We start from the raw sequence: 72,089 nt of genomic DNA, 5'->3' as shown, positions 1-72,089 counted from the left end.
GCCAACCTCCAAGTCTCCCCTACTTTGGAAGATCAGATTTGTGAGGCACAACTTCTTGATGCAATGGTGAAGAAGGTGAAGATTGGGATTGCCAAGAGCCAACCCAAGTACAAGTGTTATCGCCTCGATGACAAAGATACTCTATTCTTCGAGGATCGCATTGTTGTTCCTCAAGGTGACCTTCGTAAAATCATTATGAACGAGGATCACAATTCACTCCTATCTATTCATCTTGGAAGTACAAAGATGTACCATGACCTCAAGCAGTCGTATTGGTGGACTCGAATGAAGTGAGACATTGCTCAGTTCGTGAATGAATGTGATGTCTGCAGAAGACTGAAAGCAGAACACCAACGGCCAGCTGGTCTCCTCCAACCTCTTGCCATTCCAGAATGGAAGTTTGATCATATTGAGATGGACTTCGTGACTAGATTTCCCAAGTCCAAGTGTGGAAATGATGCTATCTTCGTCGTCATCGACAAGCTTACTAAAGTGGCTCATTTTCTTCCTATCAAAGAATCAATCACAACAGCTCAGTTGGCAGAGCTATATACCTCCAGGATTGTCTCTTTGCACGGCATTCCGCAGTTGATATCTTCATATCGTGGAAGCATCTTTACCTCTAAGTTCTGGGATTCCTTTCAGAAGGCCATGTGCACCAACATTCGCTTCAGCACAGCCTTTCATCCTCAAACCAGTGGACAAGTCAAGCGAGTAAATCAAATTCTTGAAGATATGCTCAGGGCTTGTGTCATTTCTTTCGGTATGAAGTGGGAAGATTGTCTTCCATATGTCGAGTTCTCCTACAACAACAGCTTCCAAGAGAGTTGGGGCAAGGCCCCATTCGAGGTTCTCTATGGCAGAAAGTGTCGTACTCCTCTTAATTGGTCAGAGACTGGTGAACACCAACTTCTTGGCAATGACTTAATCACAGAAGCTGAAGAAATGTGCAAAGTCATTCGTGAAAATCTCAAAGCCGTGCAATCGCTCCAGAAGAGTTACTATGATAGCAAACATCGTGACTTGGCTTTCGAGATCGGAGACCATGTCTACCTCCGCGTCTCTCCAATGAAAGGTACTCGTCGCTTCGGTATCAAAGGGAAGCTTGCCCCTAGATACGTGGGTCCTTTCAAGATCATTGGCAAAAGAGGCGACTTCGCCTATCAACTTGAGCTTCCATCCAACTTTGCAAACGTGCATGACGTGTTTCACGTGTCTCAGCTTCGCAAGTGTTTCAAGACTCCTGACCGCACCATCAACTTCGAAGATATTAATCTCCAAGAAGACATGTCTTATCATGAGCATCCCGTTGCTATTCTTGAAGAAACTGAGCGCAAGACTCGCAACAAGTCTATCAAATTCCTGAAAGTGAGTGGTCACATCATTCCGACCGAGAGGCCACCTGAGAACGCGAGGACCACCTCCGTTCCGAATATCCGGAGTTTTTCCAGTCCTAGATCTCGGGACGAGATCCTTTCGTAGTGGTGGAGTGTTGTAACGCCCCCGATGTAACTTGCCATATTTGTATTCCAACTCTTGCCATTTTCGGTTCTAAGTTATGATATTCCCTCGTGGTTAGGTTTTGGCTTCGTTTTGCTTTTTGTCCATGTCATGCATCTCATATCATGTCATCATGTGCATCGCATTTGCATATGTGTTCGTCTCATGCATCCGAGCATTTTCCCCGTTGTCCGTTTTGCATTCCGGCACTCCTACGTCCTCCGGCGCCCCCTTTTGCCTCTTTTCGTGAGCGGGTGTTAAACGTTCTCAGATTGGACCGAGACTTGCCAAGCGGCCTTGGTACACCACCAGTAGACCGCCTGTCAAGTTATGTGCCATTTGGAGTTCGTTTGATACTCCAATGGTTAACCGGGGAACCGTAAAGGCCTCGTGTGTGTGTTGCAGCCCAACACCCCTCCAAAGTGGCCCAAAACCCATCCAAACCCCCTCCATCCTCTCGGCCGTTCGATCACGATCGCGTGGCCGAAAACCGCACCTAATTTGGACTCTCCTAGCTCCCAGAATCTATAAATAGGTGCTTCTCCCCGAAAATCCGGCGATCCTCGGTTTCCGTGCCGCCCAGATCTGGATCGGGTCAAACCCTAGGTTGACCCCTAAATATCTAAGTCCTTTTATTTTTGCATTTTCAAGCACTTTTCATCATGCCATATCTCTGCCATCCTAGCACCGTTTTGCGCGTGCCATATATCAGAATGTTCGTTAGGATGTCCTCTTCATTTTGTTCCATTGCACCATGCTTGTTTGAGTCCATCTTGATGCCCAAATGTCTGTTGCAAGAGTGCTATAAAATGTTAGTTTCAGTTTCTTATCAGATTATGAGCATTTGTCATTTTTGCCATGATTATTGTGTGCTGCATATGGACTTGAGCTCTATATGTGTTTTGGGCTATGCCATGCCATCTTTATAGGGGTGTATCCCATGTATTTTTGTGATCAATGTGGTGACTAGCACAAGCATGCAAATTAGCTCTCGTGATGTTGCTGATTTCAGGGACTTAGATTTTCACTAAGTCATTTCCCTGCTGTTATTTTAATAACATGTATTCATGTTGCTACAAAGTAATACATGCTTATTTTGAGCATGTTTAGTAAGGATGATTTGGGCATATGGTTATGATCTATACATCCATGTCTTTGTTTGCATTTATGGAGTACCCTAGAATGACTCAATCTTGCTCTACTTTTGCTATAAAATGTTCCTGGCAGATCATCTACATGTTATTCAATTTTGCCAAGGTTGTTGTAGTTGATCCATGCATTCTATGAGATGGATCTTGCCATGGTTAGCTTCTTGAACATGTCTTCTTGCTGGGTGTATGCTTAGTTTGTCATGCAATGCCTTGTGGTGAGTGCATCGAGCTTGCAAACGTGCCTACTTAACTCTGTTTTTTCCATGTCCAGTTTTCTGCTAAGTCTGAATCTATTAATGAAACTTGCTATGTTTACATGGGTGCCATCATGTTTTCTGTAACCTTTTGGCTTATGGTCAGTAAGGGACTTGTTTTATATGCTTTGAGTAGATTCATGCAATGCCTTTGTTTGCTATGTCCTGTTCCTATAGCATGTTGTTATCTTGCTCTAAACATTGCTTGCTGATGTTAAATCCTGACATGTTAGTATTTTCACTAAGTCTGTGATGCTGTTATCTTTTGCACTTTTGCCATGCTTGTTTGAACCTGCTATTGTGTGATTTAGCCGTAGCTCAGTGTTCATCTTTTGTCAAGCATCTTGAGTAGATCACTGCCATGTGCTTTATTTCTATGTTAGAGTGCAGTAGCTTAGTTTTTTGTTGCATTCTAGATGGCATCGTGCTCTTAATCACAGAATCGTGCCATTATTGTTTTGCTTGCCATTTGCAGACTGTGCATCCGATTCCGGTGATCTTTATATCGATTTCGACCGAAATCAACTCATCTTTACAGCGGCGCTCTTGGTTTGCCAATTTGAGGCCTAGTTCAATCTTTTCCTTCCGGAGCACGCATATGCATTGCATATTACATCCCGCATATCATGCCATGTTTTGCATCATGTTGCTTGTGCATTGCACCGTGGTTGATTGTGGTTTCCTTTGATTGTGTTCTTGCCTTGGGTAGAGCCGGGAGACAAGTTCGTGGTCGAGGAACCCATTGAGTACACTTACGAGGATCAAGCTTACGTCAACTCGGAGAACTTTGCAGGCAAGATGACCATACCCTCGAAATCACTTCTATCTTTGCTTGCTAGTTGCTATGCTGTAACACCCCGGATATAACTTTCCCTATTTGTACTCCAACTCTTGCCGTTTCCGGCGTTAAGTTATATTTATTTTCTCGGGTTCGGGTTTTTGTCTCTGTGTGTTGTTGTCATTGTCATGCATCTCATATCATGTCATCATGTGCATTGCATTTGCATACGTGTTCGTCTCATGCATTCGAGCATTTTCCCCGTTGTCCGTTTTGCATTCCGGCGCTTCGTTCTCCTCCGGTGGTCATTTCTAGCTTTCTTTCGTGTGTGGGGATTAAACATTTCCGGATTGGACCGAGACTTGCCAAGCGGCGTTGGTTTACTACCGGTAGACCGCCTGTCAAGTTTCGTATCATTTGGACTTCGTTTGATACTCCAACGGTTAACCGAGGGACCGAAAAGGCCTCGTGTGTGTTGCAGCCCAACACCCCTCCAATTTGGCCCAAAACCCACCTAACTCTGCTCCATCATCTAGAGCGTTCGATCACGATCGTGTTGCCAAAAACCGCACCTCATTTGGACTCTCCTAGCTCCCCCTATGCCTATATATACACCCCCCATTCCAAATTCGCGGATCCTCTCCCCCCTAACCCTAAAAAAATCTCCCCGCCGCCGCCGGACATGTCCGCCGCCTAACCGGAAACGTCCGCCCGCCGCAGCCGCCCAATCGCGCCGCCACGTGGGGGCGTGCCCACTTCGCCGCGCCGCCGCCCGCGCGGGCCCGCCAGGCCCAAGGCCGGCCCCCGCGAGCCTGCGAGCCGAGCCGCCCCGCGCCGCCTCCCTCCTCGGCTCCGGCGCCGCCTCCGCCTCGGCGCCGCTGCACCTTCGCCGCTCCGGCCGCCGAGCCGCCATCGCCACCCCGCCGCAGTTCCTCGCCGGCCCCGCCGCCTCCGGCCGCCGCACCGGCCTCGACCGCGTCGCCCGCCGCCGCCCGGGCCGGATCCGGCATAGATCCGGCCGGCTCCTTGCTCCCCCGGCCACTCCGGCGAGCTCCAGCCCCGCCGGTGAACAGTGCGCGCCGCTGCCTCGATCTGCGTGCCGGGTCAAACCCTAGATCCGGTGGTAAAATTTCGTCTAAGTCCCTGATATTTTTAGTTCATATGCCCATGTTCGCGGCTCCGTAACTTTGCATCCGTAGCTTCGATTCATGCATATAGCATATCAAAATGTTCATCTCAGAGAGTACATCATTTCATTCCATTGCATCATTTTCATTTGAGTTCATCTTGATGCCCGAAATGCTGTTAGAAGAGGGCTACTTGAGTTAATTGTCAGATCTGCTACTCCGTTTAGCACTTTTGTCATTTTTGCCATGATTATTGTGTGCATGATATGCCCATGAGTTCTACATGTGTTTTGTTAAGGTTTTGTCATCTTTCCAGAGGTGCAACCCATGTATTTTTAGGATGTGTGTGGTGACTTGTGCAAGCTTGCAAAGTGGTGCACTTGCTAATTCTGTTTTCAGGGACTTAGTGATTTCACTAAGTCCTGGGGCTGTTTATCTCATGATGCCATATGCTCTTGTTGTTTCCTAGTGATCCGTGCCCTTTTGAGGATGATCAGTAAGGGAGTTTTGTTAATATTGTAGTGCTCTATCCATCCATGTCTTTGTTTGCAATTATGGAGCACCCTAGCTTGAGTCAATCGAGCTCTACTTTTGCTACTTTGTGAATCTGGGCAGATTGTCAACTTGTTTGCAATTTTGCCGGTGATGTTGTAGTTGATCCGTGCATGCTATGCTTTTGTTCTTGCCATGTCTAGCTTGAATTTTGTGCCTTCTCTATGGGTGTATTCTTGTATTGCCATGACTTGCACCGTAGTGACTGCATCGAGCTCGTAAACATGCCTACTTGAGTTATATTTCAGAATGTGCCAGTTTTCACTAAGTATGAAAACTGATTATGTTTTTGCTATGTTCACGTGCTTGCAATTGTATTTTCTGATCCTTTTTTGCTCAAGGTCACTAAGGGACTTTTGTTAAGCTCTTTGAGTAGCTCCATGCCATGCTTTACTTTGCCTTGTTCAGATCCTGTAGCATGTAGTTTTGTTGCTCCGAAGAGGGCTACCTGATCTGAAATTCCAGACAAGTGTTAATTTCACAAAGTCTGAGATCTGTTTGTCATTTGCATTTTTGCCATGCTTGTTTGAACCCGTTAATGGATGAATTGGCCGTAGCTCAGTGTTAGAATTTTGTTAAGCATCTTGTGTGCATCCCTTCCATGTATTGTGTTGTCATGTTTGGTTGCTGTATCATGTTCATTTCATTGCATTTAGATGCCTACTTGCTGTAAATCGCAGACCGGTGTCATTTTTTAATCGCTTGCCATTTCCAAACCGTAACTCCGATTCCGGCGTTCCTTATATCGTTTTCAAGCGATTTCATATCATCTTTCCAGTGGCACACTTGGTTTTCCAAGTTGAGGCCAGGTTCATGCATTTCCTGCCATATCTTGCATTTTGCATCCCGCATCGCATCCCGCATAGCATATCATCATTTCATCATATTGCTTGGTCTTGCACGTGGTTGATTGTATCCTTGTTGCTTGTTTGTCTTGTTTGGGTAGAGCCGGGAGACGAGTTCGCTAACGAGGATCCCGTTGAGTTTGCTTTCGAGGATCCAGTCAACTCTGACAACTGTGCAGGCAAGATGATCTTACCCTCGAAATCACTACTATCTTTGCTATGCTAGTTTGCTCGCTCTTTGCTATGCCATTGCTACGATGCCTACCACTTGCTTGCAAGCCTCCCAAATTGCCATGTCAAACCTCTAACCCACCTTGTCCTAGCAAACCGTTGATTGGCTATGTTACCGCTTCGTTCAGCCCCTCTTATAGTGTTGCTAGTTGCAGGTGAAGATTGGAGCCCGTTCCTTGTTGGAACATCTTTTATTTACTTGTTGGGATATCATTATGTGGCCATGTTATCTTAATGCATCTATGTACTTGGTAAAGGATGGAAGGCTCGGCCTCTCGCCTAGTGTTTTGTTCCACTCTTGCCGCCATAGTTTCGGTCATACAGGTGTTATGTTCCCGGATTTTGCGTTCCTTACGCGGTTGGGTTATAATGGGAACCCCTTGATATTTCACCTTGATTAAAGCTTTTCCAGCAATGCCCAACATTGTTTTTACCATTCGCCACCTAGCCTTTTCTTTCCCTTGGGTTCTGCAGACTCAAGGGTCATCTTATTTTACCCCCCCCCCCCGGGCCAGTGCTCCTCTGAGTGTTGGTCCAACCCAGCGATGTCCGGGGATACCAGGGGCAACTTTGGGCTGGCCGCCCCGACGTCTGGCTCATCTGAGTGTGCCCTGAGAAAGAGATATGTGCAGCTCCTATCGGGATTTGTCGGCACATTCGGGCGGTGTTGCTGGTCTTGTTTTAACCTGTCGAAGCGTCTTGAATTACCGAGATACCGAGTCTGATCGGAACATCTTGGGAGGAGGTCTATTCCTTCGTTGACTGTGAGAGCTTGTCATGGGCTAAGTTGGGACTCCCCTGCAGGGATTTGAATTTTTCGAAAGCCGTGCCCGCGGTTATGGGCAGATGGGAATTTGTTAATGTCCGGTTGTAGATAACTTGAACCTTAATTAAAATGAATCAACTGAGTGTGTTACCGTGACGGCCTCTTCTCGGCGGAGTCCGGGAAGTGGACACGGTGTTGGAGTAATGTTTGCGCAGGTTGCTCTCTAGTTTCTCACTCGTGCTTGGCCTTCTCTTCTCGCTCTCTTTTGCAAATAAGTTAGCCACCATCTTTGCTAGTCGCTTGCTGCAGCTCCACATATTTACCTTGCCTTACCTATATGCTTAAATAGTCTTGATCGCGAGGGTGTGAGATTGTTGAGTCCCTGTGGCTCACAGATTACTATTACACCATATGCAGGGCCCGATGTTTCCGCTCCAGGAGATGCGTATGAGCTCAAGTGGGAGTTCGACGAAGACTCTCAACGTTACTATGTTTCTTTTCCCGATGATCAGTAGTGGTGCCCAGTTGGGGATGATCGGGACCGTTGTCGCATGTTGGGTTCTCCTTTATTTTTGTGCCGTAGTCGGGCCATGAGTGTTTGGATGATGTAATGTTATTTATGTACTTGATTGACGTGGCGAGTGTAAGCCAACTATGTTATCTCCCCTTTGCTTATTCATATTACATGGGATGTTGTGAAGATTGCCTAACTTGCGACATATGCCTTCAATGTGATTATGCCTCTAAGTCGTGCCTCGACACGTGGGAGATATAGTCGCATCGAGGGTGTTACAAGTTGGTATCAGAGCCTTCCCCGACCTTAGGAGCCCCATTGCTTGATCGTTTTTAGCGGTCGAGTTGTGTCTAGAAAAATGTTTTGAGTCTTTAGGAATTATATATCGGAGAGTTTAGGAATTCTTTTTACTTCCCAGTCTCCTCATCGCTCTGGTAAGGCATCGTGACGTAGAGTTTTGACTCTTCTCTCCTCAAATTTTCACTAAAAAAATTTTAGGATCACGCGGGTATCTTGGAATCGTTCCGATGGTTTTATGATGAGAACATTGACTTGGTGCCTCCTGTCAGGGGTTTAGTGGAAGTGTCCCGGGGAGTTGAGCTCTGAGGTGTTGTCATCATAATTTTATCGTTGCAGTTCTAGAATACCTGAGTTAGTACGCCGACATCGAAAATCTCTTTTATGCAGTTCATTGGTGAGATAACCTCGACGCCACCCAGTACTGGGGCGGGAGTTCGGGAGTATCGCCATAACTTGTATAACGGATGCTTTTCGAAGGTTGAGGTAGATGGTTTCCGAAGGTTTCTTGGTTATGTGTTGAAGGATGGATACACCTGGATGTAGGATTTGCTAGTTTGGGTGAGATATTATGCTTCCCCTGTATCCCCAACACCTGATTGCATAACCGGAAAGGATCGGGAGTTTCATAGGTGGGAATTCTTGTAGCTCTAGTTCTTCTTCCACGAATATTGGTTTGAGATTGGGATTTCTTACCGATTATTCGTTCTTGATCCGTACCTTGTAGATTTATTTCTCTACCTTAATTCTACGTGGCTTCTCAATTTATGGATATGTGACCATTTCAAGAGAAATGCATTCGGTCATTTTGTTCGGATGTGAAGACTATATGTTGCAATTTTCATTCCGTTGGATTCAGCTTCAATATTTGTCTGTCAATGTCTAATGGTGGTCAACCTCTTCAGGATGGCTCCTCCAACGCGCACGACTCCGAATCCTGATCCGCCACCACCTCCACCTCCTCCGGAGGCATGGCAAGCTGTGATGGCCGCAACCAATGCAAACACACAGTTGATCATGCAAATTCTTCAAGAGCGCAACCAAGGGAATCAAGGCAGCAATCAGAATCACTTTGCTACACTCAACCAGTTCCTTGCTAACGGGCCAAAGACTTTCAGCAATTGTGTTGAGGAAACCGATGCTGACGATTGGCTAGTGGATCTGTGCAAATATTTCGAGTGCAGTAACGTCAGGCCTGAGGACTTTGTCAAGTTCGCTTCCTTCCAACTCAAAGATCAAGCTGCAGAATGGTTCCAGCAGTACAAGCACTCCAGAGGTGGACGTGCTATCACTTGGGATGATTTCCGTCGAGATTTCCGAGCTCATCATATTCCTCAAAGCGTGGTTGAAAGCAAGCATGAGGAATTCCGCAATCTGAAGCAAGGCTCTTTGTCTGTCTATGACTACAACAAGTTGTTTCAGAAGCTCGCCCGCTTTGCCAAGCAAGACGTCCCTGATGAGAAGAGCATGATATACCAGTTCAGGGGTGGTCTCAGAGAAGAAGTTCAGCGAGCTCTTGTTCTCTTTGAACCCTAGAGATAAGATGAGTTCTACAACATGGCACTGAAGCAAGAGGCTGCTCAGTTGAGGTGTGATGCTTCCAAGAAGCGAGTTAGAGATGTTACTCCTTCTTCCTCTACACAAGTGGCCAAGCAGCAGAAGTATTGGCTTCCTCCTCCTCCGTTCCATCAGCCGTATCAGCAGAAGAGCAAAGGTGGCAGTGGTTCTTCCCACCCACCCAACCATGGCTTTCAGAACAAGACTTCGTCTCAAGCTCCAAGATCGAGTGCTCCGTACCACCATCCGCTTTCAGAGGTCACGTGCAACAAGTGCCAACAGAAGGGTCACTATGCCAACAAGTGTTTCAACCAGAGGCGTCTTCCTCCTCCTCCTCCTGTCAGATCGGCAAGTACAGCTGTGGTCAAGCATAACCCCAAGTCCGCCAAGGTCAGCTTGATGAATGCAGCTCAGGCAGAGGACTCGTCAGATGTGATTATGGGTAACCTTCCTGTTAATGATATTCCAGCTAAAGTTCTTTTTGACACGGGTGCATCGCATTGTTTCATCTCGAGGCCATTTGTTTCTAAGCATGAGTTGCCTTTGCAAGATTTTCCTAGACAGTTATCTGTTGTTTCTCCGGGTAAATTCATGAATGCAAGCGCTATTGGCCCAGATGTTTCTATCACATTGGGCGATTACAAGTTTCTCTCTTCTCCGGTGGTTCTTGGTAACTCGGATATTGATCTTATTCTCGGAATGGATTGGCTTTCTAAGCACAAGACACATCTTGATTGTGCTGCCAGGCAGATTCAATTGACTCATTCGTCTGAGGATGTAATTGTCTTTGCCGCTCGTGATGATACCATTCGTCTGTTTTCTCTCAATGAGAAGGGTGAATTGGATGCCATCTCGCAAATTCCAGTCGTTTGCGAATACCAAGACGTCTTTCCAGAAGAGCTCCCAGGAATGCCTCCGCACCGGCCAGTTGAATTCGTTATTGATCTTGAGCCTGGCACGAAACCTGTGTGCAAACGTCCTTACAAACTCGGACCTAAAGAGTTGAAGGAGCTGAAGAAGCAACTCGATATTCAAGAGAAAATGGGTCTCATCCGGCCTAGTTCTTCTCCGTGGGGTTGTGGTGTTCTTTTTGTGAAGAAGAAGGATGGAACGGACCGACTTTGTGTTGATTACCGTCCAGTGAACAAGAAGACCATTAAGAACAAATACCCACTTCCCAACATCAATGAGCTGTTCGAACAACTAAAAGGTGCTCAAGTACTCTCCAAGCTTGATCTCCGTATGGGTTATCATCAGATTCGGATCCGTGAGCAAGATATTCCCAAGACGGCTTTCAGGACAAGCTTTGGTTCATATGAATACACTGTCATGTCTTTTGGTCTCGTCAACGCTCCTCCGACGTTCTCTCGCATGATGAATTTCATCTTCAACGCCTACACCAATGACTTCGTTTTGGTCTATCTCAACGACATTCTGGTTTTCTCCAAGAACAAGGAAGACCATGCCAAGCACTTGCGTTTGGTTCTTGATAAGCTCAGAGAACATCAGTTCTACGCTAAGTTCTCCAAGTGTGAATTTTGGCTCGATGAGGTTCTTTATCTTGGTCATATCATCTCTGCCAAGGGCATTGCCGTGAATCCTGAGAAGGTGTCCGCAATTGTGAATTGGGAACCTCCTCAGAACGTGAAGCAACTCCGTAGCTTCCTCGGTCTCGCAAGCTATTGCCGAAGATTCGTCGAAAACTTTTCTAAGATCGCGAAGCCTCTCTCAAATCTTCTTCAGAAGCACGTCAAGTACGTTTGGTCTTCGGAGTGTGACATTGCTTTCAACACTTTGAAAGAGAAATTGATCACTGCTCCAGTTCTCACTCCGCCTGATGAATCCAAGCCGTACGAGGTCTTTTGTGATGCCTCTCTCCAAGGTCTTGGCGCGGTATTGATGCAAGAGAAGAAAGTTGTTGCTTATACCTCTCGCCAGTTGAAGCCTAATGAGAAGAACTACCCCACTCATGATCTCGAGTTGGCGGCAGTTGTGCATGCTCTTTTGACTTGGAGACATCTTCTATTGGGAAGAAAAGTGGACATTTTCACTGATCACAAGAGTCTCAAGTACATCTTCACTCAGCCTAATCTCAACCTCAGGCAAACTCGATGGGTCGAAATGATTCAAGAGTATAATCCGAGTATCGAGTATACTCCAGGCAAGGCCAATGTGATTGCGGATGCTTTGAGCAGAAAGGCCTACTGCAACAGTCTGATTCTCAAGCCTTATCAACCCGAGCTTTGTGAAGCTTTCCGCAAACTTAATCTGCAAGTTGTTCCTCAAGGTTTCCTCGCCAACCTTCAAGTCTCTCCTACCTTAGAAGACCAGATTCGCCAAGCCCAGCTTCTTGATGCTATGGTGAAAAAGGTGAAGATTGGGATTGCCAAGAGTCAATCCAAGTACAAGTGCTACCGCCTTGACGACAAGGATACTCTCTTCTTCGAGGATCGTATTGTTGTACCCAAAGGTGACATCCGTAAAGTGATCATGAACGAGGCTCACAATTCTCTCCTCTCCATCCACCCTGGGAGCACGAAGATGTATCAGGACCTCAAGCAAGCTTATTGGTGGACTCGAATGAAGCGTGAGATCGCTCAATTCGTGAATAAATGTGATGTCTGCAGAAGAGTGAAGGCAGAACACCAAAGGCCAGCTGGTCTCCTCCAACCTCTTGCCATTCCAGAATGGAAGTTTGACCACATTGAAATGGACTTCGTGACTGGGTTTCCAAAGTCCAAGCGTGGCAATGATGCTATATTCGTTGTCATCGACAAACTCACCAAAGTGGCTCATTTTCTACCTATCAAAGAGTCGATCACTGCAGCTCAATTGGCGGAACTCTATACCTCTCGTATTGTCTCTCTGCACGGTATTCCTCAAGTGATATCTTCAGACCGTGGCAGCATCTTTACCTCGAAGTTTTGGGATTCGTTGCAGAAGGCCATGGGCACGAACATCCGCTTCAGCACAGCTTTCCATCCTCAAACTAGCGGTCAAGTCGAGCGTGTCAACCAGATTCTTGAAGATATGCTCAGGGCTTGTGTGATCTCCTTCGGCATGAAGTGGGAGGATTGTCTTCCTTATGCTGAATTCTCCTACAATAACAGTTTTCAAGCAAGTTCGGGCAAGGCCCCATTTGAAATTCTGTATGGCAGGAAGTGCCGTACCCCTCTCAACTGGTCTGAAACCGGTGAATGTCAGTTTTTGGGTAATGATTTAATCACAGAGGCAGAAGAAATGTGCAAAGTCATTCGTGATAACCTCAAAGCAGCCCAATCCCGTCAGAAGAGCTACTATGATAGTAAGCACCGTGATTTGTCTTTTGAGATCGGAGATCATGTTTACCTCCGCGTCTCTCCTATGAAAGGTACTCGTCACTTCGGTATCAAAGGGAAGCTTGCCCCTAGATACGTGGGACCTTTCAAGATTGTCAGCAAGAGAGGTGACCTCGCCTATCAACTCGAGCTTCCTTCAAACTTTGCAAATGTTCATGACGTGTTCCATGTCTCTCAGCTTCGAAAGTGCTTCAAGACTCCTGACCGCACCGTCAACTTCGAGGACACTGAGCTCCAAGAAGATCTCTCTTATCGTGAGCACCCAGCTGCTATTCTTGAAGAGACCGAACGCAAGACTCGCAACAAGTCAATCAAATTTCTCAAAGTCAAGTGGTCACACCATTCCGACCGTGAATCTACCTGGGAACGCGAGGATCACCTCCGTTCTGAGTACCCGCGTTCTTCCAGTCCTAGATCTAGGGACGAGATCCTTTCGTAGTGGTGGAGTGTTGTAACACCCCGGATATAACTTTCCCTATTTGTACTCCAACTCTTGCCGTTTCTGGCGTTAAGTTATATTTATTTTCTCAGGTTCGGATTTTTGTCTACGTGTGTTGTTGTCATTGTCATGCATCTCATATCATGTCATCATGTGCATTGCATTTGCATACGTGTTCATCTCATGCATTCGAGCATTTTCCCCGTTGTCCGTTTTGCATTATGGTGCTTCGTTCTCCTCCAGTGGTCATTTCTAGCTTTCTTTCGTGTGTGGGGATTAAACATTTCCGGATTGGACCGAGACTTGCCAAGCGGCCTTGGTTTACTACCGGTAGACCGCCTGTCAAGTTTCGTATCATTTGGACTTCGTTTGATACTCCAACGGTTAACCGAGGGACCGAAAAGGCCTCGTGTGTGTTGCAGCCCAACACCCCTCCAATTTGGCCCAAAACCCACCTAACTCTACTCCATCATCTAGAGAGTTCGATCACGATCACGTGGCCGAAAACCGCACCTCATTTGGACTCTCCTAGCTCCCCCTATGCCTATATATACACCCCCCATTCCAAATTCGCGGATCCTCTCCCCCCTAACCCTAAAAAAAATCTCGCCGCCGCCGCCGGACATGTCCGCCGCCTAACCGGACACGTCCGCCCGCCGTAGCCGCCCAATCGCGCGCCGCCACGTGGGGGCGTGCCCACTTCGCCGCGCCGCCGCCCGCGCGGGCCCGCCAGGCCCAAGGCCGGCCCCCGCGAGCCCGCGAGCCGAGCCGCCCCGCGCCGCCTCCGCCTCGGCGCCGCCGCACCTTCGCCGCTCCGGCCGCCGAGCCGCCATCGCCGCCCCGCCGCAGTTCCTCGCCGGCCCCGCCGCCTCCGGCCGCCGCACAGGCCTCGACCGCGCTGCCCGCCGTGCGCCGCCGCCCGCCGCCGCCCGGGCCGGATCCGGCGTAGATCCGGCCGGCCCCTTGCTCCCTCGGCCACTCCGGCAAGCTCCAGCCCCGCCGGTGAACAGTGCGCGCCGCCGCCTCGATCTGCGTGCCGGGTCAAACCCTAGATCCGGTGGTAAAATTTCGTCTAAGTCCCTGATATTTTTAGTTCATATGCCCATGTTTGCGGCTCCGTAACTTTGCATCCGTAGCTTCGATTCATGCATATAGCATGTCAAAATGTTCATCCGTAGCTTCTGATCCTTTTTTGCTCAAGGTCACTAAGGGACTTTTGTTAAGCTCTTTGAGTAGCTCCATGCCATGCTTTACTTTGCCTTGTTCAGATCTTGTAGCATGTAGTTTTGTTGCTCCGAAGAGGGCTACTTGATCTGAAATTCCAGACAAGTGTTAATTTCACAAAGTCTGAGATCTATTTGTCATTTGCATTTTTGCAATGCTTGTTTGAACCCGTTAATGGATGAATTGGCCGTAGCTCAGTGCTAGACTTTTGTTAAGCATCTTGTGTGCATCCCTTCCATGTATTGTGTTGTCATGTTTGGTTGCTGTATCATGTTCATTTCATTGCATTTAGATGCCTACTTGCTGTAAATCGCAGACCGGTGTCATTTTTGAATCGCTAGCCATTTCCAAACCGTAACTCCGATTCCGGCGTTCCTTATATCGTTTTCAAGCGATTTCATATCATCTTTCCAGTGGCACACTTGGTTTTCCAAGTTGAGGCCAGGTTCATGCATTTCCTGCCATATCTTGCATTTTGCATCCCGCATCGCATCCCGCATAGCATATCATCATTTCATCATATTGCTTGGTCTTGCACGTGGTTGATTGTATCCTTGTTGCTTGTTTGTCTTGTTTGGGTAGAGCCGGGAGATGAGTTCGCTAACGAGGAGCCCGTTGAGTTTGCTTTTAAGGATCCAGTCAACTCTGACAACTGTGCAGGCAAGATGATCTTACCCTCGAAATCACTACTATCTTTGCTATGCTAGTTTGCTCGCTCTTTGCTATGCCATTGCTACGATGCCTACCACTTGCTTGCAAGCCTCCCAAATTGCCATGTCAAACCTCTAACCCACCTTGTCCTAGCAAACCGTTGATTGGCTATGTTACCGCTTCGTTCAGCCCCTCTTATAGCGTTGCTAGTTGCAGGTGAAGATTGGAGCCCGTTCCTTGTTGGAACATCTTTTATTTACTTGTTGAGATATCATTATATGGCCATGTTATCTTAATGCATCTATATACTTGGTAAAGGGTGGAAGGCTCGGCCTCTCGCCTAGTGTTTTGTTCCACTCTTGCCGCCCTAGTTTCCGTCATATCGGTGTTATGTTCCCGGATTTTGCGTTCCTTACGCGGTTGGGTTATAATGGGAACCCCTTGATATTTCACCTTGATTAAAGCTTTTCCAGCAATGCCCAACATTGTTTTTACCATTCGCCACCTAGCCTTTTCTTTCCCTTGGGTTCTGCTGACTCAAGGGTCATCTTATTTTACCCCCCCCCCCCGGGCCAGTGCTCCTCTGAGTGTTGGTCCAACCGAGCGATGTCCGGGGCTACCAGGGGCAACTCTGGGCTGGCCTACCCGACGTCTGGCTCATCTGAGTGTGCCCTAAGAAAGAGATATGTGCATCTCCTATCGGGATTTGTCGGCACATTCGGGCGGTGTTGCTGGTCTTGTTTTAACCTGTCGAAGCGTCTTGAATTACCGAGATACCGAGTCTGATCGGAACGTCTTGGGAGGAGGTCTATTCCTTTGTTGACCGTGAGAGCTTGTCATGGGCTAAGTTGGGACTCCCCTGCAGGGATTTGAATTTTTCAAAAACCATGCCCGCGGTTATGGGCAGATGGGAATTTGTTAATGTCCGGTTGTAGATAACTTGAACCTTAACTTAATTAAAATGAATCAACTGAGTGTGTTACCGTGACGGCCTCTTCTCGGCGGAGTCCGGGAAGTGGACACGGTGTTGGAGTAATGTTTGTGCAGGTTGCTCTCTAGTTTCTCGCTCGTGCTTGGCCTTCTCTTCTCGCTCTCTTTTGCGAATAAGTTAGCCACCATCTTTGCTAGTCGCTTGCTGCAGCTCCACATATTTACCTTGCCTTACCTATAAGCTTAAATAGTCTTGATCGCGAGGGTGCGAGATTGCTGAGTCCCTGTGGCTCACAGATTACTACTACACCAGATGCAGGGCCCGATGTTTCCGCTCCAGGAGACGCGTATGAGCTCAAGTGGGAGTTCGACGAAGACTCTCAATGTTACTATGTTTCTTTTCCCGATGATCAGTAGTGGTGCCCAGTTGGGGGTGATCGGGACCGTTGTCGCATGTTGGGTTCTCCTTTATTTTGGCGCCGTAGTCGGGCCATGAGTGTTTGGATGATGTAATGTTATTTATGTACTTGATTGACGTGGCGAGTGTAAGCCAACTATGTTATCTCCCCTTTGTTTATTCATATTACATGGGATGTTGTGAAGATTGCCTAACTTGCGACATATGCCTTCAATGCGATTATGCCTCTAAGTCGTGCCACGACACGTGGGAGATATAGTCGCATCGAGGGTGTTACATATGCCTATGCCGCGGTACCTACCACTTGCTATATCATACCTCCCACATTACCATGTCAAGCCTCTAACCCACCTTGTCCTAGCAAACTATTGTTTGGCTATGTTACCGCTTTGCTCGGCCCCTCTTATAGCGTTGCTAGTTGTAGGTGAAGATGGAGTTTGTTCCTTGTTTGGAATATGATTATTGTTGGGATATCATTATTATATCTTGTTTACTTTAATGCACCTATATACTTGGTAAAGGGTGGAAGGCTCGGCCTTATGCCTGGTGTTGTGTTCCACTCTTGCCGCCCTAGTTTCCGTCATAGCGGTGTTATGTTCCTTGATTTTGTGTTCCTTACGCGGTTGGGTTATAATGGGAACCCCTTGACAGTTAGCCTTGAATAAAACTCCTCCAGCAAGGCCCAACCTTGGTTTTACCATTTGCCACCTAAGCCTTTTTCCCTTGGGTTCCGCTGACTCAAGGGTCCTTTATTTTAAACCCTCGGGCCAGTGCTCCTCTGAGTGTTGGTCCAACTTGTCAGCCGTCGGTGGCCACCAGGGGCAACTCTGGGTTGGCCTACCGGAAGTTTGGACAATCCGGTGTGCCCTGAGAACGAGATATGTGCAGCTCCTATCGGGATTTGTCGGCACATCCGGGTGGCTTTGCTGGATTGGTTTTACCATTGTCGAGATGTCTTGTGACCGGGATTCCGAGTCTGATCGGGTCGTCCTGGGGGAAGGAATATCCTTCGTTGACCGTGAGAGCTTGTGATGGGCTAAGTTGGGACACCCCTGCAGGGTTTTGAACTTTCAAAAGTCGTGCCCGCGGTTATGGGCAGATGGGAATTTGTTAATATCCTGTTGTAGAAAACCGGACACTTGACTTAATTAAAATGAATCAACCGCGTGTGTAGCCGTGATGGTCTCTTTTCGGCGGAGTTCGGGAAGAGAACACGGTCTTGTGTTATGCTTGAACGTAAGTAGTTCTAGGATCACTTCTTGATCATAGTTTATCGACCGTGCTTTGCTCCTTTTCTCGCTCTCATTTGCGTATGTTAGCCACCATATATGCTAGTGCTTGCTGCAGCTCCACCTCACTACCTTTTCCTACCCATGAGCTTAAATAGTCTTGATCGCAAGGGTGTGAGATTGCTTAGTCCATGTGACTCACAGATTACTTTCAAAACCAGATGCAGGTGCCAATGATGCCATTACAGGGGATGCGACTGAACTCAAGTGGGAGTTCGACGAGGATTCAGGACGTTACTATGTTTCCTTTCCAGATGATCAGTAGTGGAGCCCAGTTGGGGCGATCGGGGATCTTATGCATTTTGGGTTGTATTTATTTTGGTTCCTAGTCAGACCTTGATTGTATTCTGGATGATGTAATGCTATATTTATGTATTGTGTGAAGTGGCGATTGTAAGCCAATTCCTTATCTCTTTCTTATTCAGTACATGGGATGTGTAAAGGTTACCCCTCTTGCGACATGCCTACAATGCGGTTATGCCTCTAAGTCGTGCTCCGACACGTGGGAGATATAGCCGCATCGTGGGTGTTACAATATACTTCCGCATACCACCAACACCTCCGCATAGCACCGCTCTATATCACATACACCACCATCGCTTACCATTTCCAACTCTGACAATTTTGGTCCAATTTTGCTTTGAGAATTTGAATTGCGGTTTCGTGTCCTACTTGTGTTTCGGCTATTTAGGTTCGGTTCGACATCAACATCACCGCCGCTCATCTTCACCACGGACGCGTCATCAACAACGACCACCTGGACTACATCTTGGTATTCATGCCACCATTTTGACACCATACCGTACGCAAGAACGGTAACCTCACCTTGGTATTGGACATATCATTCTTGCCATTACATTGATAGCCATCATAGCCTTACTCCTTTACGTCGCTTACCCACCGAGACTAGCCATTGAGTATTGCCGTCAACGAGACTTGTGCACATTAGTGACAATACTTCCCATAGCATACATACATAATTGTTGCATATCTTGGTATCATCTCTTGTCTCACAAGGTTGTCATCGCATACACAATTGCTATCTTGGTTCGTGAAGCATTGCATGAGAAAAGAGCTCAAACAACAAAGAGCCAAACAAGCTTTTAAGCAAAAGGGAAAGATAAGCAAAGAGCTTTTAAGCAAGAACCATAGCATCATACAACATTAAGATTGTCATATCAGATCATCTTGGATCATTTCATCGAAACACCTTGCATAGAGCATACTTGGGATAGAAGTCGTTACATTTTTGCTTAGTAGGTTGTGCAAAAGCCTTGTATCCGCCTATTATGCAATCGTGCTAGCGTCTCTCTAGTGTTGTGCAACAAGAGCATTTTTGTGGATTCCACATTATGGCTCACCCTTGGTTGCACGACCCCACTTACCTTTTTGCGTGTGTGTTTCCGTGTACCGTATATTGTTTGGTCTACTTGTTGCATTGAAATCTTGCGAATCTTTTCCAACATTATTGAAGCTCACTTACAATTGCAACAAATTTTGTGCCACCATCCTAACCAAGCTCCACCATAAGATTTTACTTGTGTAGGTGTGAGAAACTGACAAGAATTGGTACCAATTGTGCTATTTCCTTGTCCACATTGGAGTGATCATTGATCCACCTTCAACTTTGGTCAAGGTACATTTGGTATACGTTCTTCTCTTTCTACCACTCACATTTTTCCCTTGGAATGATGGATAGGCCAAGTACTTCTACCAACCCACTCTTCATTGAGAACGACGACGACATGAACTCCTACGTCACCAAGAGCCACCTCTTTGGTGTACAACGTGCTTTGCATCAAGAGCAACAAGCAATGAGTGAACGCATCGACAACCTCGCCGCCGACTTGCGACTCTCCGAGCAAAGTACAAGGGACTACTTAGATCACAAGCTCGATGATCACAAGCAAGAGAATGACGCAAGAATGGACAAGATTCGCGCTTTGTTGCTCAACCGCTCTTCTTCCACTTCATCCTCTTCAAGAAGGAGCCGCTCAAGTCGGCACTCCGACTTCACCCTCTCCGGCTCAAGTACACCGACATCGAACACTCTTCGACGTGCCACACACAACAATTGTCAAGCAAGCTTCAATCCCCTATGCAACACCGACTCTCAAGAGCACCGACAACGTCAAACCCAAGAGGCGTTCGCGCTAGCACGAGAACATCAATGACAACGCCAACATGAAGAGGAAGAGCGAGCGCGGCTAGACCAAGTTGCACAAGATGCCGAGGCACAACGTCAAGAACAACAACTCCTGAAGCTCAAGCACTTGAGGCGCAACAAGCCCTCCAAGATGCAAGTCGAGCCGTAGCCAACCGAGGTCGACAAGCTCGTGAACATGAAGAAGCACTTCGCGAAGAAGCTCACGAATGACGACATCAAGCTCGCGTGCAATGTCAAGCTCGACAAGTTCCTCCACAAGTTCACCAAGAGTGTGAAGACAATGGGAATCCTCCACGACAAGAGCAACATGAGGTTGGAAACCCCCCTCATCAAGAGCAACACGAGCTTGACAATCATCAACAACATGGGCGTCATCATCCCGACCCCAACACAATGAAGATCAATGCTATGGCAAGCTAAAGTTCACCATGCCCAAGTTTTTCGGAAGCAATGATCCCGAAGAGTACCTATCATGGGCATTGAAGGTCGACAAAATCTTCCGCTTGCACAACTATGACAAAGAGAAGAAGATCGCGATGGCATCCCTTGAGTTCCAAGACTATGTCCTCATTTGGTGGGAACAAGTTATCAAGCGCCGAGAGGCAAGAGGTGAACCACCCATCACTACTTGGGCGCAAATGAAAGATCTCATGAGAGCACGCTTCGTGCCTACCTGCTACAACCGCGACCTCTTCAAGAAACTTCAACTACTCAAGCAAGGAACCAAGAGAGTTGAAGAATACTATAAGGAGATGGAGATTGCCATGATAAGAGCCAATGTCACGGAAGATGATGAGCAAACAATGGCACATTTCTTGAATGGACTCAACCATCCTATCAAGAAGATCGCCGACTTCCAACCATGCTCGAACCTCATCGAGCTCATGCATCAAGCTACAAAAGCGGAACGTCAAGTGCAAGACGATTACAAGTATGCCAAGTTCTCATCGAAGTCCTAACGCTTCTCCGACACCCAAGCTTCAACGACTCCAACAACGTCTACCAAGCCTTCTACAAGCAACATCGACAAGTCGAGTTCCAAGAAAGCTTCATCAACTCCAAGTCATCCCGCTACTACAAGCAACTTCAAGCCGGGAGCTTCATCATCATCAACCCCCACCGATGATATCGTCAAGACAAGTTCCTTCAAATGCTTCACATGCGGAGGCCGAGGCCACAAGTCCTATGAGTGCACCAACAAGCGGACCATGATCCTCAATGACGACGACACTTATGACTCAATGAGTGAAGGATAAATGGATGCTATTGAGCAAGTCTCCATGTACCGGCAAGTGAACGATGAAGAAGAACAAGTCTTTTGCGATGAAGATTCAAGCCCCGCTCTTGTTGTCTCCAAGGTCTTGACTCTCCAACATCACCAAGAAGAAGACCAGCGATGCCACATATTTCATACCAAGGCCGGCATCAATGGACGATCCGTCAAGGTCATCATCGATGGAGGGAGTTGTCATAATCTCGCAAGTGAAGAACTTTGCTCCAAGCTCCAATTGCCCAAGACGAAGCACCCACATCCATACAAAGTGCAATGTCTTAGCGACTCCGGCACTATCCAAGTCGAGCATCGAGTAAAAGTCTCCTTCAAAATTGGCGCCTACGAAGACATCTTAGAGTGCGACATCGTTCCAATGACCGTTTTCCACCTTCTCCTTGGACACCCATGGCAATTCAATAGAGGTGTGATCCACAACGGCCGAATGAACCACTACATTTTCAAGATGAAAGGAAAGGAGTACGTACTTCGCCCCATGTCGCCAAGCCAAGTGATCGCCGACAAGCAAGCCAACCATCGTGGAGAGAACAGTGAGAGAGCTTGCCACCAAAAAGAGTGAGCGCCATAAGCCCAAATTGAGTGCCTCCATGATGAGCGACAAGAAGAACTTAGTTCTATTTGCCACCAAAAATGAGATAAGAGGAGTGTGTGAGAACCCATCTAGTGTCCTACACTACATCCTTTTGTGCAAGGACAATGCAACACAAGCTAACACTTCTCACACTCTACCTTCAGTGTTATCTTCTCTTTTGCAGGAATTTAAAGATGTTTTCCCCGATGAGCTACCTCCGGGACTACCTCCACTACGAGGCATCGAGCACCGCATCGACCTCATCCCCGGAGCACCTCTTCCGAACAAAGCTCCCTATCGCGTCAACCCCAAAGAAACCAAAGAAATACAAAGGCAAGTAAAGCATCTCATAAACCATGGACATGTGCGTGAAAGTTTGAGCCCTTGTGCCGTCCCGGTCATTCTTGTGCCAAAATGAGACGGTAGCTTTCGCATGTGCTCCGATTGTAGACCTATCAATGCTATCACCGTTCGCTATAGGTATCCCATTCCACGCCTTGACGATATGCTTGATGAACTTAGTGGTGCCACTATCTTTTCAAAAATTGATCTTAAGAGTGGTTACTATCAAATCTGCATACACGAGGGTGATGAATGGAAAACCGCTTTCAAAACCAAGTTTGGCTTGTATGAGCGGTTAGTCATGCCTATGGGTCTATCGGAAGCACCAGGTACTTTTATGCGTCTTATGAATCATGTCTTTCGCCCTTACATTGGTGTGTTTGTTGTGGTCTACTTCGATGATATCCTTGTTTTAGCAAGTCTCTCAAAGAGCATGTCACCCATGTCTGAACCATTTTACAAACTCTTCGAAAAGAGCGTCTCTATGCTAATATGGAGAAATGCCTTCTTGGCGTTGATAAGCTTGTTTTCTTGGGTTTTGTTGTATATTCTAAGGGTGTTCATGTAGACGAGTCCAAGATCAATGCTATTAAGACTTGGCCCCAACCAACCAACTTGCTTCAAGTGCGTAGCTTTCTTGGCCTTGCGGGTTTCTATCGTCGCCTTGTGAAAGATTTTGGCACCATTGCATCGCCCTTGCATGCTTTGAGCAAGAAGAATGTGCCTTTTGTTTGGGGACCATCCCAAGATACCGCTTTCAATGAGCTTAAGAATTTGCTTACTCATGCTCCCGTGCTTGCATTACCCAACTTTGACAAACCCTTTGAGATTCATTACGATGCTAGCGGTAATGGCATAGGAGGTGTGTTAACGCAAGAGAAGAGCCCCATAGCTTACTTTAGTGAGAAACTCTCTGGAGCGCAACTCAATTACCCCATATATGACAAAGAGCTATATGCTTTAGTCTGCGTTTTGCATGAATGGGAACACTATCTTCGCCCTCATGAATTTATCATTCATACCGATCATGAAATGCTTAAGTACCTTAAAGGTCAAACCAAGTTGAACAATCGTCATGCTAAATGGAGTGAATTTATTGAATCTTTTCCTTATGTCATCAAGTACATCAAAGGTAAGGACAACGTTGTGGCGGATGCCCTTTCCCGCATATGCATGCTTGTTACTCAACTTGAATTGGATGTTATTGGCTTTGAGCACATAAAATACTTATATGAGCATGACCCTACTTTTGCTACTCCTTATGCCAAGTGTTTGATGCACACATCTTGGGAACGCTATTACATCAAAGATGCATATCTTATGAGAGCTAACAAGCTTTGCATCCCCGAGTCTTCTCTTCATTTGTTGCTTTTGCAGGAATCTCATGGAGGAGGATTAATGGGACATTTTGGACGCGACAAGACATTCTCTACGCTCTCAAAGAACTACTATTGGCCCAAGATGTTTCGTGACGTCAACCGCTTCATCAACTGATGCTCTACATGTCACAAAGCTAAGTATAAAGCTCAACCCCATGGCCTTTACATGCCTCTCCCAATTCCATATCAACCATGGGAAGACATTAGCATGGATTTTGTAGTTGGCTTACCTAGGACTAGAAATGGGAAGGATTCGGTATTTGTCGTTGTGGACCGATTCTCTAAGATGGCACATTTCATTCCTTGCAACAAGATAGACGATGCTTCACATGTTGCCAATATCTTTTGTAGGGAAATATTGCGTCTTCATGGAGTTCCAAAGACAATCGTCTCGGACCGCGACGTCAAGTTCCTTAGCTACTTTTGGAAGACCCTATGCGCCAAGCTCGGAATCAAGCTACTCTTCTCCATGGCGTATCATCCACAAACCGAAGGCCAAACGGAGGTGATCAACCGCACACTCTCCGCTCTACTCCGAGTACTCATCAAGAAGAACATCAAGGAGTGGGAGGAGTGTCTACCTACTGCCGAGTTCGCCTACAACCGAGCAAGACACTCAACAACCGGCAAGTCCTCCTTCGAGGTCGTCTACGGATTCAACCCATTGTCACCATTGGACATTCTTCCTCTACCGCTACTGTAACGCTCGGGTAATCAAGCTACAGTAAAACTCTCCTAATGATGCCATGTCATCTGCGATTACTGTTACTAATCTCGGGATAATTCGAAACCGCGTCAAATTCAAACTTAAAATTAAAGTCGACAATAAAAGTTTTTAAAATTGAAACAAAAATGTTCGGTGGACGCCAAATATTACAAAGGTAATTATGGTGCAGAAAACACATTTTTAGTAAAAGACTAAATACTTTAAAATGAAATAAAACAGAAAAGAAAAAAAATAAAGAAAAGAAAGAAAGAAAGAGAAAGGAGAAAGACCCCACTAGCTCCCCCCTGGGCTTCAACCCATTCCCTCGCACCCGGCCGGCCCAGGTGGCCCAGCTGCCACCTCCCCACCTCTGTCACCTCCTCCCCACGCCCCCCACTGTTCGTCCGACCGCGCCCGTGTCGCCGACGGACCAGCTCGCTGCCCCGCGCCGCTACAGGCCCCTGGAGAGGATAAGGGCGCCGACGCCGCGCCCCCTCGGGCTCCCCTCCCCACTTGCCCCCCTGCTCTCCTCCTCGATCTCCTCCTCCGTCTCGCTTCTCAGATCCGCCCCCGTCCGAGGCTTCCATGGCCGTGGCCGTCACGTAGCCGTGGCCACCATCCTCCCCGCACCGCGCCAACGTGTCGCCGGTCTCCCTCGTTGCCCTCCTCGTCGTCCTCGACCGTTGGTTCGAGCTCCGCAACGTCGCAACGTCGTGGGCGAGGTCGTCTTCTTCCTCCGCCTCGCCGTCGCTCATCCCCAACTCCGGCGACGCCCTCTGCAGCTACTAAGCCGCCAAGGGCCACCGTGTGTGCCGCTCGGTGAGCCCCCGCTCCCTCCCCTCTCTCTCTCGACACCATTCGCTAGTTGGACGCCCCCCCCCCCAACTTGCCCGAGCGCATCGCCGCACGCGCTCGTCGCCGGCAGCCGTCCGATGACCATTTGGTCCCGGGCTCATGCCTATCGTGCTCAGGATCGCTGTAGGAACCCGGAGCGACCACCCGTTGGTCCTACCGTGGCCAGCATAGGCATTCCCCACCGCGGCCGAACGCCGGCGTCCGCCCCGCTCGTCGCCGGTGACGCTGCGGCCCTCCTCCGGCCACGCCACCGCCACGGTTCGATGCAGCTCCTCGCTCTCGACCGAACGCCCCCTCCCACGCGGCCTACCTTGCTCCGTAGCGCCGTTTCCATCGAGCACCCGTACGCGCCGCCGCCTCTGCTCGTCGCCGGTGCCGATTCCGGCCAAGTCCGGCCATACCACCACCCCCACTCGACGCGGCATCGAGTGGCCGTTTGGCTGGACCAAGCTGCGCGCCGAACGGCGCCGTGTAGCGAAATCCCGACGAGGCCCGGGAGCCCCCACCGCGTTCTGACGTCGCCGGCGGCCAAACGCCGGCCGCCGCCTACGTGGTTGGCCTGGGGCCACCCCAAGGCCACTGCCAGCGGGCCCTGCGGGTCCTAGTTGACTGGGTTGACCCAGTCAACTGCTGACGTGGCAGCTACTGCCACTGACATGCGGGCCCCATGTCAAAAACGAATAAAATTAAATAGATAATTTGCTAATTAATTAAATTAGTTAATTAAACACTAATATCTCACTGACTACCGGGCCCCACCCACTAATTAGCCTATTTAGTTAGTTTTAAAACTCTGTTAGTACCCTGTCAATGACATGTGGGTCCCACTGGACCCACCTGTCTGGTTTGACTGGTCAACCGACCAGTTGACTTGCTGACATCACTATGATGTCATGCCTGCGTCATCATTCACTGTTTTGGATAATGTTGGATTTAAATAAATAATTAAAATCAGAAATTAATAAAATCTTTAGAAAATCATATCTTTTAATCCGTAACTCGGATTAAAATACTTTCTACAAGAAAGTTGCTCAGAACGACGAGACGAACCCGGATACGCAACCCGTTCGTCCGCCACGCATCCCTAGCATAGCGAACACGCAACTTTTCCCCTCCGACTCCTCTGCCCGAAAACGCGAAACACCGGGAATACTTTCCTGGATGTTTCCCCCTTCACCGGTACCACCTCGTACCGCGTTAGTGGCACACCTAGCATCACGCCTTGTCATGTCATGCATTTGTTTGCGATATATTTATTGTTTCTTCCCCCTCTTCTCTCGCTAGACACCGAGACCGACGCCGCTGCTACCCAGTACGACTACGGTGTTGACGACCCCTCTCTCTTGCCAGAGCAACCAGGCAAGCCCCCCCCCCCTTGATCACCAGATATCGCCTACTCTCCTCTATACTGCTTGCATTAGAGTAGTGTAGCATGTTACTGCTTTCCATTAATCCTATTCTGATGCATAGCCTGTCCTTGCTACTACTGTTGTTACCTTTACCTGCAATCCTAATGCTTAGTATAGGATGCTAGATTATCATTAGTGGCCATACATTATTGTCCGTCTGCCATGCTATATTATCGGGCCGTGATCACTCGGGAGGTGATCACGGGTATATACTTACTTTATACATGATACATGTGGTGACTAAAGTCGGGTCGGCTTGTGGAGCACCCGCGAGTGATTCACGGATTGGGGGCTGAAAGGACCTTTGTCCCAACGGCCCTCTATGTGGATCTTTGTGGCGAAGCGAGGGGGCAGGTTGTGACCACCTAGGAGAGAGGTGGGCCTGGCCCTGGTCGGTGTTCGCGGATACTTAACACGTTTAACGAGATCTTGGTATTTGATCTGAGTCTGGCTACTGGCCTATACCCACTAACCATCTACGCGGGGACAGTTATGGGCACTCGACGTCGTGGTATCAGCCGAAGCCTTCGTGACGTCAGCGACTGAGTGGCGCGCGCCAGATTGGACCGTAAGCCTGCTCTTGTATTAAGGGGGCTAGTTCTACTTCCGGCCGCGTTTGCAACGTGTAGGTGTGCAAAGGGCGATGGGCCCAGACCCCTGCGCCATAGGATTTAGACCGGCGTGCTGACCTCTCTGTTGTGCCTAGGTAGGGCTGCGACGTGTTGATCTTACGAGGCCGGGCATGACCCAGGAAAGTGTGTCCGGCCAAATGGGATCGAGCGTGTTGGGTTATGTGGTGCACCCCTGCAGGGAAGTTAATCTATTCGAATAGCCGTGATCTTCGGTAACAGGACGACTTGGAGTTGTACCTTGACCTTATGACAACTAGAACCGGATACTTAATAAAACACACCCTTCCAAGTGCCAGATACAACCGGTGATCGCTCTCTCACAGGGCGACGAGGGGAGGATCATCGGTTAGGATTATGCTATGTGATGCTACTTGGAGGACTTCAGTCTACTCTCTTCTACATGCTGCAAGACGGAGGCTGCCAGAAGCGTAGTCTTCGACAGGATTAGCTATCCCCCTCTTATTCTGGCATTCTACAGTTCAGTCCACCGATATGGCCTTTACACATATACCCATGCATATGTAGTGTAGCTCCGTGCTTGCGAGTACTTTGGATGAGTACTCACGGTTGCTTTCTCCTTCTTTTCCCCCTATCCCTTCTATCTGGTTGTTGCAACCAGATGTTGGAGCCCAGGATCCAGACGCCACCGTCGACGACGACTCCTACTACACCGGAGGTGCCTACTACTACGTGCTGCCCGCTGACGACGACCAGGAGTAGTTTAGGAGGATCCCAGGCAGGAGGCCTGCGCCTCTTTCGATCTGTATCCCAGTTTGTGCTAGCCTTCTTAAGGCAAACTTGTTTAACTTATGTCTGTACTCAGATATTGTTGCTTCCGCTGACTCGTCTATGATCGAGCTCTTGTATTCGAGCCCTCGAGGCCCCTGGCCTGTAATATGATGCTTGTATGACTTATTTTATTTGTAGAGTTGAGTTGTGATATCTTCCCGTGAGTCCCTGATCTTGATCGTACACGTTTGCATGTATGATTAGTGTACGATTGAATCGGGGGCGTCACAGCTACAAGAGCGCATCAATATGGACGCAAGTGCACGTGTGAACCATCTCAAGAAGGTGCATGAAGATACAAGGCACACCATCGAGCGCCAAGTACAACGACTTGCGACCAAGCTCAACATCAACAAGCACCATATGATATTCAACATTTGAGATCTTGTGTGGCTACATCTTCGCAAGGACCGCTTCCCCCATGAACGCAAGTCCAAGCTTCGACCATGAGCGGATGGACCTTTCAAGGTGCTTGCACGCTACAACAACAACGCATACAAGATTGACATCCCGCGCGACAAGTACGCCGTGAGCGACATCTTCAACATCAAAGATTTCTCTCCCTGCCATGGTTATGATGATTTCGATCCGAGGTCGGATCTTCCCCAAGGGAGGGGAGATGATGCGGAGCATCCTACAGTCATCCCCATGGACCTACCATCGCCCCAACAAGAGCCAAGAGGACCCATGACACGAGCTAGAGCTAGAGCTCTCGAGAACGAGGTGACTTCCTTCCTTAGAGATATTACATATGATACTCTCGAGACATGGCTACTACCTAAGTCCGAGACGTTGTGCATGATTAGGTACCAAGAGGACCCTCCTGAAGATGCACGTGAAGGTGAACAAGTCCCCAAGTTCATGGATGAAGAGAACCCACGGAAGGAGTCAAGAACACCTTCCAGGACCCGGACATCCATCCATGACCCTGGACGTCCGGCCCCTGGAGCGTCGTCCACCACTAGCTGCACAGCCGCCAAGCATCTACAGGCCCCGGACATACGGCCCCGCCAGCCCGGACATCCGGCCCTTCCCGAGCTCCCGAATATCTAGCCTCCAGCCCGGAAATCCGGACCCCTCCGAACCCGAGAGCAACAAAGCCCACTGCTCCAGCCCGGACATCCAGCCTCCCCAGCCCGGACATCCGGCCCGATGCCCGGACATCCGGCCTCCCCTGTCTGCGCACAGTGAAGGGCCAAGGCCCATGTACCCCTTCAACCCCCTAGACTATATACACTCCTCCTCGTCCCTCGTTTTAGGGTTAGCATTGGTTTAGCTCATATTTAGAGATAGAGCATTGCTCATCCACATCGGATCTACTCCACGAGAGAGACCACGGCCCCTCTTCGGAGAAGATCCCTTTGGATTCAAGACCCCGCTACGGGAAGATCCCTTTGTGGATTCAAGACCTCCTCACGGAGAAGACCGGCTAACTTTGTATCGTCCTTAGTTGTCCGTGGATCGTGTGATTTCCTATGTACTCGAGGATCTAGCACATGTGTGACTATTACTTGTTGGTTTAGTGTTTCTCTTATGTTTCCCCCGTGTTTTCCCTCGTTTCCCTCCTCGTGTTCTTTGCGGGATCCGCTCCTTTCGTGAAAGATCGGCTGATTAGGGTTCTACCCTACATCAGCAACCTTCTGTACCCGTGAGATCCCATTTGGGGACCTTTTCCGACGATCTGCCGGAGGGGGATTCGATCACGGAGGGCTTCTACATCAACACCATAGCCTCTCCAATGATGTGTGAGTAGTTTACCACAGACCTTCGGGTCCATAGTTATTAGCTAGATGGCTTCGTCTCTCTCTTTTGTTCTCAATACAAAGTTCTCCTCGATGTTCTTGGAGATCTATTCGATGTAATACTTTTTGGGTGTGTTTGCCGAGATCCAATGAATTGTGGGTTTATGATCAAGACTATATATGAACAATTTTTTATTCTTCTCTGAATTCTTATATGCATGATTTGATATCTTTGCAAGTCTCTTCGAATTTTCAGTTTGGTTTGGCCTACTAGATTGATCTTTCTTGCAATGGGAGAAGTGCTTAGCTTTGGGTTCAATCTTGCGGTGCTCGATCCCAGTGACAGAAAGGGAACCGCCACGTATTATATTGTTGCCATCGAGGATAAAAAGATGGGGTTTATATCATATTTCTTGAGTTTATCCCTCTACATCATGTCATCTTGCCTAATGCGTTACTCTGATCTTATGAACTTAATACTCTAGATGCATGCTGGATAGCGGTCGATGTGTGGAGTAATAGTAGTAGATGCAGAATCATTTCGGTCTACTTGTCATGGACGTGATGCCTATGTTTATGATCATGCCTGGATATTCTCATAACTATGTGCTTCTCTATCAATTTCTCGGTAGTAATTTGTTCACCCACCGTAATATATGCTATCTTGAGAGAAGCCACTTGTGAAACCTATGGCCCCCGGGTCTACTTTACATCATATAAGTTTCCGATCTACAATTCTATTTTACTATTTATTTTATTTTGCAATCTTTACTTTTCAATCTATACAACAAAAATACCAAAAATATTTATCCTATTATCTTTATCGGATCTCACTTTTGCAAGTGGCCGTGAAGGGATTGACAACCCCTTTATCGTGTTGGTTGCTAGGTTCTTATTTGTTTGTGCGGGTACTAGGCGACTTGCGTGTAGTCTCCTACTGGATTGATACCTTGGTTCTACAAAACTGAGGGAAATACTTACGCTACTTTGCTGCATCACCCTTTCCTCTTCAAGGGAAAATCAATGCATGCTCAAGAGGTAGCACACGGCACCTCCGCGATCTGCACACGTTGCTGGGTGACGTCCCTCGTACTCGTGATCTAGCTGAGGCCGAGGGAGAGTTTCGTCAGCATGACGGCGTGATGACGATGATGATGAAGTTACCGACGCAGGGCTTTGCCTAAGCACTACAATGATATGACCGAGGTGGAATTCTGTGGAGGGGGGCACCGCACACGGCTAAACAATCAACTTGTGTGTCTATGGGGTGCCCCCTCCCCCGTATATAAAGGGGTGGAGGAGGGGCCGGCGGGCCACCTTGGGCGCGCCCCCAAGGGGGGACCCTACTCCTACTAGGAGTAGGTCCCCCGTTTTCCTAGTTGTACTAGGAGGGGGAAGGAAGGGAGAGAGGGGAGGAAGAAAAGGGGGGCCGGCCCCCCTCCCAATTCGGATTGGGCTTGAGGGGGGCACCCCTCCTCTTGGCCTTCTCCTCTCTCTTCCACTAAAGCCCATGTAGGCCCATTAAGCCCCCGGGGGGTTCCGGTAACCACCCGGTACTCCGGTAAATGCCCGAACTCATCCGGAACCATTCCGATGTCCAAACATAGCCTTCCAATATATCGATCTTTATGTCTCGACCATCTCGAGACTCCTCGTCATGTCCGTGATCACATCTAGGACTCCGAACTACCTTCGGTAGATCAGAACACATAAACTCATAATACTGATCATCATCGAACGTTAAGCGTGCGGACCCTACGGGTTCGAGAACTATGTAGACATGACCAAGACTCTCTTCCGGTCAATAACCAATAGCGGAACCTGGATGGTCATATTGGTTCCTACATATTCTACGAAGATCTTTATGGGTCAAACCGCATAACAACATACGTTGTTCCCTTTGTCATTGGTATGTTACTTGCCCGAGATTCGATCGTCGGTATCTCAATACCTAGTTTAATCTCATTACCGACAAGTCTCTTTACTCATTCTGTAATGCATCATCCCGCAACTAACTCATTAGTCACATTACTTGCAAGGCTTATAGTGGTGTGCATTACTGAGAGGGCCCAAAGATACATCTCCGATACACGGAGTGACGAATCCTATTCTCGATCTATGCCAACTCAACAAACACCATCAGAGACACCTGTAGAGCATCTTTATAGTCACCCAGTTACGTTGTGACGTTTGATAGCACACTAAGTGTTCCTCCGATATTTGGGAGTTGCATAATCTCATAGTCATATGAACATGTATAAGTTATGGAGAAAGCAATAGCAATAAACTAAACGATCATAGTGCTAAGCTAACGGATGGGTCAAGTCAATCACATCATTCTCTAACGATGTGATCCTATTCATCAAATGACAACTCATGTCTATGGTTAGGAAACTTAACCATCTTTGTTTAACAAGCTAGTCAAGTAGAGGCATACTAGTGACACTTTGTTTGTCTATGTATTCACGCATGTACTAAGTTTTCGGTTAATACAATTCTAGCATGAATAATAAACATTTATCATGATATAAGGAAATATAAATAACAACTTTATTATTGCCTCTAGGGCATATTTCCTTCAGTTCTCCTTTTGAAGATCTTCATGAGACGCTCTCAGGTTCTCAAGTTCTTGCTTCCTTTGAAGATAATCATAGGAAGCTTCTCATGAGTAGCTGAGAGTGTTTCATGACGACTTTCAATTTCTTCGTACTTAATGCGAAGATTTTTAATGTCTTCAATTAAGGACTGAGTTCGAGCCATTTCCGCGTCCAATAGGTCATCGCTTTTGTGTAGCAACTTTTGAATGTGTTCCATAGCATTTTGTTGTTCCGTTGCAATTTTAGCAAGTGTTTGTAGCTAGGTTTAGATTCACATTCAGAGTCATCTTCACTAGATGTTTGAAAGTAAGCATCACGTGAGTTTACCTTGGCACCACGCGCCATGAAGCAGTAGGTAGGAGCAGAGTCATCCTCATCATCAGCATCAGTGTTGGCAATGATGTCATTGTCTTTGGTGTTGAAGATGGACTTGGCGACATAAGCTGAAGCTAGAGCCAGGATTGCCACGCCTGAATCGGACTCCTCCGACTCCACCTCCGCCTCCTCAGAAGCAGACTCCTCTGAATCCATCTCCTTGCCAACAAACGCACGAGCCTTGCTTGATGAGCTCTTCTTGTATGATGAAGGCTTTGATGAAGACTTTGAAGAAGACTTTGAGGATTTCTTCTTCCTCTTATCATCAGAATCATATTCCTTGCTCCTCTTCTTCTTCTTGGTCTCATTGTCCCATTGAGGACACTCAGAGATGTAGTGACCAGGTTTCTTGCATTTGTGGCACGTTCTCTTCTTGTAGTCACGAGTGGAAGCTTCGTCGTTTCTTGAGCTGGATCTTGAAGACTTTCTGAAACCTTTCTTTTTGAAGAACTTTTGGAACTTCTTCACGAGCATAGCTAGCTCCTTTCCAATGTCTTTGAGATACCCAGAGCTGCAGTTAGATTCTTCTTCAGATGAGGACACAACCTTTGCCTTAAAAGCCCGGGTTCGGCAATAGTTGGGGCCATAGATATCTCTCTTCTTAGATAACTGGAACTCATGTGTGTTGAGCCTCTCAAGTATGATAGACGGATCGAGAGTCTTGAAGTCAGGACGTTCTTGAATCATCAGGCCCAGAGTGTCAAATGAGCTGTCAAGTGATCTCAGCAGCTTCTTGATGATTTCGTGCTTGGTAATCTTAGTGGCGCCAAGTGCTCGAAGCTCATTTGTGATATCAGTGAGGCGATCAAATGTGAGCTAGACATTCTCATTGTCGTTTCACTTGAAGTGCTTGAAGAGGTTGCGAAGAACATCAATCCTCGAATCTCTCTGAGTTGAGATGCCTTCGTTGACCTTGGAGAGCCAGTCCCAGACCAGCTTCGCAGTTTCTAGTGCACTCACACGGCTGTACTATCCTTTGGTCAGATGACCACAGATGATGTTCTTGGTAGTCGAATCCAGATGAATGAACCTCTTGACATCAGCAGCGGTGACACCTTCACCGACCTTGGGAACGCCATTCTTGACGACATACCAGAGGTCAACATCAATGGATTCAAGATGCATACGCATGTTATTCTTCCAGTAGGCATAATCAGTGCCATCGAAGACTGGGCACGCAGCAGAGACCTTGATTCTCCCTGCAGTCGACATAGCTAAAACTCCAGATGGTTAAACCAAATCACACAGAATAAGGGAGCACCTTGCTCTGATACCAATTGGAAGTGCTTGTTATCGACTGGAGGGGGGTGAATAGGCGATTTTTATGAAAGTCTTCAAAATACGAGGTCTTGAAGACAAACAGTAGAAATAAGCCTATTGATATGCAGCGGAAGGAAGACTACACTAGACAAGCCATAGTCAAGAATGCAATGAAGTGAAAGCACGAAGACTGTCAGCAACTAGGTAGAATGGATCATGATGGAAGATAGTATGAAGCCAAACAGTAAACAGTCTTCACTTAGTGAAGTCAATCAGATCAGACAAGCAGGCAATGACTTCACGAAGACAAACTGTAAAGTAAAGGGAAGTGGGAGATAGAACCAGTTGCTTGGTGAAGACAGAGATTTGGTAGACCAGTTCCAGTTGTTTTGACAACTGTACGTCTCGTTAGAGAGGCTGAGATTTAACTCAGAAGACCGTCTCTTCACCTTATTTCCCTTAAGCTAAGGACACCCATTCCTCACCCAATCACTCTGGTAAGTCTTCAAGGTAGACTTCCAAACCTTCACAGACTTCGTTCACTGGCAATCCACAATGGCTCCTGGATGCTCAGAACGCGATGCCTAACCGATTGGAGGATTCACAGTCCTCAAGTGTAACAAGTCTTCAGGTCACGCGGACAGAAAGACTTCAGTGATGCCTAACACTCTTTGGCTCTGGGTGTTTTGGGCTTTGTCCTCGCAAGGATCTCTCTCTCAAATGCTTCGGAGGTGAGTTGCTCTCAAACGACAAAAGCCGTGCACTAACTCTGAGCAGCCACCAATTTATGGTGTAGGGGGTGGGCTATTTATAGCCCGGAGGCAACCCGACATGATATGTCCGAATGACCCTGGGTCACTAAGGAACCGACACGTGTCCAACGGTCGGATTTCAAACACATGCGGCAGCTTGACTTGGGCTACAAGTAAAGCCGACTCATCCAACTCTGGATAAGATTTTCTCTCATTGTCTTCGCTCGAAGACATAGGATTTTGGTTGAGCATCACTTCAGTCACTCTGACTTTGTTCACTTGGACCCCACTTAACAGTACGGTGGTTCCTATGACCCAACAAAGAAGAAAAGGAAACTACGAAACAACTATGTCTTCCCACTCCATAGTCTTCACATGAATGTCTTCTCACGTCATAATCTTCACTGTGAATGTCTTCACAAACCACCATTATCTTCAATGTCTTCACACACTTTTAGGGGTCATCTCTGGTTCATAAACCGAATCAATAAGGGACTACTACCTGTGTTATCCTATAATTCTCACAAACACATTAGTCCTTCAACCAAGTTTGTTATCAATACTCCAAAACCAACTAGGGGTGGCACTAGATGCACTTACAGATTGCATGTTTGTTTAGCGTGGGGTGATGCTCTAGCCAATGTTGCTTCAACTTTTTTTTGCAAAAAGATCAGATCTATTACAAAGATTCACTGGAAGTACAAAACATCTCAAACATAATAAAAATTACATTGAGGTCCATGGACCACCTAATGACCATTGTCGTCGCCAGAACGAGCCGACGACGCGCCGTTGTCGGCACTCCCATATCAAAGCCGGCCTGACCTTGTCGATGACAGCCAGGAAGTCTTCGTGCACGCGCCCCTAAGGACCAGCGTCCAGATCCGCAGTCGTTGCCGTTGAATCCTTGAATCAATCTAAAGAATTTGATACCAAATATCGCCGCTGCATACGCACTGCGAGAAACCCTAACCTCACCGCCCCAAGGAGCTGGCAGGAATCTACGCCGGAGCTCCGTCTAGTCTGTCCCAGCGAAAGAACATGAGGAGGATCAGAGCCCGAAATACTGACTCGAAGAATAAGTGCCGCCATCCGTCCAAACACCGCCCCTGAGAGAACTAAACCCCTACCTATCTGCTAGCTGGTGACGAGGAACTAGAAATCCCCTCCCCGCCACCGGCCGCCTGAGTGTTAGGAGGAGGGGAGGCAAATTCACGGGCTCGCTAGCGGGGATCGAGGGGAGGAAGGTTTTCCCTAGTCGCCTGGCGAGAGGGGAAAGAAAAGCAATCTCACGTTGTATCTTCTTTAATGCTTCAACGACTTATTGATCTCGTCTCAAGGGATGTTCTGCGTGGGTGATGCTCTAACCGATGTTAGTTAAATGATTTATATATCTCGTCTGTGAGTGGCTATTGCGATATTCAAAACTTGATATGACGAGGGTGTTTGCAGGTGTCGCCTTACTTTATTGTTCTCTTGTGGGCACTGTACAATCAGAGGAAAAATACGCTCTTCAATGTAATTCTTGTTTTTATTGGTTGTTCAAAAATGCGTCTAATTTATCCATTGTACTGGCCTTTTGCTTTCCTCGATATTAATCAGATTTAAGATGCCTTTGGGTGTTTTTATTAAAAATAATATCATACATAACATTGCTAAAATAGCGGCATTGCACATGTCTTAAGTAGGCCGCTGCTTGCATATTTTCGTCCAAGGATGCTTCGAACACGTCACTTGCTTGCTTGCAAGACTAATTGGTTTGATGTCAAATGTTAGCATGTCAAAGTCACTTGCTTGCTTGCAAGGCTAATTAGTTTGATACCAAAAATTGGCATGTCAAATTTTGGCAACGGCCAAAGCCACTTGCTTGTTTGCAAGACTAATTAGTTTGATGCCAAAAGTTGACATGTCAAATTTTAGCAACTGTCAAATGTTGGCTAAAGATGGTTGCACATCAATTATCGCTGTCAATCTCACAAAAGGTTGTCAAATGTTGGCAACTTTTAATTTTACCAGTTATTGGCTTGCCAAATGTTGGCAATGCCAAATGTTTGACCAAGGATGCTTCGAACACGCCATTTACAAAGAGGTTAACCCTAAACCGTCAAGATTCAGAACCAACGATAACATGTCTCTCCAAATATATGGGCTGGCAGTGCAATCTGCATTCTGCAAGACAAAAGAAAAACGAGAACCATGTGGTGGTGACCCATACCATACAACCAAATGCGCAAAAGGGCGACAAATATTTGGTCCAGCAACGATACAAAGTTCCCAGTTATCAATGTTTATGGTCCCTGGATTATATCCTGAACAAGCGCGGCAAACCGAAAACAAAGCAAAGCTAGCGCTATCAACGCTTTACAGAATTTATTCTTCCATCTCTGGACATCTATAAACACAAATGTCCCCCAGATGCGTCCAAGATGGGGTCACCTTCAGGCAGGCGAAGATCGCTCCTAGTTAGTTCCCTCGGCCTTCTGTCAGGATGAAGAGATGTGTTAGTAACAGCGCAGACTAATGTTGCAGTGATAAGAGTGCAAAAGGCAGCGCAAATCGCATATATATAAAGGGCAGCAATTACTTAGAAACTGGTAAACTGCATTACTCTACAAGAAGCATGGCATGCCCATAAATCAAGGGAAAATCTGAGCATTTAGCTTTCTTACATCAAAAGGGCCAAAGCCCTGCTCCATTTCATTGAAATGAAACATCATATAGTAAGTGGTCGTCAAAATCTGCCAAACAATGCTCCACATTTGGAGGAATCCACACATTATGCTAAAAGGGTGTTTGCGACATAAATCAGATTTGATACACTAGAACACGATTAAGAACTTGTTTTGGCAAATGACGTGAACCTTTCCCAAACAAACATAATTGGATTGCCTTTTCTTTTCAGAATTATGTAAATAGATGGATATTAAGAATCAATATTACCTGAATTCCAGGAAAAAGGAAGATTTCATGGTATTTCAAACACATTGATGCTGATGAATTGATTAGAAAAGGTTTTACTCGGAAAAAATTGTGTTGCTTTCGTCAGATTATAGTGTGCACGGTAAACCATTCCCAAATAAACACAATTGGACTGTTTCCCCTTTTCCAGGATTATGTAAATAGATGGACATTAAGAACCAATATTTTCTGATTATAGCGGGAAGAAAAGACTTCACAGTATTTCAAACACATCGATGTATTGATTAGAAATAGTTTTACTCAGAAAAATTAGAGAGTGTTGCTTTCATCAGACTATAGTGTGTACGACGGTGTATCAACATGTACTTAGCCAAATCATATCACAGCTGAACTCAAAATAGATAATCATCAATGCTTCACTTGAGCACACAATGTCTTTTAGCTCAAACACTTCATTGACCTTTCCATCTACTCTATCACAAAGTTAACCATTAAACAAGCCGTTCCCATGATGCAACCATCTTCGTAGGTAACACATGATCAAAACATTCACATACCCTCCATAACAAAACTTGGAAGGTATTCTTGCCAAAAGCTGGTAACATTCCTAAACACTTTTCTCAGGGATGGAGGAGTTCCCGCACCTTCTAGCCACATCGACTTGGCATCTACCATTCAGAGAGCAAGTGGTTTGACACTTGGCACTTGTAATATTACAGAATTGCAATAACTTCAAATGACCCACGCAGCTGCAGTTACCCCAAATGTATGGGTAGCAGAAAGTGCATACATAGTACTCTTTTTATTTATGTTAGTATTCCTAAGCCATTGAGAGTCTACGCAATAAACTGTAACCTAGAGGGCAGTGTCGTATACCTTGCCGTCGGCGCCGGACTTAGCCTTGTCGGCCGCATCCTTCTCCTGTTCGAGCTTTTTCTTGAGCTTCTCCTGCCTCTCCCTCTCCATCTTCTGCTCCCAACCGCAAAATCAAAACGAAACACCACCATGTTACAGATGAGTATCAGATCGGACGACGAAGGATTAAGGGCATGTGTTAAATAGGGCTTTGGGTGGGGTGCGACCGACCTGGATGTAGACGTTCTCCTTGGCGCGCTCCTCCTCGCTGAGCACGCGCCCCTTCCCGTCACTCAGAAGGCGCCGCGTCCCGCTGGCTACCACCGCCGGGGACCGGAGGCGCGCGGGGAGCGAGGTCAGCGCGCATCTCATCGCCATTTTGGTCGCACTCTCTCGAGCTCTCGCGAATCTGTCGGGTCTTTGGGCCTTTGGGGTATCTCGGTGTTGGGTGGGGTTGTTGGTGCATCTCTGAGTTGATGATAGTCTTCACAGTTTATTATCGTTCCATCATTTTTAACTGTTTTTTTCACTGGTTTTTTAGTCCCCTCCCCACCCCACAGGCAGCAAAAAAAACACCCGAAAAAAAAAACACTCCCATCGATCGCCTTCCAATCGATCCCTTTGTCGCCGCCCTCGCACTCGCGTCAAGCGCCCTCGATCCCTGCGCTACCTCCCTTCGCCGCCGCTGCCACAGATCCCTTCCCCGCTTCAGGAGCCGCCGATGATCCCTTTCAGGAGCCACGGGTATTTTCTCTCTCGGGACGCTGCTCCGACACGATCCGGTAAGGAGACAGGCCTCCGTGTGCGGCAACGAAGGCGGCGAGCGGCGGGCGACGGCCGACCCTTCACTCCGCCTCCGGCCCTCTCGGCCTCTCCTCCGCAAGTCCGCCTTCACCCACATGCGCCCTCCACGGCTCCATGGCTGACGGCTCCAATACTCCACTCCCGGCAGTTCGGCACTGCCTTCGTCGCTGCAGTGGACTACATCGATCCAACCATCCCTCATACATCTACTGATCTACAAGCATCAGCTATCCCCTCTGTTTTTAAACAAATCTGATTTTTTTTTTGTAAATTACCACTGCCACTGATTGCTAGAAGGAGTAGAACTCCGTACGTGACATTAGATTTGGCACCAGCTTCTAACTCGGTGTATTACTAATAGAATTTGTTCACGGGATCGCATTCTGAGCATGAGCTTGCCATGCTTTTTCTCTGTTTCCGGCGTTGCCAGTTTACATGTGGTCCTCCTATATCAGCCCGGTAGTTTTAGCAACGTGACATATATGTGGCATCTTCGCCCACTTGAAATGGTAGTACATCTATATATTTTGGCAGGCATCTATTTTGTATGCTTGATTAAAAATGAGTTTTGAGTATACATTGTTTTGAGTATACATTGTACGTCGTGGAAGGAGCCGGCGCTGGAGCTGCGCGCTCCTGGACGGGGACGGCGGCCTGGACATGCTCCAGGAGATGTTCGTCGTGTCGAGCATCCTACCCATTGGCAGCCAGAGATCCTCGACGGTTCCGTGTGGCCTTAACCGTCGCTAGGCTCCCTGCACGCATGCCCCAATTCTTCTACCTCCTCTCAGGTATATGTTATGTCTCCTTTCCTTTATTTTTCTCTTTTGTAGTACTTCCGACGGCTGCTGGTATGTGTGTCGGTAGCTGCATAAGGATGGGATTGCAGGTTAGGATGTAATTTTTCTGTTAAAGTGACACTCCATGGTATGTTTGCTTTGAGAAATTTGTTCCTATTTTTCTTTTTCTACAATGTAGAGCACAGTTTACACATGTTTCCTTTCTTAAATCAATCTACTCCTGAAACTTTATATTGATATGGCCTTGGTGGTCTCTAGTTTTGGTAATTAATCTGAAGGTCTACCTTTCTGATTTTAATTACTTATGTGTGTATAGATGCCCATCTTTTCACAACGTGTTGTTCTTGCAGGCATGATGTTATATCAATGAAAACCTTGCAAGGTAAAATGATGGTCCTGAATGGGTTAGACACATATACTGCATCAATGGAAACAAAGGCGACACCTCTCTCTATTGTGCTTCTATCTGTTCTGTGGATCAATTCAAAATGTTGATCGTTATGGGTCGATAAAAAATGTCCAGAATCTGATGTGTGGTGATCAGATGGTCAAAAAAGTGACGGTGTGTGACGATCGGACGACCGGATAATCGGACGTCTTCTTCTTCAAGCTCCCAGCATGTCGTACTCTCCATCTCTTGTCTCTTTCGCACGGCGGGGCAGAGGGAGTTGATCGAGGACCGCATCGTTGGCGACCCAGTTATCTTCTTCTCCACTATCTCGGTCATGCACCCTTTGTCTAATATGCAATGACACATGGCATTGACAGGTGCAAGCACGTGGCAGCGACTATGATGCACATTAGGCTACTGTTCTTCTACCGGTACGTAGCGGCCGTGTGCCGCCGCCGAGCTCTTTATTGGCGTCCTCCTGGTACACCATCATGCAGCACCAAGGTTAAAAAAAGCGCCATATTGTTGGTCCCTTTCAATTAAAATATTCCTTTTATATGATCAGGTCATAAGTATGTGATCTGCAAGATTTATATAAAAAAGGATTTCCAATTATGATAAGTTGTAGCTTATTGATCCCAACTGTTAGACCATGTGTGCTCACTGATTTCCCCATCTGAATGTCCGTACACCGAAACAAACGTAGCAGTCGTATGCCAGCTGCTTGTCGAGTTGCATCATTAGCCTAAGCAGATAGCCATCTTGCATATTGTTTGCCCCAATAATATTTCTCATTTTTGCTGATGCATCTTTTGCCCCCATTGGAGTTATGGTTATCTTCTTACATGGTTAACATGTCAATTTTGTAAACAAGGAACCATTCATAACCAGCAATCTTGATTAGCTTATGCCCGTTGCCTCGTATCAATTTTGAGTCTTAGTTTGTTCACCATCATCAATAAGTGGGACCTTTCATTTCTTCACAAATGTCGGCGAACTCACCAAATCGTTCAACTCATCAACTCACAAAATGCACGACCATCAAGCAAGCTAGCACATGCTATTTAACTAAAGAAAAGTCACTCTGTAATGTGACTAGAGATTAGATTACAGAGGGAAGTTTGCAAATCACTAGCTCTGAAAGCATAAAATATATTTCAATTTCTAGGCCGCTACATAATTTTGAAACATGAGCTTTTTAAAAGTGAGTGTTTGACGTAGCTTGTTGTTATTGTTAAACTGAAATAGTGAGTATATGTTGCTTTTTGTTTAGGGAAGTGAAAAAAACAAGATGCCGTTTGTATGCTAGGAATGGCATATGTGAACGACTCGGGTGGCAGTTTTTAGGGTAGTGGCAGGGGGGATTTTTTACAAACTGCCATGACAGTTCTTTAATTTTACTACAATTTTTTTGAGAAACTGCCATCCACAGGATCTTGATTGTGTAGTTTCAGGGAGCCCCGTCGCATTCTCATTGAATTTTGTTCAGATATAAATTTGTCTATTACCAACAATACATTGAATTATAATTATACTATTGCAGGAACAAATGTCATGTGAAGCAAATAATTTCCTTAGAAAAAAAGTAAGCTCCGTTTGCACTATTAATTAGGTTCCTGAGTTATTTTGCTTCACAAGAGAAATGGTGTTGGGGAACGCGGTATTTCAAAAAATTTACCTACGATCACGCAAGATCTATCTAGAAGATGCATAGCAAAGAGAGGGGAGGGTGTGTCTACATACCCTCGTAGACCGAAAGCGAACGCGTTTAGTAACGCGGTTGATGTAGTCAAACGTCTTCTTGATCCAACTGATCCAAGTACCGAACGCACGGCACCTCCGCGATCAGCACACGTTCAGCTCGATGATGTCCCTCGAACTCTTGATCTAGTTGAGGTCGAAGGAGAGTTTCGTCAGCACGACGGCGTGGTGACGGTGATGATGAAGTTACTGACGCATGGCTTCGCCTAAGCACTACAACGATATGACCGAGGTGTGTAACTGTGGAGGGGGCACCGCACACGGCAAAAAGATCAACTTGTGTGTCTTTGGGGTCCCCCCTCCCCACATATATAAAGGGGGGAGGAGGATGTCGGCCAAGGTGTGACGCGCCAAGGGTGGGAGTCCTACTTGGACTCCCGGTCCAAGTAGGATTCCCCCCTTCCTATTCCTACAAGGAGAAGGGGGGAAAGAGGAGAAAGAGAGAAGGAAAGCCCGCCCCCCCCAACCCTAACCCAATTAGGATTGGGCTTGGGGGGGCGCCTCCACCTGTCTGCCGCCTCCTCTCTTTCACTAGGGCCCATGAAGGCCCATTAACCCCCCGGGGGGTTCCGGTAACCCCCAGTACTCCGGAAAATGCCCGAACCTATCCGAAACCATTCCGGTGTCCAAACATAACCTTTCAATATATCAATCTTTATGTCTCGGCCATTTTGAGACTCCTCGTCATGTCCATGATCTCATCCGGGACTCCAAACAAACTTCGGTTCATCAAAACACGAAACTCATAATACAAATCATCATCGAACGTTAAGTGTGCGGACCCTACGGGTTCTAGAACTATGTAGACATGACCGAGACATATCTCCGATCAATAACCAATAGAGGAACCTGGATGCTCATATTTGTTCCTACATATTCTACAAAGATCTTTATCGGTCAAACCGCATAACAACATACGTTGTTCCCTTTGTCATCGGTATGTTACTTGCTCGAGATTCGATCGTCGGTATCATGATACCTAGCTCAATCTCGTCACCGGCAAGTCTCTTTACTCGTTCCATAATGCATCATCCCGTGTCTAACTCATTAGACACATTGCTTGCAAGGCTCATAGTGATGTGTGATACGTCTCCGTCGTATCTACTTTTGCAAACACTTTTGCCCTTGTTTTGGACTCTAACTTGCATGATTTGAATGGAACTAACCTGGACTGACGCTGTTTTCAGCAGAATTACCATGGTGTTATTTATGTGCAGAAACAAAAGTTGTCGGAATGACCTGAAACTTCACGGAACGTCTTTGGAAATAATACAAAATCCTTGCAAAAGATGAAGACCAGGGGCCCACACCCTAGCCACGAGGGTGGGGGGGCGCCTGCCCCCCTGGGCGCGCCCCCTACCTCGTGGGCCCCCTGGAACTCCTCCGACCTCAACTCCAACTCTATATATTTGCTTTCGGGGAGAAAAAAAATCAGAGCAAAGGATTCATCGCGTTTTACGATATGGAGCCGCCGCCAAGCCCTAAAACCTCTCGGGAGGGCTGATCTGGAGTCCGTTCAGGGCTCCGGAGAGGGGGATTCGTCGCCGTCGTCATCATCAACCATCCTCCATCACCAATTTCATGATGGTCACCGCCGTGCATGAGTAATTCCATCGTAGGCTTGCCGGACAGTGTTGGGTTGGATGAGATTTATCATGTAATCGAGTTAGTTTTGTTAGGGTTTGATCCCTAGTATCCACTATGTTCTGAGATTGATGTTGCTATGACTTTGCCATGCTTAATGCTTGTCACTAGGGCCCGAGTGCCATGATTTCAGATCTGAACCTATTATGTTTTCATCAATATATGAGAGTTCTTGATCCTATCTTGCAAGTCTATAGTCACCTACTATGTGTTATGATCCGACAACCCCGAAGTGACAATAATCGGGACCACTCCCGGTGATGACCGTAGTTTGAGGAGTTCATGTATTCACTATGTGTTAATGCTTTGGTCCGGTACTCTATTAAAAGGAGGCCTTAATATCCCTTAGTTTCCCTTAGGACCCCGCTGCGACGGGAGGGTAGGACAAAAGATGTCATGCAAGTTCTTTTCCATAAGCACGTATGACTATATTCGGAATACATGCCTACATTACATTGATGAATTGGAGCTAGTTCTGTGTCACCCTAGTTTATGACTGTCACATGATGAACCACATTCGGCATAATTCTCTATCACCGATCCATTGCCTACGAGCTTCCCATATATTGTTCTCCGCTTATTTACTTTTCCGCTGCTATTGTTACAATCACTACAAAATACCAAAAATATTACTTTTGCTATCATTACTTTTTTCTACCATTACCACTACTATGATATTACTTTGCTACTAAACACTTTGCTGCAGATGTTAAGTTTCCAGGTGTGGTTGAATTGACAACTTAGCTGCTAATACTTGAGAATATTCTTTGGCTCCCCTTGTGTCGAATCAATAAATTTGGGTTGAATACTCTACCCTCGGAAACTGCTGCGATCCCCTATACTTGTGGGTTATCAATGTGCATTACCAAGAGGGCCCAGAGATACCTCTCCGAAACACGGAGTGACAAATCCTAATCTCGATCTATGCCAACTCAAAAAACACCATCAGAGACACCTGTAGAGCATCTTTATAATCACCCAGTTACGTTGTGACATTTGATAGCACACAAGGTGTTCCTCCGGTATTCGGGAGTTGCATAATCTCATAGTCTGAGGAACATGTATAAGTCATGAAGAAAGCAATAGCAGAAAAACTAAAAGATCATTATGCTAAGCTAACGGATGGGTCTTGTCCATCACATCATTCTCTAATGATGTGAGCATGTTCATCAAATGACAACACATGTGTTGGGGAACGCAGTATTTCAAAATTTTCCTACAATCACGCAAGATCAATCTAGGAGATGCATAGCAACGAGAGGGGGAGAGTATGTGTACGTACCCTCATAGACCGAAAGCGGAAGCGTTATGAAACGAGGTTGATGTAGTCGAACGTCTTCGCGATCCAACCGATCAAGTACCGAACGCACGTCACCTCCGCGATCTACACACGTTCAGCTCGGTGACGTCCCTCGTACTCTTGATCCAGCTGAGGCCAAGGGAGAGTTTCGTCAGCACGACAGTGTGATGACGGTGATGATGAAGTTATCGACGCAGGGCTTCGCCTAAGCACTACAACGATATGACTGAGGTGGAATTCTGTGGAGGGGGCACCGCATACGGCTAAACAATCAACTTGTGTGTCTATGGGGTGCCCCTCCCCCGTATATAAAGGGGTGGAGGAGGGGACCGGCTGGCCGGCCACCTTGGGCGCGCCCCCAAGGGGGGAATCCTACTCCAACTAGGAGTAGGTTCCTCCCTTTCCTAGTCCTACTAGGAGGGGGAAGGAAGGGAGAGAGGGGAGGAAGGAAAGGGGGGCCGCCCCCCTCCCAACTCGGATTGGGCTTGGGGGTAGGGGCGCGCCCCTCCGCTTGGCCTTATCCTCTCTCTTCCACTAAAGCCCATGTAGGCCCATTAAGCCCCCAAGGGGTTCCGGTAACCTCCCGATACTCCGGTAAATGCCCGAACTCATCCGGAACCATTCCGGTGTCCAAACATAGCCTTCCATTATATCGATCTTTATGTCTCGACCATTTCAAGACTCCTCATCATGTCCATGATCACATGCGGGACTCCAAACTACCTTCGGTACATCAAAACACATAAACTCATAATACTGATTATCATTGAACGTTAAGCTTGCGGACCCTACAGGTTCGAGAACTATGTAGACATGACCGAGACTCACTTCTGCTCAATAACCAATAGCGGAACCTGGATGCTCATATTGGTTCCTACATATTCTATGAAGATCTTTATCGGTCAAACCGCATAACAACATACGTTGTTCCCTTTGTGATCAGTATGTTACTTGCCTGAGATTCGATCATCGGTATCTCAATACTGTTGGATCGAAAGTATGTATAGAGGGGGGGGGTGATTAGACTACTTGACAAAATAAAAATCTAGCCTTTTCCCAATTTTAAGTCTTCGCAGATTTTAGCAACTTAGCACTAGTCAAGCAAACAACCTACACATGCAAGTCTAAGAGTATAGCAGCAGAATGTAAAACATTGCACATGAAGGTAAAGGGAGGAGTTTGGAGGGAGCAAACGCAATGTAGAGACGGAGATTTTTGGCGTGGCTCCAATAGGTGGTGCTATCGTACATCCACGTTGATGGAGACTTCATCCCACCAAGGGTAACGGTTGCGCGAGTCCACGGAGGGCTCCACCCACGAAGGGTCCATGAATAAGCAACCTTGTCTACCCCACCATGGTCATCGCCCACGAAGGACTTGCCTCACTAAGGTAGATCTTCACGAAGTAGGCGATCTCCTTGCTCGTACTAACTCCTTGGTTCAACTCCACAATCTTGATGGAGGCTCCCAAGTGACACCTAACCAATCTAGGAGACACCACTCTCCAAAAGGTAATAGACGGTGTGTTGATGATGAACTCCTTGCTCTTGTGCTTCAAATGATAGTCTCCCCAACACTCAAGTCTCTCTCTCTCTCACTGATTTGGATTTGGTGGAAAGATGATTTGAGTGGAAAGCAATTTGGAGAAGGCTAGAGATCAAGATTCATATGATTGGAATGAAATATCTTGACCTTAACACATGAGTAGGTGGTTCTCTCTTAGAAAATGTATGATGGAAGTGTAGGCATGTTCTGATAGCTCTCCTCACGAATGAAGAGTGGGTGGAGGGGTATTTACAGCCTCCACACAAAATCTAACAGTTACACACAAATCACCAAACTCGGTGGGACCGAATAATGAAACTCGGTTGGACCGATTTAGTTCAAAATATGAATGTTAGGATTTTCGGTAGGACCGACATGTCAACTCGGTGAGACCGATTTCATTAGGGTTAGAGCATAACATAATCTTGGTGAGACCAATTACAGAAACTCGGTGGGACCGATTTTGGTAATGAGCTAACCAGAGAGTTGGTCAGGCAAACTCGGTGGGACCGATTCGCTCACCTCGGTTGGACCGAAACACTACAAAGGGGAAACAGAGAGTTTGCATTGCGAACTCGGTGGGATTGATCGCTCATTTCGTTTGGACCTAAACGTTAGAAGGGAAATAGAGAGTTTGCAATCCCATCTCGGTGAGACCGAGATCCCTATTGGTGAGACCGAAAAGACTAGGGTTTTGTGGCAATGGCTATGTCAACTAAACTTGGTGGCGCCAGATAGAAAGTTTCGGTGGGGCCGAGTTTGACTTTTGGTTTGGGACATATGTGGATATGATAAAGTGGTTGAGGGTTTTGGAGCATATCACTAAGCATTTTGAGCAAGTAACTCATTAAGCAACACCTCGTACCCTTTTAATAGTATTGGCTTTTCCTATGAACTCAATGTGATCTTGGATCACTAAAAGGTAATCTGTAGAGTCTTGAGCTTTAGAGCTTGAGCCAATCTTTTGTCCTTACCATTTTGAGGGGTCCACATTTCTAATCCATGCCATGCCAATCATTGAGCTTTCCTAAAATATTTATCTTGAAATAGTATTAGCTCAATGAGCTATATGTTGTTAGGAATTACCAAAACCACCTAGGGATAGTTTCACTTTCAATCTCCCCCTTTTCGGTAATTGATGACAACATATAGATCAAAGCTTCAACAAATTATTATAAGATTGAAATACATCGTCGCTTTGAGAAGTATGTGATAAGCAAGAGCTCCACCTAAATTTGTGCATTATTTAAAATTTGCTTTTTAATACAAATGCACAATCGATTAGGATCATGGGTCACTCTTCCATGTCACATACATCTTGTTGGAGCGCTCAAAATGATAAATATTAAAAACATGCACTCATCACCAAGCAAAGTGAATGATCATATATGGAATATAAGAGATAGATAATATCATCCAAGCAAGCATTAAGGTAGCATATGATCAATCACATGATCAAACAAGTATCTCACACAGACAAATACATAGTGTATCAACCAAGTGCATAAAAAGGTTCAACCAAAAACAAGAGAGATAAAAGGCAAAACACTCTCTCTCGAAGCCTATGATCTATACATATTTCTCCCCCTTTGGCAACAAGTTACCAAAAATTTTGAAAATGCACAGTGCTATGCGTCTCTCAGGCTCGGTCTTCGGGAGGTGGTGTAGAGAGAACTCTAAGGACGAAGGCATCTGTCGATGTAGTTGGAGCTGGTGGAGTGGCTGCTGGAGGTGGTACTGAGGCTGTAGCTGCTGGTGCTGACAAAGTAGTTCTAGAAACTGGTACTGGCACTGCAGCAGACCTCTGACCTCGTGGCACACGCTGAAAAGCATCAGTAATTGCCTTCCCTTTCCTCTCTTCTGCTTCATCCTGGAGCTGCTCAACTGCAGTTTGTATCTCAGTTACTTTGAGGTCAAGATCATAAAACTTTCTCTCAACAATCCTTTCCAGGCTCTCCTGATTCTGAGTCAGGGCGGCCAAGCCCTTCTCAATCCTAAGTGTAGCTTGAATCAGATAGCCCAATTGATATTGTTTTGAGGAACACCTGGGATGCTTCTTCTGCACTTGGCATCCTTGCAGCTTTATCTGCCTTAGCTTTGGCTCTCTTCTCCTGTGCTTGAGCTGCTGATGGTTCATTCTCATTCATGACAACTTCATTATCTTCAAATTCAGGATATAGGGGTAGATGCTCCCTGTCCAACAAGTATGTTCCTGTGCCCATCTTAGAATTGATGAGCTCCTGAATATGTGGAGCATACCCACAACTTCTCTTTTTGTCAGCAGTTGTCCTTTTGATTGTCTCTACAATCAGACTCATGACTTTGAACTTTTGAGGGACATCACAGATTTGCAGCATGTTGATGGAGTGTCCTCTAACCATCTTGTGATCTCCAGACTTTGGTAGCAATGTGTGCCTAAGGATCCAATTGATGGTAGGCAGACCAGACAACAAGTAATGTACTGATCCAAACTTGTGAGTCTCCAAAGCTTTATCAGGGATCTCTTTGTACATGTTTGCCATGGAGTTGTGGTCTTTCTTCTTCTTGGCATACACATCCAAGTCATCCTCATGTTCCTCTGCGGCATTGATCAGCTTGGCCCATTCTTCAACAGTGGATTGGTACCTAGTACCTTCAGACATCCATATGATCTTCCCATCTGGGTAAAAGTGAGCAGTGGAGTAACACTGCATGATCAGCTCATCATTCCATTTAGTGAGCTTCTGTCCAATAAACTCATCTACTCCACATGCTTTGAAGCTGTCATATACTCCTGGGAAATGATCTTCATTCTCCTTGATGTATTCCCAATCAACCCATCTCATGTCACAAACAATGGGCTTCTTGTCAAGAAAAATTGTCTCATAGAAGTCTTGCTGTTCTTTTGTATGAAATCTGTAATCAACTACAGTCCTCCTCCTAACAGCATAGGGATCAGATTGTCTCCATAATCTCAGTCTAGCATCTTTTCTGATGTGCATATCTTCAGCTACTGGATGAGCATCATTGTGGTCTGGGATCTTGGGTTTCAATTTCCTCAAAACAAGAGACTCATCATCCTCTTCTTCAGCTTGAGGCACTGGGGCCTTGTTCTTCTCTTCAGTAGGAACACTTCTAGTGTTCCTCTTGGGCTTTGACTTCTAAGCTTGAGCTTTGGGAGCAGACTTGGGCATTGATGTTGCAGCCCCTGACTTGATAGCATCTCCCATAAGCATCTGAGCTTTGGGTGCTGGAGCATCCTCTTCCTCTTCCTCTTCTTCTGCTGGATCCTTAAACATGGATGATCTCCCTAGGACTCTGGCAGTGGTCTTCTTGACCCTCTCTTTTCTCTTCTTGCCTTCTCCAGCCTCTTTGGGTTCAAGAGTGAACTCCATAGTTTCTTCCAAGGTTGCTTTCCTAGGCTTGGATGTTGGCATTCTCTTGGTAGGTGCCTTCTTGTGCATCCCTGGCTTTGTTGTAGCAGTTGAGCCATACTCCTTCAGCACTTTCTTCTTTGAGGTGGCCTCATCCTCAACAGCCACATAGTCTTCATCCTCAGAGTCTGAGGTTTTCTTCTTCCTTGCTCTAGTGGCTGCCTTGGGCAAGTTACTGGGTGTGCTTCTACTGCCCTCATCATAGCTGCTTGAGGGATCTGAACCCTCACTTAATTGCACATGTTCCTCAGATTTGTTCTGACTGTCACTCTGGTCAGACATCTTGGCAATCACTGAGAGCAAACTCTGTGAATAGATGTAGATGAGGTAGAGTGGATGAGCATCACAAAGTACAGAGTTTTTGCAAAACAGATGACTTAAAAACTTAGTCTTAGTTCTCCACAGAAAGCATTTAGGAGCTACCGATTTGATAAACTTGGTGATACTGAAGCAGCTTTTGGAACCTAAACTAGTGAACTCAGTCAGACCGAGTTACAGTTCGGTGGCACCGAGACTGTTAGGGTTTCACAGAGAATTGAACTTGGTCACACCGATTTGCAATTTTCGGTCAGACCGAAAATGCAGGTTCTATGGCCTAAGCCAAATCGGTGAGACCGATTTCTACAATTCGGTCGGTCCGAGATGAATTCGGCGGAGACCTAACCCTAAATTTTCAAATCCAATCTAACCTAAAGGAAGTTTTCAGTGGATGGATGGTTTGCATACGTGGTCATGATCATGGCAAAGTAATGTGCTATGAATCGAAGTTAAGGAATTAGCACATAGAGTCGAACCCATACCCTAGTTCGGCGGAGGTTCGCTACGGTGGCAATGGTGGAGCAGATTTCCGTTGACGGCGTTGGGAACCAGCGGCGGGAGGTCGCTGGCGGTGAGGAGACGATCCGAAGACCTGAGGAGGCAGAGCAGGACACACGCGCGGGCTGAGGAGTTTGAAGAAATTTCCAAAATCTCACCCGTGGGTATATATATCCCGACCCTGTTGGTGTGACTGAGTGGAACAACTCGGTGGCACCGAGATGCAGAATCGTGAGTGGTTACTGCAACTCGGTGTGACTGACAAGTTCAAATCGGTTGCACCCAGATGGAAAACCTAGATCAACTTAGTGAACTCAGTGTGACCGAAGTGGATGACTCGGTCATACCAAAATGCACAAAGAGGTTTTGGAAATTTAAGTCTATGATGAATTGGGGACTCCGAGTGCTCCTCACACAGAGTGGTTTGAATCTGACTTGATCAAACTTTGTGATGTGGCATGAATAGAGTGTGAGACGAGTAAAGCATAGATAGCTAGAGGGGGTTCTTAGGCATTCTTGTCCATCCACTTGGCAAAGGAGAAAAACGCCAAAAAAATCAAGACAACAAGTGGATGTCCTCGAATGAGTAAAATATGCAACCAACATGCTCACACAATAAAATAGCAAATGAAATATGTGGCAAAGCATGCACAAAAACTCTAGCATCTATCAAGCAATTGGCGATGACTAGGTCATCTATATATGAGTATATTGACTGAGGAGTCAAATGAGAACATTTGATCGTAGGTCATACTCATCGTTTAAGCACAAGTGGGGTTGCCACTTTTACATAAAGCATTGTTGTGTTCACACCATTAGAGTTGCTTTTAGCTCAATTGATTAGAATAAAGCTCCCCTAGATGTGATATCCCCCCTAAGAGGGATGAACTAACCTTGGGTTTTGTCAATGATGACTTCATATAGGTGTTGAAGATGTAGATGCTCAATGTTGATGTAGATCATTTGGAGCAATCCATTGGAGTGAGTTGCACTTTCAATACCTACACGGGTTAGTCCCACAAGGAACAAACAAGGATATCCATAGACATAGAGTGATATTCACATAAGATGATGTCCATGTAAGCATTAGGTTACCTTGTCCCTTGTCTTACCAATAAGAGGGTTTGTGACTCCTTGAACTAGTGCAAGATATGGAAGTTGTTTGCACATGTCCTTGCCAAAAGATATGAATGAAGTATGTTGGCGGAGTCACCCTCAAGAACTCTATAGTTCCTTTTCTTTGGGATCCACACCATCTTTATGGTAATCCTTGAAGTTGTAGTCGTACTTGATGAAGTGGAACTTGATGTAGTCTTGGGAACCCACTTGACCAAGGCCTTGGGAGCTTCTTCAAATGCATCAATCTCCTCTTGAAGCTTGTCCTTGCCTTTTTTCTTGTGGTCTTGTGGTGGAAGATCATCTTGAGCTTGTGTTCCTTGGAAAGAAGTAGCATCATACTTCTCTTGTTGAGGAACAAATTTTGTCTTGGGGTATTGATCTTCTTCCCACTCAACTCCATTGGCATTGAACCTTCGTTCAAAACCAATTCCTTGATTCTTCCGGTGTCTTCCTTGCTTGCGTACAATTTCCTCAAATTGCTTACTTCCGGCAAGGCTCTTGTAAACACCTTTCTCTATAATTCCCTTCAATAAGCTATTTTCTTGCTCAAGTGTAACTTGGCTAAGAGAATCATTAGTGGAATCAAGATAACTACTAGAAGCAACAACATTGGATTTAGCATGATTATTGTTACTACTAGAAGAAGAATCTTTCTTACTCTTGTTGCTAGATTTAACTTGTGGCATGTAAGTAGACAAGAGTAAATGCTTGGCAATGTAAGAACTTGTCTTGCGAAGATCATCGTTGACCGCTTTTAAGAACCCATGCTCTTGCTCAAGGTTGAGCTTTTCAAAGCGTAACTTTTCATGAGTCTTTAAAAGCTCTCGATGATTTTCCAAGGTAGTTTCATGAGCTAACTTAAGAGTGTTTAGTTCTTTAGTTAGATGCTCAATCTCCTTCTTATCATCTTCATTCATTTTATCTTGATTAGCCTGATTAATAGCAAGTTCATCATAGTTTTCATCACTAGAATTTTCAACAAGTAAATCATCATCACCTAGCAAATCATCTTCATCACTATTGAAATCAACATACTCGGGGTGAGATACCTTTGGGCCTTTAGCCATGAAGCATCTTCCAATTCCTTCATTTGGTGACTCAAATATGTCGTAGGAGTTGGTTGACACTAGTGCCAGACCGGCAACACCTTCATCTTGAGTATATTCGGAGTCGGAGTGATAACTTCTCTTGGAGTGATTGTCGGAGTCGGAGCCGGATACCCATTCACCAACATGAGCGTGATGTCTTCGTTTTGTGTGGCTCCTTGATGATTCGTCCTTCCTTTCCGAATCCTTGCTTCTCCGTGATGTTCTTCATTCATACCGATCATCTCTACTCCTTCTCTCTCTTGGTGGTGATTCTTCTCTTCTACTTCTTCTTTTGGGAGAATCTTCTCTTCTTTTGTAGGGAGCCGTACACTCATTGGAGTAGTGTCCAGGTCTTCCACAATTGTAGCAATTACGTTCACGACTCGAAGATCTTTTGTCATTGTAGGACCTTGACTTGTTGTGAAGCTCTTCCTTATCCTTAAGTGACATCTCATGAGCAACAATTCTTCCAATGACTTCTGTTGGCTTGAGATCTTTGTAATTGGGCATCATTTGGATCAATGTGCACACAATATCATATTTTCCATCCAAGGCTCTTAGGATCTTCTTGATGATGAATCTATCGGTCATCTCTTCACTTCCTAAGCCAGCAATCTCATTTGTGATGAGAGCAAGCCTAGAGTACATTTCAACGACACCTTCACCATGATTCATTTTGTACTTGTCAAGTTGACTTTGAAGCACATCCAATTTGGATTCCTTGACGGAGTCAGTACCTTCGTGCATATCAATCAAAGTATCCCAAATTTCCTTTGCATTCTCAAGACAGCTAATTTTGTTGAATTCTTCGGGGCACAATCCATTGAAGGGAATATCACAAGCTTGAGCATTGTATTGCAGCATCTTCAACTCTTCCACGGTAGCTTTAGGGTTCGGTTCTCTCCCATCAAAGAACTCACCTTACAAGCCAATACACAGAATAGCCCAAACGGCGGGGTTATGTCCAAGAATATGCATTTTCATCTTATGCTTCCAACTAGCAAAATTAGTACCATCAAAGTAAGGACCTCTATGGTGGTAATTTCCCTCACTAGACGCCATACTCTCATAGGTTGTGAAACCAAGGCTATGATCACCAAAAGCTATGGAAATCAAGGCAAATGGAGACCAAAGCTCTGATACCACTTGTAGGATCGAAAGTATGTCTAGAGGGGGGGTGATTAGACTAATTGACCAAACAAAAATCTAGCCTTTTCCCAATTTTAAGTCTTGGCAGATTTTAGCAACTTAGCACTAGTCAAGCAAACAACCTACACATGCAAGTCTAATAGTATAGCAGCGGAATGTAAAACATTGCACATGAAGGTAAAGTGAGGAGTTTGGAGGGAGCAAACGCAATGTAGACACGGAGATTTTTGGCGTGGTTCTGATAGGTGGTGCTATCGTACATCCACGTTGGTGGAGACTTCAACCCACCAAGGGTAACGGTTGCGTGAGTCCACGGAGGGCTCCATCCACGAAGGGTCCACGAAGAAGCAACCCTGTCTATCCCACCATGGCCATCGCCCATGAAGGACTTGCCTCACTAAGGTAGATCTTCATGAAGTAGGCGATCTCCATGCCCATACAAAATCCTTGGTTCAACTCCACAATCTTGACAGAGGCTCCCAAGTGACACCTAACCAATCTAGGAGACACCACTCTCCAAAAGGTAATAGACGGTGTGTTGATGATGAACTCCTTGCTCTTGTGCTTCAAATGATAGTCTCCCCAACACTCAACTCTCTCTCACCGATTTGGATTTGGTGGAAAGATGATTTGAGTGGAAAGCAATTTGGAGAAGGCTAGAGATCAAGATTCATATGATTGGAATGAAATATCTTGACCTCAACACATGAGTAGGTGGTTCTGTCTCAGAAAATGTATGATGGAAGTGTAGGCATGTTCTGATAGCTCTCCTCATGAATGAAGAGTGGGTGGAGGGGTATTTATAGCCTCCTCGCAAAATCTAACCGTTACACACAAATCACCAAACTCGGTGGGACCAAATAATGAAACTCGGTTGGTGTAGCGACGAGACCTCAAACAGTCTGATCTCTATGCTTCGGTGTCATCCCTGGATCAGTAATGCTGACACCACACAGTACTCGAAGGATTTATAGAAGAGTAGCAATCACACACTTATTACATCGAGTGTCTCATAAGAGAACTTATTACAATAAATATGGCTTAAGGCCATCTAATAACGATAACAGTGGAAGGCTTGGAAGATAAGTGAGTCCATCAACTCCAACGGCATCACTGAGTATAGAACCACGACCTAAAAACTCCTTAATCGTTGTCTGAAAAGTCTGCAACATTAACGTTGCAGCCCGAAAACAGGTCAGCACATGGAATATGCTGGCAAGGTAACACATAGAGAGTAATGGAATGAAACAGCTATACTATATGCACATTTGGCTGGTGGAAAGCTCTATGGTTACAGTTTTGCGTAAAGCCAATTTTTCCCTACTTTAAAGGAATAGATTTATTTAACTATCATGGTAGTTGTTAAACATTGAGAATGGTTGACAGCATTCTCAATCCCAATTAAACATCATCATTAAACATAACCCAACAAAATTAATTTAGAGTAACATGCTGAGATTCACATGATAATCCAAGTACTAGATACTCAAGATGTCCATAACCGGGGACACAGCTAATCATGATTAGTTTATTACACTCTGCAGAGGTTTGCGCACTTTTCCCCACAAGACTCGATCGCCTCCGTTTGGTTTCTCACACTACAAGGTGTTTGAGAAGACGGATGACCGAGACATAGTCTTTAAGAAGCGCTAGCACCTTACGATCGGGTAGACCATACCACCTACATCCCCTACATCTGCTAGTCTACCACTGTAAGAGTTTGCACAACTTAGTCAACTATGCTCGAGATTCGGGTTGGCTAGAAAATAGGTGAGGGTGGTCCTTGAGCAAATCTTCCTCTCGTTCCCAGGTGGCTTCATCCTCCGTGTGGTGGCCCCACTGAACCTTGCAAAACTTGATAACCTTGCTTCGAGTAACTCGGCTGGCAAACTCGAGAATCTTAACTGGTTTCTCCTCGTAGGTCAAATCGTTATCCAACTGAATAGTTTCCAATGGCACGGTATCTCTCAAAGGTATGTCAGCCATCTCCGCATGGCACTTCTTTAACTGAGAAACGTGGAACACATCATGAACTCCTGACAATTCTTCGGGCAATTCCAACTTGTAGGCCACTTCTCCCATACGCTCCAAAACTCGATATGGTCCTACAAATCGTGGCGCTAACTTCCCTTTAACTCCAAAACGCTTTGTTCCCCGAAGTGGAGATACTCGAAGATAAGCTCTATCTCTGACTTCGTAAAATGTCTCCTTGCGTTTAGAATCTGCATAACTTTTCTGTCTGGATTGAGCTACCTTGAACCTATCGCGAATCAATTTCACCTTCTGTTCAGACTCTTTAATCAGGTCGGGTCCAAACAACTGGCGGTCTCCAACTTCGTCCCACGACAACGGTGTCCTGCACCTCCTTCCGTACAAAGCTTCGAAAGGGGCCATCTTCAAACTGGCTTGGTAACTATTGTTGTAAGAGAACTCTGCATATGGCAAATTATCGTCCCAACTAGATCCATAATCTAGTGCACAAGCTCTCAGCATATCCTCCAAAATCTGATTAACTCTCTCGGTCTGTCCATCTGCCTGTGGATGAAAAGCTGTACTGAATTCTAGCCTGGTACCCAAAGTTTCATGCAACTGCTTCCAAAATTTTGAGGTAAACTGGGTTCCTCTATCTGATACAATACTCCTCGGAACTCCATGCAGACATACGATCCTGGTCATGTATATCTTTGCCAACTTAGCACTGGTGTAAGTGGTCTTTACCGGGATGAAATGAGCTACTTTCGTCAACCGATCGACTACAACCCAAATTGAGTCATAGCCTGAACGAGTCCTGGGTAATCCCGTGATAAAATCCATGCCTAGCTTATCCCACTTCCATTCGGGTATCGACAATGGTTGTAACAATCCTGCTGGCTTCTGATTCTCTGCCTTTACTCTCTGACATACATCACAAATTGCTACATACTCCGCAATATCCTTCTTCATTCCAGTCCACCAGAAAGTATCTTTCAAATCCAAATACATCTTGGTGTTTCCTGGGTGAATCAAATATGGTGAATCGTGTGCCTCTTGCAGTATCAACTTCCTGATCTCCGGGTCATTGGGCACGTAAACGCGGTCTTCAAACCATAGGGTATCGTGTTCATCCTCACGAAATCCCTTAGCTTTTCCTTTGCTAAGTTTCTCCTTTATAGCGGCAATCTCCTTGTCAGTCCTTTGAGCTTCTCTGATTCTATCCATCAATGTTGACTGAATCTCCAATGCTGCTACATAGCCTCTCGGAACTATTTCCAAACATAGTTCACGAAGATTTTCTGCTAACTCCTTGGGTATTTCTCCCATCATTAATGTATTGACATGGCTCTTACGGCTTAATGCGTCAGCTACTACATTAGCTTTTCCGGGGTGATAATGCAATCTCATATCATAATCCTTGATGAGATCCAACCATCTCCTTTGTCTGAGATTCAACTCCTTCTGTGTGAAAATGTACTTCAAACTCTTATGATCCGTGTACACCTCACAATGATTTCCAATGAGGAAATGCCTCCATGTTTTCAAAGCATGCACTACGGCTGCTAACTCCAAATCATGCGTGGCATAATTCAACTCATGAGGTTTCAGTTGTCTTGAGGCATATGAAACAACTCTCCCTTCCTGCATAAGCACTGCTCCAAGTCCTCGACGTGAAGCGTCGCAATACACCTCATAATCTTTGGTCTGGTCTGGCAAAATCAACACTGGTGAGGTAACCAAACGTTTCTTCAACTCCTGGAAACTAGCCTCACATTCCTCCGTCCATATGAACTTGGTATCTTTCTTCAACAACTCAGTCATAGGCTTCGCAATCTTTGAGAAATTCTCAATAAATCTTCGGTAGTATCCTGCGAGTCCAAGAAAACTCCGGATCTCTCCAACTGTTGTTGGGGCTTCCCACTTGGTCACGGTATCAACTTTAGTGGGATCAACTGCTGTACCTTCTCCAGATATAACGTGTCCAAGGAATCCTACTTCCTTCAACCAAAACTCACATTTGCTGAACTTGGCATATAATTGATGTTCTCTGAGCTTTCCAAGTACCAAACGCAAATGATCCTTATGCTCCTCTTCATTCTTCGAATATACCAGGATATCATCAATGAACACCATGATGAACTTATCCAAAAATTCCATAAACACTTTGTTCATCATGTTCATAAAATAGGCAGGTGCGTTAGTCAGACCGAATGACATAACGGTATACTCGTATAGCCCGTACCTGGTGGTAAAAGCTATCTTAGGTATATCCTGTTCTCGAATCTTCAACTGGTGGTATCCTGATCATAGATCGATCTTGGAAAATACCTTAGCTCCTTGCAATCGATCAAACAGATCATTAATCATTGGTAGTGGGTACTTGTTATTGATTGTTACTTCATGCAATCCTTGATAATCAACAACCATCCTTAATGATCCATCCTTCTTCTCCACTAGAAGTACTGGTGATCCCCAAGGTGAAGAACTTGGGCGAATATATCCCTTATCCAGTAACTCCTTAATCTGCTTCTTAATTTCCACCAAATCCTTTGCTGGCATCCTATATGGTCTCTTTGATATTGGCTTGTGCCTGGCAATAGCTCAATCAAAAACTCAATATCTCTATCCGGTGGCATGCCTGGCAACTCCTTTGGAAATACTTCAGGGAAATCCCTTACCACTGGTACTTCCTCCTGCACAACTCCTGTTAGGCAATTTACTTGAGTCCTCTTTGGCACATGTCGGGATACATACTTGATCCTTCTCCCTTCTGGGGTGGTAAGCAAAATTGACTTACTAGCACATTCAATATTCCCTTCATACTTTGATAACCAATCCATGCCTAATATCACATCCAATCCTTGGGATTCCAATACTATTAGGTCTGAGGGAAAAACATAGTTACCAATCCTTAATGGTAACCGATCACACCATAGACTAGCCACATACTCTGCTCCAGGCGAGGTTACTAACATGGGTGACCTAAGGGCTTGGGTTGATAGGTTATACTTATCCACAAATCCCCTTGAGATGTATGAATGCGATGCACCAGTATCAAAAAGAACGAATGCAGTAAATGACTTAACCAAAAACTTACCTATTACTACATTAGGCTGAGCTTCAACCTCCTCCACGCTAACGTGGTTCACCTATCCTCTGTTGAAAGGGTTCGGCTTCTTCCGAGAACTTTCATTGCCATTTTGGCCTTCAGGACATTCATTGGCATAATGTTCGGTCTTCTGACACTTAAAGCAAGTGACTTGGATCAGGTACTTCTTGGCTGGGGTTGAGGGGTTGGTGCAATTCTGGCCGTTGCTTCCTCCATTGCCATTACCATTCTTGGTGCCATTGTGATTGTGCGAGCTACCTCCTCCATGGGTATGCTGGAAATGTCCTCCCGGTCTAGGGGTAAAACGTGGCTTCTGCTGAGCTCCTGAATTGTACTTCCCTTGTCCATACTTCCTCTGGCGATTCTCAATTTGCTGCTGCTTCCCTTCAATCATAAGAGCACGATCTACCAACTCCTGGTAGTTGTTGAAGGTTGCTACCATCAACTGCATGCTCAACTCATCATTTAGTCCTTCCAGAAACTTCTCCTGCTTAGCTGCATACGTAGCAACGTCATCTGGTGCATAACGTGCTAACTTACTAAAATCCTCCACATACTGGCCAACTATCCGTCCTCCTTGGCTCAAGTTGCGAAACTCACGATTCTTCATGGCCATAGCTCCTGCTGAAACATGTGCAGTACGAAAAGCCTGCTGAAACTGGTCCCATGTGACAGTGTCGACTGGGAAAGTGGCTGTGAAATTCTCCCACCATGATGCTGCGGATCCTTCTAGCTGATGTGCGGCAAACTTCACCTTCTCCGCATCTGTGCATCCTGCTGTGGTTAACTCCCTAGCTGTCTTGCGGAGCCAATCATCTGCTACTATCGGCTCGGTGCTACTGGAAAACACCGGCGGATTTAGCCTAATAAAACGGGCTAAGTGGTCAACAGGTGGTGGTGGTGGTGGGTTGTGGTTGTTGTTCCCCTGATTCTGATTCTGGACTAGCAACTGCATCAATGTTTTCTGCTGCTGGATCAACTGGGTGAGCTCCGGTGGAAAGGCAAATCCGGGGTCACGTCTCAGAGGCATCTGAGGGGTTTAGAAAAGATGAGATGTAAGAATAGAGGGGGTCTAAAGAGAAAACACTACACATATGCACATGAGGCAAAAGCAAACAATTCACTTCATTCAATCAAACAAGGGCATACAATCGATCTATCTATCGAAAAAGTGCTCGGACTACTATATTTACATGGTGGACTACTACTACTACTGATGAGGTGGTCTACTAGAAATATTCTTTGGTGGCAGACTCCATGATATCTTCTCCAGCTTCATCAACATAGTCATCATCGCTACTATCTGGATCCGAGTCGGTGTCTTCGATGATGATGTAGTCTTCCGGGCTAATCTCCTTGGGTTCTTTGTCTTCATCCACTGGTGTAGGGCCTCCCATAAATATTCCAATCTTCTTGATTAGGTCGTCATTCTTCTCTTCATAATCTTCACGTGTAGCCTTGAGTTCTTCCTCCAGTTCCTTGATTCTTGTCCTTGCCTTCTTCAGATCTATCATGTCGGCGCACATCTGGTTCTCCTGTCGTCAAATGTGCTGGTTTAACTCCTGGATAAAAGCTGCGATTGATCTATCCTTCCTGGTGCTGATCATCTCCCAGTGTTCATCTCGGCGCCCACAAATCTGGTAGATAGTGTTCATCTCCCAGTGTTCATCTCGGCGCCCATGGCGATGTGAGCTGCCATGCTCTTTCCTAAACTCCAAGTTGGTACATCAAAAGAAAACTCTATGGGCTCAGTGACTGGCATGAATGTCCTTCCTGGAACTTGAACTTGAATCATCCAGCGCTCTTCTTCAGGTAAAGTGGCGTTGTAGGTTCCGGTGAAACTTGGTACTCCTATATTCAGGTATCTAGTGACTTCCTTCAAGTGACGTCCAAAGGGTGTATCTTCATCCGGTTGCGTGAACTTGTTCCTTGCACCCGCCATTCTAAAGAGTAGAAAAGATGAGAAGTCAGAAGAGAAGAGAGTGAAAAGTGATCTAGGTCTTTTAGCTTAGTGGTCGTGTCCTACAGTCAGCGTGTGCTCTGATACCATCTCTGTAGCAACCAGACCTCAAACAGTCTGATCTCTGTGCTCCGGTGTCATCCTTGGACCAGTAATGCTGACACCACACAGTACTTGGAGGATTTATAGCATAGTAGCAATCACACACTTATTACATCAAGTGTCTCATAAGAGAACTTATTACAATAAATATGGCTTAAGGCCATCTAATAATGATAACAGCGGAAGGCTTGGAAGATAAGTGAGTCCATCAACTCCAACGGCATCACTGAGTATAGAACCACGGCCTAGAAACTCCTTAATCGTCGTCTGAAAAGTCTGCAACATTAACGTTGCAGCCCGAAAACGGGTCAGCACATGGAATATGCTGGCAAGGTAACACATAGAGAGTAATGGAATGAAACAGCTATACTATATGCACATTTAGCTGGTGGAAAGCTCTATGGTTACAGTTTTGCGTAAAGCCAATTTTTCCCTACTTCAAAGAAATAGATTTATTTAACTATCATGGTAGTTGTTAAACATTGAGAATGGTTGACAGCATTCTCAATCCCAATTAAACATCATCATTAAACATAACCCAACAAAATTAATTTAGAGTAACATGCTGAGATTCACATGATAATCCAAGTACTAGATACTCAAGATGTCCATAACCGGGGACACGGCTAATCATGATTAGTTTATTACACTCTGCAGAGGTTTGCACACTTTTCCCCACAAGACTCGATCGCCTCCGTTTGGTTTCTCGCACTACAAGGTGTTTGAGAAGACGGATGACCGAGACATAGTCTTTCAGAAGCGCTAGCACCTTACGATCGGGTAGACCGTACCACCTACATCCCCTACATCTGCTAGTCTACCACTATAAGAGTTTGCACGACTTAGTCAACTATGCTAGAGCCCATAATAGCTTGTGGCTGCACACGGAAGTTTCTAGTATGAATAGTCTCATGATCCCTTTGAGCCTGGGTGGCGGTCCAAAAGAAAACAGGCAAGTCCTGGAATACCCAGGTGCCTCAATCCACCCAGATGTGTGTTTAAGTTGCCACCTTAGATAAACCATTAATTAACAAACTCACATCTGTCATGGATATCACTCACCCAATCCATGTCTACTAGCATAGCACGGCATAATAAGCAAACGTAGAAGTAACTCCCAAAGGTTTGATAATAAACAGGTAATATGTAGTACCTCAACTACTTCCCATCCCACAATTTAATTAGATCCTAATCATGCAATGTGTGAGATTTGATATAATGCAATAAAACTGGGTAGTAGGAAAGGTATGATCAAAGTGTTACTTGCCTTGCTGATGATCCGCGAAACCTAGAGATTCGAAGTAACAGGCGGCGCACTCCGGGTATTCTATCGCAGACAAACAAACAAGCATACAATAAGTACTCATCTAATGGACGGGTAAAACGCAAATAAGAGATCTAACCAGAAGGTTCAACTTAAGAACTCCGGTTGGCAAAAAGAATCAAATCGAACGAAGCAACGAAAGTCAAACGGCAAAAGAAAGCAACTTCGTTCTACTAATCTGGATCTATGGCAAATTTTACAGTAGCAAAATCTGGTTTAAGTTGGTTAAACGGATAGAGGATTTCGAGACGAAACTCCAGGCGCTTGAATCGCCTGATTCCGATAAACGAGCGAAAAGTTATACTAAAACGAAAATCGGATCAGGAATCGCGATCAGAAAAATCGCGGATTTTATCCGAGAAAAAGAAAAACGACGAACGTTCGCTAGAACGAACGAATGAACGAACGCTCACTATTTAAATAAACCGTAAAAACCGATCTATTTAAAAAAACCGAATCTAAAAAAATGGCGGCACGGAAATCGAGGTAGCGGCGAACCTCGGGCGCCGTGAGGCGGCGGCGGCGGGCGGCGGCGGCGGTGGGCGGCGGGTGGCGGCGCGGGGCTCGAGGCAGGGCTGGAGGCTAGGGTTTGCCCCGGGTGGGCTGCCCCGGCTTATAAAGCCCTGGCGGGCCGGAGTCCTAGTCGGACACGGCCCGTAGGTCGGTACGTTTTTTTACGCGCAGAAGAAAAATAAAAAGAAATACTAAACGGACTCCAAAAATTCCGAAATAAATTTTCATGGGCTTCTAAAATCAAGGCGCACAAGGTGAACATTTATTTGGGACCTCAATGCAATTTTGAAAAACGCACATTTTTCCTAAATTCAAATAAAACATCGAAAACTCCGAAATAAAAAAAATCTTATTTGATTTTATTATTTGATCCTCAATATTTCTTTATTTTGGGAAAGTCATTTTATTCCCTCTCTCATATTTTTGTAATAGAAATAATTGATGATAAAATAAATAAAATCAAATGATCCTATTCTCAAAATTTGAGAAAACTCAAATATGAAAATAACGAAATCCCCAACTCTCTCCGTGGGTCATTGAGTTGCGTAGAATTTCTAGGATCAACCAAAATGCAAAATAAAATATGGTATAAATAGATTATCTAGTGTATAACATTCCAAATTGAAAATTTGGGATGTTACAGTTGGACCGATTTAGTTCAAAATGTGAACGTTAGGATTTTCGGTGGGACTGACATGTTAACTCGGTGAGACCGATTTCATTAGGGTTAGGGCATAACGTAATCTCGGTGAGACCAATTACACAAACTCCATGGGACTGATTTTGGTAATGAGCTAACAAGAGAGTTGGTCAGGAAAACTCGGTGGGACAGATTCGCTCATCTCGGTTGGACCGAAACGTTACGAAGGGGAAACAGAGAGTTTGCATTGTGAACTCGGTGGGACCGATCGCTCATTTTGGTTGGACCGAAACATTACAAAGGGAAACAGAGAGTTTGCAATCCCATCTCGGTGAGACCGAGATCCCTATCGGTGAGACCGAAAAGACTAGGCTTTTGCGACAATGGCTATGTCAACTGAACTCGGTGGCGCCGGATAGAAAGTTTCGGTGGGGTCGAGTTTGACTTTTGGTTTGGGACATGTGTGTATATGAGAAAATGGTTGAGGGTTTTGGAGCATATCACTAAGCATTTTGAGCAAGTAACTCATTAAGCAACACCTCATCCCCTTTTAATAGTATTGGATTTTCCTATGAACTCAATGTGATCTTGGATCAGTGAAAGGTAAACTGTAGAGTCTTGAGATTTATAGATTGAGCCAATCTTTTTTCCTTAGCATTTTGAGGGGTCCACATTTCTAATCCATGTCATGCCAATCATTGAGCTTTCCTGAAATATTTATGTTGAAATAGTATTAGCTCAATGAGCTATATGTTCTTAGGAATTACCAAAACCACCTAGGGATAGTTGCACTTTCAAATACCTGGTTCAATCTCGTTGCTGGCAAGTCTCTTTACTCGTTCCGTAATGCATCATCCCGCAACTAACTCATTAGTTACATTGCTTGGAAGGCTTATAGTGATGTGCATTACCGAGAGGGCCCAAAGATACCTCTCCGATACATGGAGTGACAAATCCTAATCTCGATCCATGCCAACTCAACAAACACCATCGGAGACACCTATAGAGTATCTTTATAGTCACCCAGTTACATTGTGACATTTGATAGCACACTAAGTGTTCCTCCGATATTCAGGAGTTGTATAATCTCATAGTCATAGGAACATGTATAAGTTATGGAGAAAGCAATATAAATAAACTAAATGATCATAGTGCTAAGCTAATGGATGGGTCAAGTCAATCACATCATTCTCTAATGATGTGATCCCGTTCATCAAATGACAACTCATGTCTATGGTTAGGAAACTTAACCATCTTTGTTTAACGAGCTAGTCAAGTAGAGGAATACTAGTGACACTCTGTTTGTCTATGTATTCACACATGTACTAAGGAAATACAATTATTATTGCCTGAATAAATAATACAATTCTAGCATGAATAATAAACATTTATCATGGTATAAGGAAATATAAATAACATCTTTATTATTGCCTCTAGGGCATATTTCCTTCAGTCTCCCACTTGCACTAGAGTCAATAATCTAGATTACATTGTAATGATTCTAACACCCATGGAGTCTTGGTGCTGATCATGTTTTGCTCATGAGAGAGGCTTAGTCAACGGGTCTGCAACATTCAGATCTGTATGTATCTTACAAATCTCTATGTCTCCCTCCTTGACTTGATCGCGGATGGAATTGAAGCGTCTCTTGATGTGTTTGGTTCTGTTGTGAAATCTGGATTCCTTTGCCAAGGAAATTTCACCAGTACTGTCACAAAAGATTTTCATTGGACCCTATGCACTAGTTATGACACCTAGATCGGATATGAACTCCTTCATCCAGACTCCTTCATTTGCTGCTTCCGAAGCAGCTATGTACTCTGCTTCACACGTAGATCCCGCCACGACGCTCTGCTTGGAACTACACCAACTGATAGCTCCACCATTCAATAAAAATACATATCTGGTTTGTGACTTAGAGTGAGACATATCGGTGTCAAAGCTTGCATCGACGTAACCATTTACGACGAGCTGTTTGTCACCTCCATAAATGAGAAACACCTCCATAAACGAGAAACATATCCTTAGTCCTTTTCAGGTATTTCAGGATGTTCTTGTCTGTTGTCTAGTGATCCACTCCTGGACTACTTTGGTACCTCCCGGCTAAACTAATAGCAAGGCACACATCAGGTCTGGTACACATCATTGCATACATGATAGAACCTATGGCTGAAGCATAGGGAATGACTTTCATTTTCTCTCTATCATCTGCAATGGTCGGGCATTGAGTCTGACTCAACTTCACACCTTGTAACACAGGCAAGAACCCTTTCTTTGCTTGATCCATTTTGAACTTCTTCAAAACTTTATCAAGGTATGTGCTTTGTGGAAGTCCAATTAAGCGTCTGGATCTATCTCTATAGATCTTGATGCCCAATATATATGCAGCTTCACTGAGGTCTTTCATTGAAAAATTCTTATTCAAGTATCCTTTTATGCTATTCAGAAATTTAGTATCATTTCCGATCAGCAATATGTCATCCACATATAATATCAGAAATGCTACAGAGCTCCCACTCACTTTCTTGTAAATACAGGCTTCTCCAAAAGTCTGTATAAAACCATATGCTTTGATCACACTATCAAAGCGTATATTCCAACTCCGAGATGCTTGTACCAGTCCATAAATGGATCGCTGGAGCTTACACACTTTGTTAGCACCTTTTGGATCGACAAAACCTTCTAGTTGCATCATATACAACTCTTCTTTAAGATATCCATTAAGGAATGCAGTTTTGGCATCCATTTACCAAATTTCATAATCATAAAACGCGGCAATTGCTAACATGATTCGGATGGACTTAAGCATCGCTACGGGTGAGAAGGTCTCATGGTAGTCAACTCCCTAAACTTGTCAAAAACCTTTCGCAACAAGTCGAGCTTCGTAGACAGTAACATTACCGCCAGCGTCAGTCTTCTTCTTGAAGATCCATTTATTCTCTATGGCTTGCTGATCATCGGACAAGTCAACCAAAGTCCATACTTTGTTCTCATACATGGATCCCACCTAGAATTTCATGGCCTCAAGCCATTTTGCAGAATCTGGGCTCAACATTGCTTCCTCCTAGTTCGTAGGTTCGTCATGGTCAAGTAACATGACTTCCAGAACAGGATTACCCTACCACTCTGGTGCGGATATTACTCTAGTTGACCTATGAGGTTCGGTAGTAATTTGATCATAAGTTTCATGATCATCATCATTAGCTTCCTCACTAATTGGTGTAGGGATCACAAGAACTGATTGTTGTTATGAACTTCTTTCCAATAAGGGAGCATGTACAATTACCTCATCAAATTCTACTTTCCTTCCACTCACTTCTTTCGAGAGAAACTCCTTCTCTAGAAAGGATCCATTCTTAACAACGAATATCTTGCCTTCGGATCTGTGATAGAAGGTGTACCCAACAGTCTCTTTTGGGTATCCTATGAAGACACATTTCTTTGATTTGGGTTCGAGCTTATCAGGTTGAAGCTTCTTCACATAAGCATCGTAGCCCCAAACTTTAAGAAACATGTTGGGGAACGCAGTAATTTCAAAAATTTCCTATGCACACGCAAGATCCATACAGGTGATGCATAGCAACGAGAGGGGTTAGAGTTGTCTACGTACCCTCGTAGACTGTAAGCGGAAGCATTTTGACAACACGGTTGATGTAGTCGTACGTCTTCATGATCCGACCGATCCTAGCACCGAAGGTACGGCACCTCCGCGATCTGCACACGTTCAGCTCGGTGACGTCCCATCAACTCTAGATCCAGCTGAGTGTTTGATAACCCACAAGTATAGGGGATCACAACAGTTTTCGAGGTAGAGTATTCAACCCAAAATTTATTGATTCGACACAAGGGGAGCCAAAGAATATTCTCAAGTATTAGCAGCTGAGTTGTCAATTCAACCACACCTGAAAACTTAATATCTGCAGCAAAGTGTTTAGTAGCAAAGTAATATGATAGTAGTGGTAACGGTAGCAAAATTAATGTTTTTGGTATTTTGTAGTGATGATAGCAATAGAAACGGAAAAGTAAATAAGCGAAGAACAATATATGGAATGCTCGTAGGCAATGGATCGGTGATAGAGAATTATGCCGGATGTGGTTCATCATGTAACAGTCATAACCTAGGGTGACACAGAACTAGCTCCAATTCATCAATGTAATGTAGGCATGTATTCCGAATATAGTCATACGTGCTTATGGAAAAGAACTTGCATGGCATATTTTGTCCTACCCTCCCGTGGCAGCGGGGTCCTAATGGAAACTAAGGGATATTAAGGCCTCCTTTTAATAGAGAACCGACCAAAGCATTAACACATAATGAATACATGAACTCCTCAAACTACGGTCATCACCGGTAAGTATCCCGATTATTGTCACTTCGGGGTTAACGGATCATAACACATAATAGGTGACTATAGACTTGCAAGGTAGGATCAAGAACTCTCATATATTGATGAAAACATAATAGGTTCAGATCTGAAATCATGGCACTCGGGCCCTACTGACAAGCATTAAGCATGGCAAAGTCATAGCAACATCAATCTCAGAACATAGTGGATACTAGGGATCAAACCCTAACAAAACTAACTCGATTACATGATAAATCTCATCCAACCCATCACCATCCAGCAAGCCTACGATGGAATTACTCACGCATGGCGGTGAGCATCATGAAATTGGTGATGGAGGAAGGTTGATGATGACGATGGCGACAGATTCCCCTCTCCGGAGCCTCGAACGGACTCCAGATCAGCCCTCCCGAGAGGTTTCAGGGCTTGGCGGCGGCTCCGTATCGTAAAACGCGATGAATCCTTCTCTTTGATTTTTTTTCTCCCCAAAAAAAATATAGAGAGTTGGAGTTGAGGTCGGAGGAGCTCCAGGGGGCCCACGAGGTAGGGGGCGCGCCCTGGGGGGGGGGGGCAGGCGCGCCCCCACCCTCATGGCTAGGGTGTGGGCCCCCTGGTCTTCATCTTTTGCAAGGATTTTTTATTATTTCCGAAAAGATGTTCCGTGAAGTTTCAGGTCATTCCGAGAACTTTTTTTTCTGCACATAAATAAAACCATGGCAATTCTGCTGAAAACAGCGTCAGTCCGGGTTAGTTCCATTCAAATCATGCAAGTTAGAGTCCAAAACAAGGCCAAAAGTGTTTGGAAAAGTAGATATGACGGAGACGTATCAACTCCCCAAGCTTAAACCTTTGCTTGTCCTCAAGCAATTCAATTGATAAACTGAAAGTGATAAATAAAAACTTTTACAAACTCTATTTTCTCGTGTTGTTGTAAATATGTAAAGCCAGCATTCAAGTTTTCAACAAAGATTATGAACTAACCATATTCACAATAACACATAGGTCTCATGTTTACTCATATCAATGGCATAATCAACTAGTGAGCAATAATAATAAATCTCGGATGACAACACTTTCTCAAAACAATCATAATATGATATAACAAGATGGTATCTCGCTAGCCCTTTCTGAGACCGCAAAACATAAATGCAGAGCACCTTTAAAGATCAAGGACTGACTAGACATTGTAATTCATGGTAAAAGAGATCCGGTCAAGTCATACTCAATGTAAACTAACAGTAATGAATGCAAATGACAGCGGTGCTCTCCAACCGGTGCTTTTTGATAAGAGGATGATAACTCAACATAAAAGTAAATAGATAGGCCCTTCACAGAGGGAAGCATGGATTTGTAGAGGTGCCAGAGCTCGGTTTTGAAATAGAGGTGAATAATATTTTGAGCGGTATACTTTCATTGTCAACATAACAACCAAGAGATGGCGATATCTTCCATGCTACACACATTATAGGCGGTTCCCAAACAGAATGGTAAAGTTTATACTCCCCCTCCACCAACAAGCATCAATCCATGGCTTGCTCGAAACAACAAGTGCCTCCAACTAACAAGAGTCCCAGGGGGAGTTTTGTTTGCAATTATTTTGATTTGATTTGCATAAAGCATGGGACTGGGCATCCCGGTGACCAGCCATTTTCTCGTGAGTGAGGAGCAGAGTCCACTCCTCTTGAGAATAACCCGCCTAACATGGAATATACTGACAGCCCTAGTTGATACATGAGCTATTCGAGCATAAAAAACATGATATTTATTTTGAAGGTTTAGAGTTTGGCACATACAAATTTACTTGGAACGGCAGGTAGATACCGTATATAGGTAGGTATGGTGGACTCATATGGAATAACTTTGAGGTTTATGGAGTTGGATGGACAAGCAGTATTCCCGCTTAGTACAGGTGAAGGCTATAAAAAGACTGGGAAGCGACCAGCTAGAGAGCGATAATAGTCATGAACATGCATTAAAATTAATCAACACTGAATGCAAGCATGAGTAGGATATAATGCACCATGAACATAAATATCGTAGAGGCGATGTTGATTTTCTTTCAACTACATGTGTGAACATGTGCCAAGTCAAGTCACTTAAATCATTCAGAGGAGGATACCACCCTATCATACCACATCACAACCATTTTAATAGCATGTTGGCACGCAAGGTAAACCATTATAAGCTCCTAGCTAATTAATCATGGCATAAGAAACTATGATCTCTGGTTGTCATTGCAAACATGTTTATTCATAATAGGCTGAATCAGGAATGATGAACTAATTATATTTACAAAAACAAGAGAGGTCGAGTTCATACCAGCTTTTCTCATCTCAATCAATCCATCATACATCATCATAATTGCCTTTCACTTGCACGACCGAATGATGTGAATAATAATAAGAGTGCACGTGCATTGGACTAAGCTGGAATCTGCAAGCATTCAATAAACAGGAGAAGACAAGGCAATATGGGCTCTTTTGTCAGATCAACAATAATGCATATAAGAGCCACTTCAACAATTTAATCATGGTCTTCTCCTATCGACCCCCAAAGAAAAGAAATAAAACTATTTACACGGGAAAGCTCCCAACAAGCAAAAGAAGAACATGATATCTTTTTGGGTTTTCTTTTTAATTACTACTACAAGCATAGAAATTAAAAACTAGCTAAAAGCTACAAGTAATTTTTTTGTTTTTCTTAAAGTTTATTAAACACACAAGAAGAAAGCATAAAAAGGGAAATAAACTAGCATGGATGATACAATGAAAAAGTATGAGCACCGACATCTAGCAATGAGTGTGCAAACATGAATGTAATGTCGGTGGGAAATACGTACTGCCCCAAGCTTAGGATTTTGGCCTAAGTTGGTCTATGGCCACGGTTGGCCTGACGGATATCCATAGTAATAGTTGGGGTCGTACTGCGATGCAGCGGCTATCGCCTCCTGAGCTGCAGCGTGGTGGCGAGCTGCCTCCGCCCTTCTCTCGTACTCATCTGCCTCCTCTCTGGTAATAACATATCTTCCTTTTGCCTGCTAATCAAAGAAGGCAGGAGCTAGGAGAGTAATACGGACAGCACGACGTCTGTCAAAGATTAAGCGATATTGGAGAGGCGATTCATTCCTCTCAACAAACTGGTGGTGAACCATAGCATTAAAGTCTAGGTAAGCAGGAGGCAATTCAATATCATCATTACGTATGGTTACACCAAGAAAATCAGCTATACGAGTTGCATAAATTCCACCAAAGAAATCTCCATTAAATCTATTAAGATGCAACCTACGTGCAACAATGGCTCCCAAATTATAAGATTTATCTCCTAACACAGCACTCCTAAGAATACTGAGGTCAGGGACACACATGTGACATGCCTCATCTTTACCATTAATGCATCTACCTATGAAGAGAGCAAAATAATGTATAGCAGGAAAGTGAATGCTCCCTATGGTAGCTTGTGTTATATCTCTAGATTCCCCCACAGTTATACTAGCAAGAAAATCTCTAAATTCAGATTTGCGAGGTTCCCTGACACTACCCCATTGTGGAAGTTTGCAAGCAGTGGTAAAGTCCTCTAAGTCCATAGTGTAAGAATTCTCATAAAGGTCAAACAGGACAGTTTGAGAATTACGTGAAGATGAAAATTCAAACCTCCTCACAAAGGAACTAGTGAGATAGTGGTACCGACGAGATTTTTGTTCCTTGAAGCTCACAAGATCAGCGTTACGCAAATATGCGTTGAATTCTTCCTTAATCCCCGCTCGATCCATGAAGTCCTCTGAAGGCCATT

General features: G+C 45.4%; 1 protein-coding gene and 1 long non-coding RNA gene across 2 annotated transcripts; one reads left to right on the top strand and one right to left on the bottom strand.

Annotated features, from left to right (window-relative positions):
• Window positions 1–36,914: 36,914 nt before the first annotated feature.
• Window positions 36,915–38,997, bottom strand: LOC125523951 (uncharacterized). The gene is made up of 3 exons (XM_048689023.2): window positions 38,734–38,997; window positions 38,524–38,616; window positions 36,915–37,208 (listed from the first exon to the last, which is right to left on the bottom strand). The coding sequence occupies exons 1-3, from the start codon at window positions 38,878–38,880 to the stop codon at window positions 37,188–37,190; spliced, it is 261 nt and encodes an 86-aa protein (XP_048544980.1). The 5' UTR covers window positions 38,881–38,997; the 3' UTR covers window positions 36,915–37,187.
• A 74-nt stretch (window positions 38,998–39,071) lies between these two features.
• Window positions 39,072–41,139, top strand: LOC147959454 (uncharacterized). Its single transcript, XR_015611309.1, has 2 exons — window positions 39,072–40,097; window positions 40,457–41,139. It is a non-coding gene; the product is annotated as an uncharacterized LOC147959454 (long non-coding RNA).
• The last annotated feature ends 30,950 nt before the right edge of the window (window positions 41,140–72,089 follow it).

Source organism: Triticum urartu, chromosome 7A (genome assembly GCF_056163025.1).
Source record: "Triticum urartu cultivar PI428250 chromosome 7A, HENAU_Tu73, whole genome shotgun sequence".
NCBI lineage: Eukaryota > Viridiplantae > Streptophyta > Magnoliopsida > Poales > Poaceae > Triticum > Triticum urartu.
Note: the sequence above shows the minus strand (reverse complement) of the source record. Positions and strands in the feature narration are given on the sequence as shown.

Excerpts from the sequence above, each read along its gene's own strand:
- LOC125523951 (XM_048689023.2), bottom strand. The coding sequence starts at position 38,880 with ATGGCGATGAGATGCGCGCTGACCTCGCTCCCCGCGCGCCTCCGGTCC. Across the intron at positions 38,617-38,733 it reads AGGAGAACGTCTACATCCAG|AAGATGGAGAGGGAGAGGCA; the intron begins GTCGGTCGCACC and ends GGTTGGGAGCAG. Across the intron at positions 37,209-38,523 it reads AGTCCGGCGCCGACGGCAAG|AAGGCCGAGGGAACTAACTA; the intron begins GTATACGACACT and ends TCATCCTGACAG.